The sequence below is a fragment of the Lontra canadensis genome, unplaced genomic scaffold (assembly GCF_010015895.1).
Source record: "Lontra canadensis isolate GAN:19392208 unplaced genomic scaffold, GSC_riverotter_1.0 scaffold177, whole genome shotgun sequence".
NCBI lineage: Eukaryota > Metazoa > Chordata > Mammalia > Carnivora > Mustelidae > Lontra > Lontra canadensis.
In genome coordinates this window covers 1570453-1642541 of record NW_022631171.1, presented here as the reverse complement: position 1 = coordinate 1642541, position 72089 = coordinate 1570453, and the positions used below count along the sequence as shown (strand labels likewise).

At 40.7% G+C, this 72089-nt stretch overlaps 1 pseudogene; it reads left to right on the top strand.

Annotated features, from left to right (window-relative positions):
- The first annotated feature begins 39451 nt into the window (after positions 1-39451).
- LOC116860543 lies at positions 39452-40478 on the top strand (annotated as a pseudogene).
- Positions 40479-72089: the final 31611 nt, after the last annotated feature.

The following is a 72089-nucleotide window of genomic DNA, read 5'->3' as shown; positions in this document are numbered from 1 at the left end:
ATCCATGGATTCTGAAAAACAACCAACACAGCTCGATAGCAAGGTGAATAATCTGTTTGATGCGTAAGTGACACCTTTATCCCTTGAACATCCATTCAATGAATGATTAAGGAGCCCCACTGGGAGCCAAGTGTTCCTCTGGTGAGAGGGACATGGCTATGAGTAAGAGAGAAAGGGAGAGACAAACCAAAGTCTGTAACAGCCACAGTGGGATACACTCTGAGTTCAGATGGGGATGTGTGCACCCCCAAGTGAGCAGAAGGGAGGTAAGGAACTCTGTAGGCATCCTGGCTCTGGGAAGCACTGCCATTAGAGCAAGTCCTTTTGATAGGAAAAATGAGCTGTGGGAAGATCCTGAGTAAGCATCCAGCCTGGGAAGATGGTACATGCAGTTTTAGTAAGCAGGGACTACTAGCTTAGGGACTAGATGAACAGCCAGAAGGCTAGTTGATTAATTAATGCATTGTGTAATTAATGAAAGATACCTAAAGAATATATCCAGTTCAATTTCATCATTAAACATTCACAAGGAGTTTGTACATGGGGAGTGATACTTGAATGTCTTCTAAAACCTAGTTCTCTATTTTCTGCTTCAATGTCTCCAGGGATGTTTTCCTTGCTGGGCTTCCAGTTGTTGGCTTGTGTGAGGAACCACCCAAATCTCATCCATAGTGAAGATCAAACAAGAATTAAACAAGCACACAATAAATACAGTATTGATTTCATCCAACTATATGAGGTTAATTCTGACGGGCATCTTTTACTGGCCAGTGACGTGGTTTAATGGAATGAACTTAAATTTCATCATACATTCATTGAGCAAGCAGAGTCCACTTGCCCAAATGTTGTTAATTAGTGATCTAGAATTGCCAGACAGGTAGGAGGAACCAACCTTCAGCAGAATTTAGGAGCAGTAGGGTACAAAGTGACCATATCTTGATTGACACTGTCTTCAAAGGTCTACTAATCCCAGTATCTATGTGAATTGTTTTATGACACAAGTTGAGTTACCAGCTGGGCTTGATGTTGATGGAAAATAGTCTAGAACAAATAGCACTGAGATTTCTTGCTTATCACTCAAAGATTAGCACTTGTCTTTACGCCTCTGAAAACCACCCTATTTCTTTCATGACGGAGTTAAATTGACACTGGAGGAGTAGAGAGAAGGAAATGTGGCCTCTACAAATCACATGTCTGTGGACTTCTGTTGTTCCTGGGTTAGGCTAAGCTTGACTGTCACGGTCTAAAAATGGGACCCACAGAATCAGTCTTTCTATATGAACTTTTCAAAAAGTGAGTTATGTTTTATTAATGATTGAAATATTCAGGAAAATTCAATGTAGACATGAAATACATTTTTAGGGAAATTGAACACATGAGCACTTGTTTCTCAGCAAATTTGTGATTCTTACTCCCACCAAGGCTGTGAGAGGACCACCTTAGTCCACATCTGAGCCTTGATAAAAAGAGGTGCCTTGTGTTTATAAGTTCTACTTGCCTGGTTGTAGAAATAATTGCCAATCATATTTCCTACACATTGGAGTCCTAACTGGGGAGTAAAGCAATACTGTGAACATCGCCTGCTAACCTGGGGGCAGGTACAGCTTCTTCCCTGGCTTCCACGTTAGAACAAGGTAGGGCCAGAAGAGAAAACTCCTCATGGAGTTAGTAAGGAAGTTGGACTGATTTGGGAGACACGTTTGCAGGTTCTGGAAGGGAGAAGAACTAAAGCTACTGCTCTGGAACCAGATAACCTGCTTCTCTCTCTTCCTTCTCATAGGAAAAGGGACAAGGAAGAGAGCAGAGAAGGGGAGCAAGGAGAAAGAAATCACAGGAGAGATGACCATGCCATGCTGCAGCAGAACGTGCCTATGAAGCATGAAGAGTCACTTTTATGATTAAGTGACACGTTGCACATTTCTTGATTCTTTGTGGTTTATTGCACATATTGGCTAGTCATATGCTTACAGGTCTAAAACCTAGAGAGAACTTAGGATATCCACATGAAAATAACTTCTCTGACTGGATCTGTGAGAACATAAATGAGTAGAGCGTGATGGGGGAACAAGAAACGGAAGGGAGAATATTGGCATAGTTCAAATGAGAAATGCATGCCTGCTTTAAGACAATAATCTAAAACTGGAAAAGGGAATATATGTGAAATAGTCACAAAGGATTACCAGAATTTCATGTTCATGTTCAAAGGCCATCCCTGAGTTAACAATGAGAGTGATGAGGGAAGTGAAGGCTACTTAGGAAAGCTTCTCTTTCCCCGGGTGATGGTTCAGAGTTGCCCTTGAATTTCGTCAGCCATTCTGTGAGCGTGGATAAGTGATGACTTCTTTCTTGCATTCTTTCTCTTAGCGTTGTGAAACTCCCTGACCCTCTCTGTTCTGGTTTACCAGTGAGATCGATGGCATCGCTGCAACCTGAGGAGAGAAAAGGAGGAGTGTGCATGTCCTTTGTCTCATGGGAAATTAATTTGGGTGTTCTTTAGTCACTGCCTAAAGACATTAAAATTCCTGTAATAGATGATGTCTCAGCAACGTAGGCAACAAATGAAAGACCCTAAAAAGGCAAACTGGCTTAACCACAAACAATCCATCTCTCCCAATAAGAAACTGGGAAAGATAAGAGTTCTGCTTCACCTACATCCATGCATGGACCTGGGAGTAAAAGTTTTCCATCTTAAACTCCAAGGACAGGTGTAAACAGAGGCTCAGCTCTTCCTAGGAGGCTGATTACAAAGAAGAACTAATAAGAAGCCTTTCATCTCTGACCCTTTACCTTTAGGTCTATTTTGAGGCATGGAGGTGACAGGGCTTGTGTCCTTTGCACCCAAGGAAGTGACAGGCAGTTTGCTGATCAATATCCCCCTTTGGTAGTGTCTTCAGAACTTAGAAAAGGGGGCAGAAAGTGAAGCAGAAATCAATACTTGGTCTGGTGAGAAGGAGGTTATTGTCACATTAATTTCATTTCTAAAAAAAGTAAAAAAGAAAAAACAACAACAACAACAAAGGCAAACTGCTTCCCTTTGTATTCTTTGGGAAATGAGTGCATTTTCTAAAGAATCGGGAACTTGGAGTCTTGAGTTTTAGTCAATTTCGTATCCAAATGAGATATTCTCAGAGTTTCTGAGATCTGATTCTCTCTGTGCTATTCATGGGTGAGGCAATCCTCAATTTTCCAAGCATCATTAGTTGGACAATAACTTATAGCAGAAAAACATAAAAGGGAAGAATTTCTGACAACAAACCTAAGGCTTTAGGAATGAGCAGTTCAATAGATAAATGGGAAGTCTAGGAGAATCAACAAAGCAATTAAGAGAATGGAGAGATTGATTTATGGGGAAGATCATTCCTTTGATGTTTAGCTCAACTAATCAATGCTTCTTTTTTTTCCTTCTGACAAGGATTAGGGGACAGGAGATGAGTAAAGGATTAAGATTAGTAATCTACAAATACCTGAAATAAATAATTTTACGGGAAGAGAGGAATTCCTTTCAAATTGGCCAACGTAATTGAATAGATCTAAGAAATTAATTCAAAAGGTATTTGCACCACAATCTTTTGTCCCCCCAGGTCAGCTCCCCTTTATTACTTCGTATATTGAATATACACTCGCTGGCTCTTTGTTAGCTTAAAATAGAAAAAAAAAATTACAATTTAAATTCTTAATAGAAGGATGTTTGAAATATGAAAACAATTGCTTTTAAGAAACAATAAAAACTCACCCCATGAGATATTTTAAAAATTCCAAGACATATGTTGTATCAGATAGAGGTGAACGGAGTAAATTTGTCTCTTATTTCTTAGGGAAAATGTTTTACCAAATTTGAAACATTTTTCTATTGAACTTTAGATATTTAATAAAATCGCTCTTTTAATTTGTACAAGATTAAGATTCTGACGGTGTGATTCTGACAACACAGTATCCCCTTAGCTCTTATTTGATTTAAAAAGGCCTGCATTGCTCCTCCTACAGATCTGGGCAGACTGAAACATTCCCTACCTTTGGGTGCTGCTCATGTCTCTTCAGGGGGTGTCCCCCCGCCACAGAAGTACATCAAGCAGCACGCACCATTCCCATAACACTTCTTGATTTTTCCAGAGTATTTATTGCTCTTTTGAATCATACTACTTATTCTTTGTCTTATGCATTGTTTGTCTTCTCCATTAGTCAGGACACTCCACGAAAGAGCGACTGCTCTGTCTGTGGGAGAGACTCTGGCATTTGGAGCAGTAGCCAGCTCAAGGTAAGTATCTGATATGTATTTGTTGGGAGGAAAGAAGGGGAAGGAAGGAAGGAAGGAAGGAAGGAAGGAAGGAAGGAAATGAGGGAGGAAAAAGAAGGAAGGAACAATAATAGACTAAGTCCCACCACAGGGTTCTAGAAAGAAGCAGAAATGCATATTAAGAAAAAAGCAGAGACAGTGTCTTTTTATTTCCAGTTCCCTCTTTCTCCTTCTGCCTAGCACATAGATAGGCATTCAGAGCTATTTAGCAAATGAGTTAAAATTTACAGTCCAGTTGAGGATAATCAAAGAAGTAATATTGTAATAATGACTATATGGTGTGGTCCTCTTATAAGTTCTATGCAAATATAGAGCTGTACTAATATTTGCAACAGCACGAGAGGCACTATGACTTTTTTTTTTTTTTTTTTTTTTTTTTTTTTTTAAGAGAAAGAGCCCATGAATGGGTGTGGAGGGTAGGGGGCAAAGGGAGAGAGACAGAGAGAATCCTAAGCGGACTTCATGCCCAGCTCAGAGCCTAACTTGGGGTTCAATCTCAAGAACCTGAGATCATGACCTGAGTTGAAATCAAGAGTCAGAGATTAACCCACTGAGCCACGCAGGCACCCTGAGGCACTATGATCATTAGTCCCACTGACAGTTGTGCAACTGAAAGCACAATCCCCGGGAGAGCTATTTGTCCCAGGACATAAGCTGGGTGAGTGGCAGAGCTGGAGTCTGAGGACAGGCTGTCCACATCCAGTAATCGCTCTCATGACCACGTGCAATCTAGTCACCCATGGGGTGAAAATGCTCCTGGGAGACAAGGAGGCTCACAGGGTGGGGAGGGGGATGAAGAAAAGTTCAGAGAGCAAAGGGTATGTGGCATAGTCATGAGGAGGGTGTGGAGCAGGTGGGAGGGGAGAGTGTTCTCAGACCATGCTCCAACTTTCTAGGGTGGCTGTGCCCATTGGAGCCTTTCCTGATGTTCTGTTGCTCTGTGTGCCCAAAATGCAGAGTGCACCCAAAGAATGTCTCCTGTTCTGATAAGTAGGGTAACTCTGGGGACCACCATGAAAAGCAGGGAGATGAGGTAAAAAAGATGTGAGGCCCAGATTCCTGAGGGGCAAGGATTAGGGAGATGCAGTTATTAGAAGCAGTTACTACAAAGTTCAGGTAAATTATCCAGATGGTACACAGGATGGATTGGAAAGAGATTACTAAGACAAACTGTGAAATTAAGGAAATCTGTGTCGAGTAGAATAATGGGGTGATAATAAACTGTAATTAATAGGATTAATAAACTATTAGACCTTCACAGATGAATGGATGAAAAAATATGGCACATACATACAATAGAAAATTATTCAGCTTTAAAATTGAAGGGAATTGGACAGAGGCCACAACACGGATGAACTGGGAAGACATCACGTTGAGTGAAGTACACCAGGCAGACACACAAAAGGATAACTACTGTGCAATCTGGCTTCTGTGAGGTACCTAGAATAGTCCAGATCACAAAAAAGAAAGTGGAATAGAGGTTCCCAGGGGCTGGAGGGAGTGGGGAGGAAGGGGAATTTACTGTTTAACAGGCACAGAGTTTCCGTTTGAGATGATGAGAAAGTTCTGGAGGTGGCAGATACACAATAATATGAATTATAATTATATATGAGTATATATAAATAATATGCATTTACTTAATACCACAGATCTGGATGACTAAATTGATCAATTTTATGCTATGTATATTTTGCCTCAATAAAAATAAATTCCTAAATAAATAAATGATTAGCCACGGGACGGAGAAAAATGAGAGATAAAAGGTGGTTCCGTGTTTTTGACTTGAAACAACAGAGGAGGGCAGAAAAGATAGGTCGGGGGGGTAGCCAAGATGCCCTGTTTGTTGGGACGTGTGGATTTGAAGGTGTTCATGAATATTCCAGGTAAATCTCCGGCAGGCACTTGGTCTCCATTCTCCTGGAAATATGCAAGCAGTGCACATTTATTCACTGCTTGCAGATTTCTAGGAGAAATAATAGGGCTATTAAGATGTTGCTTGGGTTGTAGCCTTTCAGGATGTATCTTTAAGGCTGCTTTGAAGGAATTCATACACAGAAGAATTTACTGGTTCTTTCTAATTGCTGGGCGCTACCCTCGGTCTTTCCCTCTGTGGGGACTCTCCTTTCTGGGGCTGAGTTCTTTGATCCTGCAGCACACAGCCTGGGTGTCCAACCATGCACATGCACCAAAGCCTGGCTCAACCTGCCCTTCACCGAGGCACCACTGGAGCCAACGAGACCATGCCCTTGGCACCGCCCTCAGCAACTGTGATAAAATGGGTGGCTGCCTCGTTACTTCTTCGGGCTCACAGAGAGATTTCCAGATGCCTTATCTAGGCCCTGACTCACCCCCACATTTGCCAGCAGATCCTGAAGGTCCACAATGTGAGGAAATAAGCAATACACAATTGGGGAGGTCTTTTGTATGGCAACGAGCTTCACTTTTCCTGGCTGTAAATAGCACCTATGCTATGGTAACATGACGTGCAGGGGCACTTCTATTCTCAGTTCGTCAATGCTAACTTTCTACAGTTTTATGTTAAACGGAATATCAAGGGAGGATTCCTTTAATGGATATTATGGCTTCATCTATAAAGTGATCAAAAACACCCATTCCCCTCAAGAACTCTGAAAAACTACCTTCCACCTTTGCCTATTGAAGCTTTGCCATACAAAAACTTTTATCTTAAATTTAAATAGTTGCAAAGAATGTGACTTCCAGTGTATTGAAATATTTAAATTTGTAATTAAAGCATCTCACTGTCAAATGCACCCAGTACCATCGTCATTTGTTAACTACCATCATCTGTTTAAAATACTAGAACAAGATTTTCAGAAAGTCAGAAATATGATATCAATCCATTTTCTTCACAAAAGCTGTATTTTTGCTCCAAATTCATTTCAGAATCTTATCCTAATGCAACATATTTATATGCTCGAGAATTTATTTTACTGATCACCCACCATATGTCCCTAAAAAACTGTACACAAAATGAAGACCTAATATATTTAATATTTCTTGTGACCTGATGACTCTAAATGCCAAAAAATTTATCCCAGGGGCACCTGGGTAGCTCAGTCAGTTAAGTGTCTGCCTTTGGCTCAGGTCGTGATTCTGGGGTCCTGGGATCAAGGCCTGCATTGGGCTCCCTGCTCATCAGGGAATCTGCTTCTTCCTCTCTCTCTCTGCCCCTCTGCAGGTTGTGGTCACTCCCACTCTCTCTTTCGAATAAATAAATAAAATCTTAAAAAAGATAAGTGTCAAACAATTTATCCTTGATGGAATAATCAATATACTTTTTGAGGGATATAATTGAGAAAAACAATACATTTCCCAATTTTGATAAATAATTATTAAATATGAAGGCACAATTTTGTTGAATGTATCTCTTCATGAAATGCAAAGGGGAAGATGTTGGTTAAAGAAGAAAATATCTCAAATCTTTTATTTTAATGCCTGGGAGCTTCCTGTACCTCAAGGTAATACATCACAGTGGAATGCCCTTCCATTTTCAACTGGGCTTAGGATTCATGTGAATGCAGAGGTGGGAAAGGACACCAAGCACCTTTATGTCAGAGCAAATATTCAAGTTGAAGATAAAAAAATGACTCTTTGAGGCCATCCATGGCCAGCATCTCCTGGACACTCTTCATGTATCTGAAGGAAAACATGGACCCTAGTGTAAAACCTGCTCTTCTAGAAAATCAGGTCAGAGCACTGGAGAGAAATACACAGAATTACATGGTGCATTCTCTCTGCTTCCTACTGTAGACTTAGACCATCTCAAACAGATGACAGTTCATTGCACTACTGAGGATGGTCAGCATATGAGATTCTATAAATATCCCAAATAATGTCATTCTTTTATTCAATTAATAGTAGCTGAGGGGATGCCTGGGTGGCTCAGTCGGTTAAGTATCTGCCTTCAGCTCAGGTCATGATCCCAGGGTCCTGGGATCCAGCCTGGCATCCAGCTTCCTACTCAGTGGAGAACCTGATTCTCCCTCTCCCTCTTCCTCTGCTGTTCCCCCTTCTTGTGCTCTCTCACACTCACTTTTTCTCTCCTTCTCTGTCTCTCAAATAAATAAAGAAGATCTTTTAAAAAATAGTTGTTGAGGACCTAACGTGTCAGGTGCTATGCTATTAGGCACTGAGAAATGTATAGCACTAGAAATGTATAGCAAACAAGAGGGACTTTGGGGACTGAGTTGGTAGAACCTGGAGTGGCAAGTTAGGGGACAATGAAGTATGGTGAGGGACCTGTGGGTCTGAGATGACCCTAACAGTTCAGCTCAGGGCCCTAAAGCAAAGCCAGACAATGAGCCAGGTCATCTGATCTGTGGGACTGGGATTATTGGAGGCATCTCGGGGAGAGACAACTGACTATATGGGTCTGGTTATTCACTGGAAGATGCAACCAATCAGAGTTCTTTTTTTAAAAGTGAAATACAAAGAACACCCATTGAGCATGTATTTTATACCCATGTACTATGCAAATTTCAAGGGATTCAAAGATAAAGAGACATAGTCCTTTGTCTCAAAAGCTCTCAGACTAGAGGACAAGGCAAATATGTAAGAGAGTGGAAAAGAGGTGAATCCCCAGAGAACAGGTTTGGGTGTGGCTCTTAATGCTGGCCCTGGCCTGGATCAACCAACTTACTAGAATCATAAAACTGATAAAGCAGTATAGTTTAACTAATTTGATCCTCTAACTTTACCGATAAATTTTGAGGTTTTTTCTTCCAGTGCTGATCTGCAGGCACTGCTGATACCCCAAGGACTTCTCTTTACATGTACTCACATTTCTCAGCCCAGAACTCCACTAGAGCCACGGAGAAACACTGTAGGCCCTTCTAGAGGCATGCTGTCCAAATATGGAAGTTCATCTCTCACCTTGTACATAGAGAGGTTTGTCGGGACTCTCCTGCTTGCCCTCCACTGATGCAGGTAGAACCTAGGATAGTTTCTGGAAAAGTACTCGAAAGTCACTTCAAATATTCTCTGAATCTGGCAATGGGGTCTCTACTAAGACAATATTCTTCATTTAAGTGTCTGCTATGCTTTTTCCAATGAGGGACATGGAAACTTCATCTTGAGCAAATCTATCTTTAAAGGGAGGTGATGAACAACTGTCCTAATCAAAAACTCAAATGGTCAAAAATTCTCTAGTTGCTCATTTTCAAGTGGCCTGCTTTCCCAGTGCTCTCCAGCACCACACTGCCCACCACTACTAGGAGGTGGGTTATTGTATTCTCCAGTTCATGCTTTTCCTCCCTTGAACACAAGGGCTCCATTGGACCCAGCAACTACCTCCCCATCAACTACTCCTCCCTGATTTCATGCAAGAACCTCACTGGCACCCCACACCAAATGTGAATGGGTTATAAGCATAGGCATGGGGTCCCCTCTAGAATGGTTTGGTTACACAGGGAACATCTGTCGAAGATTCAACTCAAACAGAATACTTCCTTCTATTCTCCATAGGGTTGTCCAGTTCTGGAAACCTAAGGCTGACCACATAGCTTGGACTTCTTCCTCTGACAAACAGGTCCCCTCATAACACATTATTTTGGATTCCTGAGGAGACTATTTTGTGCCTTTTTTATTTTTTGCATTTGTTTTTAATTATTTAATTTAAAAAATAAAGAATATAAACCTGAGTACATGCTTCTTTCATCTATACTGAAATAAAATAGCTCTGTTTTGCTTTTTTCTCAACTTTATGTTCTCTTCCTAAGGACAGATCAAGAGTCCCACATTGGCTGACTGATCTCCTCTAGTAGATGCAGTCATCAAAAAGAGGGTGAATGTAAGGAAGTAGCTTCCAGAAGGTTTGGTACAATGTGTGGATTCAGAGCTTCTGATACTGAGCCACTTCAGTGGTATACTAAGCAACCCAACAACTGGTTTCTGCAGAAGTGTTCATAGGACGTGTCCAGTAACTACATACCAGAAGCTAAAAATCCAAATGTGAAACTATGTTTACTATGTATTTTCTGCTGATGTATATTTTACATAAGACTCATTATGGTAACAATGTTCAGTGGTGCAGTGATTATGGAAAATATTATGGTGGTGGTGGTTCCTCAAAAGGTAAACATAAAATTACTGTATGATCCAGCAATTCCACTTTTGAGTATATATATACACACAAAACCTGAAAGCAGAATCTTGAAGAGATATTTGTACACCAGTGTTCATAGCAACATTATTTACAATAGCCAAAATGGAGAAGTAGCCCACATGTCCATAGATGGATCAATGGAAAAACAAAACGCATTGTGTACATACAATGGAATATTATTCGGCCATAGAAAGGCATGAAATTCTGACCCATGCTACAACATGGGTAAACCTTGAAGACATTATGCTAAGTGAAGGAAGACAGTCATGAGAAGGACAGATATTGTATGATTAGACTTAGCTGAGGTACCTAGAAGAGAGTAGTCAAATTCATAAAAACAGAAAGTAGTATGATAGCAGTCAGGGGCTGGGCAGAGGGATGGTAGGTTATGGATAATTAGTATTTAAGAGGTATGGAGTCTCACTTTGGTAAGATGAAACAGTTCTGGGAATTGGTTGCACAATAGTGTGAATGTACTTAACATGACTGTACACTATAAAATGGTTAACATGCTAAATTTTATGTTATGTGTATTTTACCAGAATTTTTTAAATCCATCATTAATTCTATGAATATATGAAAAACCATTGAATTGTGCAGTTTGAATAGGTCAATTATCTGACAATAATTTGTTTTTACAACTTCTGTGGATTAAAATTGAAGAGAGGCCTGTTGTGTCTTGGAGTTTCTCAGGTAGTAGTGGCCAAGATGTCAGCCAGGCTGGGGCTGGAGACCCACTAACAAGGTGGTTGATTACATGGCAGGTAGGTTGGTTCTGGTTGTGTGGAAAGGCCTCAGTTTCTCCCCACATGGGCCTCTCCCCACAGGTTGCTTGAATATCCTTACAACATGGCAGCTGCTTTCCCTCCTAAATAAGAGATTCAGAAAAAGAGAAACTTCACTATTTTGTATTAAATGAATGACAGAAATTACAAGATGACATAGAGGTCAGTCTGACATACTCTACATCTCTTAGCTATGCTTTTCAAGTGTAGATGACTTCCAACAGATTGACAACTAGGTGACGGAGCAAGGAGACAGAATTCTAGAGAACCTCTGAGAGGTCTGATCTGTCCGTAAAGTATTCACAGAGGCTTTAGGAAGCCAGATACCCCAGGAACACTTGGAATATTGGGGTCAGCTTTCACAATAGACAAAGGGAAAGCTAATCTCCCAGTTTCAATTGCAACCAATGGAACTAACGTGGTATCAGTACTTTTTCAGCCTCAAGGACTCACCCAAGTTCACATCAAATGACCAGGAAATTACTTACATTCTTGTATTTATGCAAACTAAAAGTATAATGGTCTTTCTCTTAGAGATTCTAGAAGCAAGCTTTAGCCCAGAAGTATGCTTCATTTTTCCAACAAGCTAGCTCTGAGATTTAGCCCAACACATTCTAATATTTCCAGTGTTGCCCAGAGGTGAATTTAGCTGAAGTTAGTGAAGTCAAGTTTCAGGATCTCCACTAAAGTGACCCCTTCCAGGACCTTGGAAAGGGTCTTATTGTGTTCAGTTGGCTCTTTTTTTTTTTTTTTTTTTTTTTTTTAAATTTTGAACTGTCTCCTCTCCATCACATTTCATCATATATTGTTGGAGTGGCCTTACCCATTGTACATCTGGCTATGGGGCAACTTACAAAATAGTATATAACTTAATAGACATAATATACTGTGAAGTTTTTTGGATTTGGTGATCTTTTTGTCATGCATTGCTAACCTTTTAAATTTGTGATTTGTGGTGCTTTTTTTCTCATTCAAAAAAAACATTTTTAAAAGATTTTATTTATTTGAGAGAGTGAGAAAGCAGGAGCAGGGTGAGGGGCAAAGGGAGAAGGAAGACTCTCCACTGAGCAGAGAGCCCAATGCAAGCCTCAATCCTGGGACCCCAGGATCATGACCCAAGATGCCCAACCAACTGAGCCACCCAGGTGCCTCCAAAATAAACATTTATAGATAACACTCCACATGGTGTTAAAATACTAAAAGTAAAAATTAAATAATATTGATTGAAATTGAATTGAAATAATATTGATTGAAATACTCAGTAGTACTTTATTGTAATTATTGTTTGTTTTTAAAAGTCTGAGAGATTAAATACAGAAATATTGCATTTTTTTCACATTTTGGTTGTCCCTTTTTTATGTTAATAGATTTGATTTTTTAGTTTACAGTTAGATAGCATTTGCTTCCTCTTGTCTTTAATAAGCCATCTTTCTAATTAAAATATTTACATATTTCCTTTAATATTTTTATTAATGGCTATTTGCTTATCTAATTTAGACATATCTAAAATGCCTAACCAAAAACTATATTCATCAAAACAAAAATATTTCTGTTCATTATTAATATCACAGCTCATAATACACTGTTATGCTTTCTATAATTTAAGTTTAAGCCACTTACTTCATAAATACAAGTTTTACTGATGGAAAAATGTGTTTTCCCTTTGAACACACAAATTAAGATGTCAGCCCTGGAGGAAAACTGTGTACTCAAACTATCTCAGGAAGATAACAAACTAATTTTCTCTAAAGATCATCGATTAGTCAGGACCTTTTGGGTGGCAAGTGACAGAAAAATCCAACTGAAACTGATTTAAGCAAAAATGAAGCTTCATGGTCATGGGTGGGAAGTGCCAGGAGGGGGACGTGGCAAGAGACCCAGGCCTGGACTCCACATCACATCCCTGCTTGCTGCCCTCTGCAATGGCTCTGTTCTCAAAAAGACACTCCCCTTATGGTGGCAGGACCACTCGAAACAATTCCAAGATTAAGACGCACAACTCCAAACCCAGCGGAAAAAGTGAGTGTGCCTTTCTCTCAACAGCCCCAGGAGAAGCTGAGTCTCCTTAGCTTTGATGAACCTACCCCCATACCCAGCACTGGGGCCAGAAAGAGGCACTATGCCAACGGTCCAGCACTGAGATGGGGTCCTATTTTACTAAAGACAGGGAAATAGACCATGAGCAAAAAAAAAAAAAAAAAAAAAAAATTGTATGATTATGAGGTGTGAAAGAGTCCATCTGGTGTAAAAGCTGAGAAAGTGGTTCTGAAGTTCTCATCTCTGAGACATTGTGTGTATATGGGGAGAGGGATGCAGGATATGTATGTGTATGTGTGGGGAGGGTGTGTGTATGTGGCCTGTCTACATGGAAAACAAAAATGTCCACAGTAAAACATCCATGGTGCTCAGTGGAATGGAGAGTCCTTCAGGGGCTGTCAGTAATTCATTACTGACAAGTGACTTTAAGTGAGGTCATAGTTAAATGTTGAAGCATTACAAATTAGGTTAGAAAAAGCCACCTGCCAAAGCAAACAGCATGGGAGGGAGTAGAGGGAGAGAAATATAGATGGCAGGGTCCAAAGTGGGCATGCTGACATTTCATGCGGTTCACTAACTCTACTTTGTGGCCTTCATAAATTTCACTCAGAATTATTGTCAGTGAAACTAATGAAATCACAGGCTGTTCAACAAAAGAAGTATCAATCTGTAATTTTCCATTGGGTCAGTGAGACCTCAACTTATGGGAGGCATGCTTCATGTCTTCAAGACTGGGTGTTGACTTTGCTTCAAGTACCTTTCATGAATTTCATAAAAATTCTGTGTCTTGATCTTTCTCAACAAGTTCAGGTAACTTTTGGAGCTTGGAACTCTGCTTTAAAGACCAAATAACAACCACAAACTTAAACAAACAAAACAAAAAACACAAAAAGTGATTTTTGTGTCTAGTAAATGAGTTTCAATCACAACTCCTCCAGAGTAAGATCTTCTTCCAGCTTTCTTAAAAGATGTTTGTAAAAAATATTTATATTTTCACTGTTCCAAGTAGAAAGAAAAAATGGAGAAAACAAGGTCTCTTTGAAACACAACACCTCCAAAATTCAAGATGAAAAAACAGACATTGTATGGATGTTATCACATGTATTTCTTTCCTGAAAGCCACTGCCTATGTGTATTTGAGTATATTGATAACATACTTATCTTGAAGAAGTTTAAGGAAAATTTCTATTGGCATACCATAGCCATTTTCCACAATGTTACCTAAGTTAGAAAATAGAATTTGTTTTACTTATGTAAAAATACTCATGTGTATTATATAAAATATAATAATGATCAAGTCCTACATTAAAGAAAAACACTACATGATTATTCCAGAGCAAAGGACAATAGCAAAAATAAGACCAAATTTACACTGGAAATTGAAAATTTTATTTCTTTTGCCAGGTCCCCAATTTATTGCCTTTTTAAAAGATTTATCTATTTATTTATTTATTTGAGAGAGAGGGGGCACGTGCACATAAGCAGGGGGAAGAAGTGAATCTCAGGTTGACTCCCTGCCAAGAGCAGAGTCCCATACAGGTCTTGATCCCAAGACACTGAGATCATGACCTGAGCTGAAATCAAGAGTCAGATGCAACTGAGCCACACAGGTACCCCACCAATTTACTGTTTAGAGGTATAATTAAGGTTATTATTATCTCTCTTTCTCCAGGTGGAGATGTCTGTTCTCTAATAATTATTCTAAGGAATAGAAAACTAACAATGATCCTAAGAAAGGGAATATTAATGTTCTATTCTCACTATTAAAGAATTTTGAGTTTTCTTTCCATTGGAGCTTATCATAAAGTGTCTTTCCCTGGATAATTGTCTTGTATCTTGCCTCCATGAACTCTTCTTCCCATTCAAATCTAGGTTCTTTTCCAAGGTCATCATAAATGTTTGTCTTGGCTTCCAAATCATTGTTGTTGAGCAATGTCCCATCTACCTAGCTTCCCTAGAGTGTGTCACCTTTTCTCTCTTTAGACCATCTTGACTTCTTCCACCAGTGAAGGGATACATGATGATACAGGACTACCTCAAGAAACAGGATGAAATATTTTGTCTCAAAGTGAAGTGCCCCATGTTTAGCTTCAACATCACCAATGGTTAAGCCCCTCTGCTACCACAAGAGGTCCAGGAAACTAAAGGATCCCAAGGGCCTAGCCAGCCTGTGCTGTTACTTGACAAAGAATTTAGGTTTCCTGAGCTCTAGGTCTTCCTCTTCTAGACCCCACCTTCTCGCTGGATTTTCCACTTGTCATCTATTCTACTTCCGCCCCATCTTCCCACTATCCAAAACAAGGCAAACAATTTCTTTCAAGGTAGCTTGTTTCTAGGACCTACGCTGATCTTATATCAAATTCTCATCTTCCAGATCAGATTAAAATTAGATCTTTGAAATACCTGTGTGTATGCGTATAGTTGTAGAATGAAGCAACATTTTGAAAATGGAAATAAAATATATACTACTTGAACTGGCAAAAGGTGACATTCTTCAATAATCGATATTTTCTTAAAAAGAAAAACTCTTTCAAAAATAGTAACAAGTGTACCTGGGTGGCTCAGTGGGTTAAGGGTCCAACTCTTGATTTTAGCTCTGGTCTTGATCTCAGGGTCATGAGTTCAAGCCCCATGTTGGGCTCCATGCAGTGTGGAGCCTATTTAAAAAAAAATAAAATTGGGGTGCCTGGGTGGCTCAGTCATTAAGCAGCTGCCTTCAGTTCAGGTCATGATCCCAAAGTCCTGAGATCAAGCCCCGAATCAGGCTCCCTGCTCAGCAGGAAGACGGCTTCTCCCTCCCTTACTCCCCCTACTTGTGTTCCCTCTCTTGCCATGTCTCTTTCTGTCAAATAAATAAATAAAATCTACAAATAAATAAATATAAAATTTAAAAAGTAAAATTACCAAAAGTTGTATTTTTTAATTTTTCATGAGCAGCACTGTGTTAGTACTCCACAATGATTACCTCACACAGGCCCTATAACAACCCCATGAACTAAGTATTGTGATCCTTGGTTTTTACTTAAGTACACTGATGACCAGATAAGTCACATCACTTGCCTAAAGTTACACAGCTGCCAGAGGTAAAGCTAGAATTCAAGAATTCAAGGTGAGTATGATTCAATTACAAAGCTCAGTTTAGAATCACCATAACCTCCTCATTACCATGTTATTTCTTCAACAATTATCACATTTAGAAGTCAAAGTTTTCCAAAAGTGTTAATGAGGATGTGGAGAAATTGGAACCCTTGTGCTCTGCTGGTGGGAATGTAAAATGGTGCAGTTGTTTTGGAAAACAATTTGATGATTTCTAAAAGTTAAACAGAATTAGCACATTATCCAGCAAATCCACTCCTAGATATATTCTGTAAAGAACTGAAAGGTGGCTCAGTGGGTTAAGCCTCTGCTTTTGACTCAGGTCATGATCCCAGGGTCCTGGGATCGAGCCCCGCATCAGGCTCTCTGCTCAGCAGGAAGCCTGCTTCCCCTTCTCTCTCTGTCTACCTGTCTGCCTCTCTGCCTACTTGTGATCTCTCTCTCTCCCTCTGTCAAATAATTAAATAATTTTTTTTTAAAAAAAAGAACTAAAAGAAGAGTTTTGAAGAGACACTCATACATCAGTATTCATAGCAGCATTATTCACAATAACCCAAAGGTAGAAGCAACGTAAGTATCCATTGGTGGATTGGTGAATCAGCAGACTGCCTTATTCTGTTGCACATGCAACGGAATGTCATTCAGCCTTAGAGAGGCATGAAATTCTGACACAGACTACTACATGGATGAACCTGGAAGACATTATGCTAAGTGAAATAAGGTGGTCAAAAAAGGACAAACACTGTACAATTCCACTTAGATGAGGTACCTAGAGCAGAGAGACAGAAAGTGGAACAGAAGTTGCAGGGGCTCAGGGGAGGAGTGGGAGTTCATTTTTAAGAGGTAGAAGAGGTTCAGCCTGGGAAGATGAAACAGGTGATGGATGGTGGTGATGGTTGCACAGCAATATGAATGGGCCACTAGACTGTTCACGTCACCATGGCTGAAATGTTACCTTTTATTTTGCCACAATTGAAAAAAAATTTTGCCACAATCATAGCAATTTGTCATAGAGAGTTCTGTCTCTTCTCACTCAAGTCCTGCTTTTGTCTTTTCAGGGCTGTTTTAGTATGAAAAGCTGATAATCGAAGACTATCTGCTAATCACACTGACCCTCACTTTTATTGTGATCTGGTTCAGGAACCTGTATACCAATTCAGTTAGCAGATCTCCCCTGAAGATCTTCTTTATAGAGTAATATAATGTCCCCACTCTTGGGTGATTTAATTGCATATGAGTTGCTAAATACCCACACTGTAGGGCAGACAAGTAACAAAAGCCAACATTGAGGTGTGGCTGCCATTCAGCAGAAACCTTACTAAGCCTTCTACATATATTAATGCCTTTAATCCTCAACATAATTTTAGGAGCTAGATTGTACTATTATCTCCATTTCCTATTCAAGGCTTACCTAAGAAAGTTTAAGTAAGGGGCCTGAGATCACAAAGCAAGGAATTATTGGAGTTAAAAGAGAATGAAGAGCAAGGGTAAGAGATGCTCAGGTGGTGGGAAAAGTCTTCCTCAACGAGACGAATCTTGAGGGATGAGTATAAACTCCAAGAAGGAATGAAAGGAAACAAGAAAATGTGTATATTTAACACACTTAAAAAAAACCTCACCTAATCATCAGCCGTGGGAAAACTATTTCGTATGATAATGCTTCCAGGAACCTATGAACAGGAATGGAGATGTAATTGAAACTTCAGAAATAATGGAGTCCTCATTCGAATTCTAAAAATCTAAAGCCTCTGACTCATTAACCGCAATCAGCTGCACTTTTTTCATATTTTTAAAATAATGAAATAAACACAAAGAAATATAGACAGAGTAACATAAGAAATAGTCTTGCATCCATTACTGAGACTGGGTAATTCTCTAATTTTTTTTCGATTATCAATGTCCCTATCTATAGATACTTCATATATAACATGCAGATGGTCCCCTCCGACAAAATATGATGCTTCAGTTCAATTGTATGAGACCACGTAAGTGTCCAAAAAAAGAGGTGAATTTAGAGTCACAAAAATAAGATAGAAAATTTGAAGCAAAATCCTACCACTCAAAAGAGTATGGAGGGAAAAGATGGGAAAGTGATCAAGTGATCCATGAATTTTGAAAAGATGGTCATTAAAGGAAGCGAGATTAATTTATGAAGGTATACCCAACATTAGATGTCTAATACTCTAGAAAACAGAATTTATGATCTCTCTCTCTGTGTCAAATAAATAAATAGTATTTTAAAAAAATATTCTGCATGTCAATTTTTAAACGTCTTCTTAAGATTTTATTTTTTTAAAGATTTTATTTATTTATTTGGCAGAGAGATATCACAAGTAGACAGAGAGGCAGGCAGAGAGAGAGAGAGGGAAGCAGGCCCCCCGCCGAGCAGAGAGCCCGATGCGGGACTCGATCCCAGGACCCTGAGATCATGACCCGAGCTGAAGGCAGCGGCCCAACCCACTGAGCCACCCAGGCTCTCTACATCAGCCAAGGTAGGGCTCAAATTCACAACTCTAAGATCGAGAGTCACAAGCTCACAAAAAAAAAAAAAAAAAAAAAAAGGTCACACGCTCCACCCACTGATCCAGCCCAGTGCCCCCGATATTTCTCTAATAATTTTTAAAAATATCTATATATCTATCTATATCTATAACTATACAGTGTTTACTTTGCTAAATCTCTTCATAAAGGTCCATGCAAGGAATCAATCCCTTATGGATGGTCAATATATAAGATATCATAATAATAGTATTTATGAACTGACTGCCTCAATCACTAGTGATTGAAATTATTTTAGTTTCCTTATTAGACAGACAGAATCTGAGCTTTTAAAAAAAAGGAGAGAGTAAGTAGATAATGAAAATGTTCCAGAACAGAATGGTGAGGACTATTGCACAACCTTGTGAATTTACTAAGTGCCACTTTGAAAGAGTCGAAATGATGAATTTTTATATTGTGCATTTTACCACAATAAAAAAAGCAGGTATCTTGTTTTACAGAAGACACTCTGTTCAGTCTAATATTTCCTATTCTTTTTTTTCTGGCAGTGGGATCTGGTCTGAGGTGAATCACACCTAGCTTAAAGCCAAATTATAAAGCATAGTTTAGAATATCATTCTAAGAGGAATGGGAAACACGGTAATTTACCTAAAGACTGGAAGCAATTCGCTATCTCTCAGTTTGAGGGAATTTGGCAAAAAAATATTCACTTTTATAATAACATTGAGCTCCCACCAGGCCAATAAATCAAAAAAGGAGACAAGATACTCTCTGGCTTACACTCCAGACACACATGTCCCCAGTCAAGCTGGCCCTCCCTCTGGGCAACAGTTGGCTTTCTAGACGACACATAAACAAGTGTCTTTGACAGAAAGACCAAGTGGCTCCAGGTCCTGACGATAGCGCACAGTAACAAAGCAGGGAAGTCAAGACCTCAGTCTATTTACAAAGCCTACGTGCTAGAAAAGACAGAGATAAAGCCGTTCCCAGGAGGAGGGACATCAGCGAAGGCACCGATGCTCTCCTTTCTCCTGCTCCTGAGAGCCTATCCAGGCTGTGCAGACTCAATGTAGAGAAGCCAACAGAAAAGGGGCAGAGCACTGCTTAGCCTTGACCACAGCGGGAGAGCTTCTGGCCCACCCAGTCCCAAACATTCCTTACCTAGCACCTGTTAAAATACAGTAACCTTAGACTTCATCAAGCAGACAAAGAAGAGGATGCTGCTGTGTCCGGGTTGACAATGGAGAACCACCTGGTAGCCTGATGTTCTTTCCATCTTAAAAGAGCCCATTCTCAAAATGGAATTTCTGCAGAGTTTTATTAGAAAGGACCTAGGAAACTAGCCTGGGGAAGACCAGAGGCCCCATAGTTTATCTTTCTTATCCGGCGTCCAAAGTTATGACAAATTCCTTAAGGCTGTGCCTCCTGTATACACATGTCTGATGAATAACCCCAGTCCTACCCAGTCCAGAGTCTCCTCTGGGAGACAGAGTAGCAGTAGACTTACCAGCACCCGCATCCCTAACACACACACTCATTCATACACACAGACTCACACCCTCACACTTTCCCTTTGGTTACTCACTAACTGCCTTGTGCCTGCTCTTGCATTAGGTGCTGGAATAAATCCATGAATAGAACGAGGTCCCTGCTTTTAAGGTTCAAGGTTTCACATAGACAAGCAAGGAAGTAGATAAATGATCATGTGATTTGAGGTGCCATGATCTGGAAGTGCACAGACGCCCAATGAGCCGAGGAGGTCCTAAGGTCAACATGCCTGTGAGAAGCACACTTGAAAACCATTTCCCAAGAACTCCAATTTCGTTTTCAAGTGTACTAAGCTTCGACTCCCCAAAATGTGTATTGCCACTATCTGGCCAGTACCCCTTGCTGTAACCCTCAGGTTCAACCCTCAGTTCCTTACTGTCCTAGCTCCACAACCTGTCACCATGTACCCACACCATCATGCCTCCAACTTCAGTGTCTCTCTAACACCCACACCCTGTTTGCACTGGGTGCTTGTCTCCTGGGAAGCTTCCGGCCCTTCTCGTCTCTGTGTCCCCTGCAGCCCATCTCCACACCACCACCATCAGAGTGCATGGCCAGACTTTCCTCTGTCAAATCTCTTCTAGGTCCTACTGCCTGCAGGAAATACAGGTGCACTTGAACAGGCAGTCTTCGATCACTTTTGGAGCAAGCAGTGTTTAAGAAAGAGTTTAACATAGAAGGTCATTAACAGTCTGGCTAGAAGCTGCTTTCTGACCCCATTCCCCATTTGTCTTCCTCCCCACTTGTCCAGCCTCCCCACTGACTGGCCCAGACCCTGCTAGATTGATCTTCTCACAGCTCACTTTGGGACCAGCTGTGTTTGTCCACGCTGCTGTCTGCCTGAAATTTTCTTCTCTTTCCTTTGCCTGCTACATGCCCGCTCATCCCTCCTAGGTAAGGGCAAGTACACTCTCCTCTGTTGAAACCTCAGCTCGTGCCCTGAGACAGAACAGGATGCTCTAACCCCAGAAACCAAAGCGGTGCAGATAGGGGCACATGCCCCCAAAGAATTTTTACTGCACTGTATTTTAAATATAAAGCTTCATGTCTGTCTTCCCCATCAAACTGTGAATTTCTGCATTAAGCCTTGTTAACTTTTGACCCGTGTGCCTATAGTATAGTAAGTGCTAGCTAAGTTTGTTGAATGCAGATAAGCATGAATATCTGAGACTCAGAATCCTGCTTCTCCAGAATTGGAATGGATGCTTCCTGTGGGACAGATCTGTGCTTTTGATATAATCTTGTCAGCCCTTGACTTCAAAATAATATTTTCAAAGAGGCCCAGGATTTCAGTGTCCAGTACTAGGTAGTACTCTGAGAGTATAGGGGTTCATTTAGGATCCTGGTGATGCTTTCTTTAAGAAAAAGAAAGTCCCTGACTCACTCCATGGAGATGCACTATCCCTTTCCTCACCCAAGTCCCCACCTACCCTACTCCCATGCCCCCACTCCTGTTACAAACCAAGTGGATTTGAGTCTCACCTATAATCCCTCCCCTCTGCTCTCTCTTTTCTACCAATTACTTTTTCTTTTTTTTCCATCTTTTTTTTTCCCCATCTTTTTTGCTAGTTTTACACGTCCATTTTGCCATATGCCCTTTTTCCTCTTCTCTCAATCCCATCTAGACTGGCAAAACCCCTTGAAACTGAATCAGAGCTCAGAGAGACAGGACTTCCACCCCAGCTCGACTCCTTACCAGCCAAATACCATGGAGAATGTGCTTAAACTTCCCATAGCCTTTAAATCATCATCTACTAAGAGGATACTGGCATTCTTGGGCTATGTTCCTCCTGCTACTCTGGAGTTTTTCTTTTTCTTGGCCCTTCTTTCTTTATATTTTCTATCATTTTATGTTATGAATTTATGTAAGCCACTCAAATACTTTTTTGATGAGATTAAAAAATATATAAAATAGGTCTTTAAGAATTACAAAGATTTAACCAGATAAATCTGTAGCAGATTCAGCACAAAGCCTGGAAAATGTTAGCTCATTTTCAATACGTTCTCTTCCAAAAGGAACCCTTGTGCACTGTTGGTGGGGATGAAAACTGGTGCAACCACTATGGAAAACAGCATGGAAAGTTCTTCAAAAAATTGAAAATAGAACTACCCTAAGATCCAGCAATTCCAATTCTGGATATATGTCCCAAGGAAATGAAATCAGGTTCTCAAGGAATTATATGTACCCCATGTTCATTGCACCATTATTGACAATAATTAAAATATGGAAACAAGCTAAGTGTCTGTCAATGGATGGATGGTAAAGAAAATGTGGTAAATAGATACAATGGAATATTACTCCATCATACAAAAGAAGGAACTCTTGCTGTTTGCAACAACATGGATGAACCTGGAAGGCATTACACTAAGTGAAATAAGCCAGACACAGAAAGACAAATACTGTGTGATCTACAAATGTTGAACTTGTATGTAAACTCTAAAAATGTTAAACTCATAGAAACCGAGACTAGAACAGTGGTTACCAGGGGGTGGAAGTGGGGGTTCTCAGGTCAGGAAGTATGCAGAAAAGTTGTTGGTCAAAGGGTACAAATTTTCAGTTATAAGGAAAATAAGTTCTAGGAAGCTTAAGTACAACATGATGACCAGAGTTATGACCACAGTTAATTATACTGTATTTTATCCTGAAATTTATTGAAAGAGTAGATCTTAAAGGTGCCTCGATGGCTCAGTTGGTTAAGCAACTGCCTTAGGCTCAGATCAGGATCCTAGAGTCTCAGGACCGAGTCCCACATCAGGGTCCCTGCTGAGCAGGGAGTCTGCTTCTCCCTCTGATACTCTCCCCCCATGCTCTCTCTCTCTCTCATATTCTCTCTCTCAGACAAATAAATAAAATCTTTAAAAAAAAAATAGATCTTGTTTTCACCACACACATAAAAGAAATTGTAACTAGTCGAAGTGATAAGGGTGTTGACCATGGTAACCATTTCATAATGTATATATCTATTAAACTATCACATTGTACAGGCCAAAAACCTCACACTGTACAGTCTAAATATTTACAACATTTACTTGCCAATCATAACTCAATAAAACTGAAAAAAAAAGTCAATTCTTTCCCAGCTGTCAGAAAATATTCGTTGGTTAGTTATTTCACAAGGTTATTGTGAGAATTTACCAAAAAAATACCATGTAGATACAAATATTGTTGTTAGCACTTTACAGAGAGATATTAACTCATTTGACACTGCAAAGGAACCTCCTAAGAACTTTTTGAAGAATCACTATTCTGATCCCTGTTTTTATAGGTCTCCCAACACTGAGCCACACATGTAGGAACCAGCCCAAAGTCTCAGAGCTGGTACTCATGCCGGCAGGTTGGCTCCTTAGCCTGGGATTTTGATTTCAACACTGAAAGTTCCCTACTTGGCAATTTAAGGGAGAAAGAATTAGCTCCATCCATACCAACCACTCCTACTCTAATTAAAATTAGGCATTTTGGCTTGCCCAGTTCCAAGGTACAGTCAGAAATGTTCCATAACTCTGCCCGGAGGAAGTGTGGCTACATGTTTTGACTGGGCTTTTCCTCCTTATCTCTAAGAGCATTAGTCAGAATCCATGAACTAAAGCGGTGATGATTGTGGATGAGCTTGTTTCCTGGGGATTGAGTCTGATGGCTCGAGGAGCAGCCAAGGAACCCAAGCATGGTGAGTTGGAAGCCAACTGGCCATCCATCCACAGGAAACCTTCCAGACTCTGGGTCCACTCGTATGTACACAGAAACAGGTGCTGTTGTGCCTTCCTTCTTTCCTTCCTTCCTTCCTTCTTTCCCTTCTCTTTGTGAACTGGGCAGCTTTGTGCCAATTCCACTGGCTGGGTGAGGTGAGCCATTGCAACTATTCAGAAAAAAGACTATGATGTAGAATTCCTGGGTCCTGGACAGAGGATACCTGTCTCTCCTACCCCATCTCTACCCCAGTCAAGCCCTAGCCCTGCAGTGGGAAGGATCATCCATTTCAGATAGAGAGCCACCAGGAATGTTGGCTAACATCATCCCATTCTCAAGGCCTCCAGCCCCAGAACAAAACCTCCTCCCCCACAGAGGAACTTGACTGTGATTTCCTTCATGGGCTCTCTCTCCAGAGAATTGGCCAGAGGACTAACAGGGGTGTAAACAGTGGGCCCCTTGGAACATATAGAAAGAAATCAACATGGAAAAGGGAGGGAGAGTCTACACACACCTTCTGTTACTGTCAGGGTAATTTGAAATTTGGGGTTCTAGCCAGTTTAACCTGAAGAATTTTTTAAATTTGGTTTTAAACTTTAGGATTCCCATGGTTACTAAAGTCTGTTTGCAAGTCGGCTTCCTTGTGACTATAGAGGCAAGACGAAAATGATTTTTAATTAACATCCTCAGGCCTCATAAGCATGCCTCTGGGCAAAAGCAATTGACTTGCCTAAGAGGGGTAAACACTGTTATCTTATGATGCTGCTAAATTGTTTGGCAAACCCTCTCTCCTTAGATATGTAGGTTGTACACAGTTTTGCTGTGTACACACAAACTACCACAAACTCCAGAAGAACAAGATCTTTATTTAAAAATATGTATTATACTTCTAATGGTCTGTTTCTGGCCACGGTAATGATAAAGATGGAGTCAGGCTTGGACACTTACTCCAGCTTCTTGCATCAAGATCTAAGGGCAGTAGCTAAAAATTCTGAACTCCCACTGCACAATATTGAGAGTAGATGCTAAATAAATACTCGTTGAAAATGAAAAGGATGCAGATAAAAAGGAGGAAGAAGACGGGCACCTGGGTGGCTCAGTGGGTTAAGCCTCTACCTTTGGCTCAGGTCATGATCCCAGGGTCCTGGGATCAAGCCCCACATTAGGCTCTCTGCTTGGTGGGGAGCCTGCTTTCCCCTCTCTCTCTGCCTGCCTCTCTGCCTACTTGTGATCTCTGTCTGCCAAATAAATAAATAAAATCTTTAAAAAAAAAAAAGGAGAAAGAAGAAAAGGAGCAGAACAGGGAGGAAAAGGAGAGTGATCATTGTATTTTTCAAAACATAAATTGAAAAATCTAAAATTAGGGGCTCATGGGTGGCTCAGTGGTTAAGCATCTGCTTTCCGCCCAGGTCATGATCCCAGGGTTGTGGGATCGGGCCCCACATTGGACTCCTTGCTTAGTGGGAAGCCTGCTTCTGCCTCTCCAACTCCCCCTGCTTGTGTTCCCTCTCTCGCTGTGTCTCTCTCTGTCAAATAAATAAATAAAGTCTTAAAAGAAAAATACTAAAATTATTCACCAGACTCATTGGATAGGAAGAAGTCTTTTGAGCAAGCCAGTTTTCTAAAAAAACATCATAAACTCTTCAGGATTAAAAGGAATTCTAAAAGTACCTTTAAATTCAGGATATCTAAAAATGACTGTTAAGTATAGATTTTATGATTAAAACATACAACATGATTACATGATTACACAGTTATTGCCTAAGATCATCAGAAAGAGTTTTTATAACTATTGAATCAAAATAGAACATGATATTATCATCCTAGAATGCTAAAAATCCATGAAACAATTCTTCTGATGATGTTCACCCAAAATTGTAATCTTAGAAATCTAAAATTATGAGACAATAAGTTCTAGGGAAGACAGCTATTTGATGTTCACTTTGGCAACCTTTTCCCATGAACATAAATTTTTTTTCAGCATCTTATAAAGAAAAGACAAGAACGCTAACAAGTCTTGTAAAACCAGAATAAACTTCTGATAGCTATCTTATTTTTACTATTTTTTAGAGGCATGCAGCTACAGATATCTGGGTGATTACATACTCACTAATGTATTTCCCCTTCGTGTTTATTTTGGAAAGATGGCAGGTTATTTTGAAAGAAAGGAAGAAAAAACAGAGCACAGAGGAAACAGAGTTGCCTTGTATCTCATAGGGCAACGAATTACTAAAATTACCAGACTTCACGGAAGAGAACACAAATTCCTTTCTTTTACACATTTTCTTAAGTTTCAAAGTAGCCCAAGGAGGTCTAGAACCCAAGGCCAAAAAATAATAAAGAAACACTGATTTTGGAATTTTCCCTGGAGCACAAAGCAATAGTAGGGGGTGGGGTGATGTTGTTCCTGTGTGTTGGCTCTCAGGCAAAACTTTCTTCCCATACTTTCCAGACTACTTGAGTTTTATAGCTGACTATAGTACTCATCAATCAGATAGATTACATATCAGTACAAATATATACATAGTATAGGTATTACAAGTCAATTTTTACATTTTCGTTAACATTCCTGCCTAGTACCCGGGTTTTTTGCAACATTCATCCAGTCTTACTAGGCTCTTACTGAGGGTCACCAAAGTGTACCAGGGATACAAACGTGAATGCGTCAGAACCCCTGCCCCCACAGCGCACCCCCACCTGCCACCGTGGCTTGGGACGTGACGTGGCAAGTCATGCTAAGCAGCACTTGGGAATGGACGCGCGCAGGAGAGCACCAACTCTTCCACAATTCATGGAGTGAGTTTCCAGAACTAGTAGTTTTTCTAGTCTAGAAAAAGAGATCGATTTTACACTGATTTACCTCTGGGGAAAGAAAATGTGCTTCCTCCAACAAGGAAAAATTTCTACTGTACAACATTATTTTAATTGTGTCTCTGCAGGAAGGAACAAGTCCAGAATGATCAAGACGTCGGTTGTCATCAGTGACCTCTTCCAAGATACCTTGAACTCTCTTTTGTTGATAGGACCTGCTAAAAGTGCGCGCGGAGTCCAACTCTTCTGGCTTACACCCATTTTAAACATCACTTAATCGCATGATGTGACAATTCGTTATCAGATGACCCTGTGCTCGTACACAAACACAGCCACTATCAGGCACAGACAGGCCGTAATCTGGCAAAATCTTGATGAAACAGAAATAAACACAATGTGTAGTGCATATTAATAAACTTGGGCATTCTGGCTCACACTAACATCACAAACACCCTCAAAAGGAAAATGCTGTGAGGCTGGGTTTCCTTATATGAACCTTACCATCAATATAAACAAGGAGAGAGAAAAGGGAAAGAGGTGAATCTTTTGAAATAGTGTATCTCTGCTTCAATCTTGGAAATAACAACTCATCTCTGAAGAGCTAATAGTTTCCGTAATGTATCATTTTCTCAAAGGGAGGGACTAAAATAAACCGATTCTCTTGCCCTCCTGCCTGGGAGCTTATTCATTTAAAGGTGATTGGATAATGCATTAGGAGGGAGATTCTCCAAAGCCAATTTGCAGCTGAGGGCCAGTCTCAGGACACAGCTGGCACTGATCCAAGGCAAAATTAAAAACAAAGGCATTGGAATAAATTTCTCACAAAGCTAGTTTTAAAAATTACATTTATCTCTTTTTAAATGCACATGGTGTAAACTTCAAAGAGCGTAAAAATGTATTCAGTGGAAAGGAGACACCTCTCCTGGTCCTCTAGGTCAGACTCCATTATTACTGGTTTCTCATGTATCATGAATAACGTTATGAGCAGATTTTACATATACATATATGTACACATATATATTCTACATATTCCCATAATTTTGTATTATTATTATCTTTCTTTGATTGTGATAATAAATGAGCTTTTGGGGGGGGGAATGCTCTCACTTGGTAAAATAAAGTCAGCTGCCCTGTTTCTACTTGTGCTCAATACATCCCATTAACCAAACCCACTCCACAACTCAGGATGTTTTGGTTTTCTTAAATTTTACTAGTTCATGAAATCTAAAAACCTGAGAACTGGTGATTTAGAGTATTTGACCCTTTTGTATATTTCATATATTAATTTTAACTTTTAATATATACTATATATATAATTATTAATTATCAATTTGCTACCCCCAAAAGTTTAATTTTCTATCAGAGAGCAAACTGATAACTAATAGACTTTGACTCCATGTCATCCAGGGTAGTTTCATTGGGCATCTCCATAAGGTCTGTAAAAAGTCATTAAAAAAAAAAAAAAAAGTCAATTATTAGTAAACAGAAAAGCTAACACTTACAAGGCAGCAAAATTAAGAGGCACTGCAAATTCAATAAATAAATTTGAAAATTTATTTTGAAATAAAAACTAGAATACATTTTTAAACAAAAAATATTAAAAAAACCTCAAAAGGTTTGTTGAAAACTGTTTTAATTCAGGTGTGTGAGGTCAAGTTAAAACATAAGGAAGAAATTTAATTATCAAACATTTTGGTAGTTTTGACGCCTTCTTGGCATAAGCAGTATTTTGTGCACATCTCTGCAATTTATAAAAATCCCATTTTTATGTAATCTGCTCAAGAGAGTATCTAAATTTGAGAAAATTGTCCAAAAAATAATTATTTAGTTAAATTTAATTTGCTAGTAAAGACTGAAACAAAAGGCTATTCTAAAGGTTTCTTCTCCACTTCAACCTTTCAACTTAACGTCCTGTTTCCCTTGAACTTGAGGATGAAGCATCAGGATCTGAAGCAGGTTCTTCAAGAGTCACCAGCTACTGGGAGCTACCAACTACATGCCCTCCATTCCTAACCTCCTGGTACCCCCAGACCTGGCATCTCTTGGACATGGTAAACCTGGGCCTTTTTCTGGGTGGATTTGTACTTCTGGGGACTCCCATCTGCTACTGTGGCTACTGCCTTTTTCTTCTCCAACTCCACAATGGAGCCAGTCTCAAATTGCTCTCCCCAGCATTCTCTGAACGCTCACCCATACTGTGCCACCCCATGGGAGGTTCCAGCCATGCTCACCTCTCTCCCACCACCATGCAAATGACCACCATGATGCCTACTAATTTGAGGACCTGCACAAGCCCCATCCCCAATTCTAACCACCTAGTCACCCTTGGTGACTTCAAACTTGCCATTTGCTTTGAAGACCAGTGCCTACTCTCTATAGCCTCTGGCCCTTAAAAGCAGCATTAACCTTTCCCTTCCAACCATGCTGCTCTCCATCAGTACCCACACCACAACAACTCCTACTTCATTAATCTCTGTTCTTTAATTCAAAAACCAGACACTGAGCTGGGACCTAGAGAAGAGAGTCAGAAAAGGTCAAGCTCTTACCAGTTGAGCAAAATAACATTTATGTTTTTCTTCAGGAAAAGTCTCTATGCTATGGAGTGATCTCTGTGGGAACAAAAGACAACCTTCTGGTTGTGATAGTCTTTCAAAAGCAAACCCCTTAAAAAGCCAAGAAGAGCCAAAAAAGCAACAACATGAATGCTGGTAAGAAACAAGCTAAACTTTTCATTTGTTTCCACCTGTAGCCTCTATCCGAGACAGTTATAGATGGTCACGGAGTTATTTTAGGAAGTGGACACAACAGTGAGAAGGACATCCCTGGTTTCTCAGAGACTGCAGGGGAACTTTGATGGCCTGTGTTCAGTAATGATTTTTTCTGTATCCTTTCACCCGGTAGAAAAGCAACTTCTATAGCACAAGAAAAAAAGAGAAAAAAAAAATTAAAGATACCTATCATTAATAATAGTTACCATTTATCATTAGCCTAAAAGAAACTCAGTTATAACTAAGCAATTTACATAGCTCACAGCATGCCATGAGAGAGAGATTATCATCCCCATAACTAATTTCCCTAGGGTCACACAGCTAACTAAGAAGCAGAGCTAGGGTTCAAACTAAGGTCTGCCTAGAGCCATATCCCATGTTTTTTTGTGTTACACTTCTCCAACCCCCAGAAGGAAGATCCCAGAAAACATGGTATCTGTCCTGACCAAAAGAATTCTAGGCCTTCAAAACTATAAAGTTATTAGATGATGCTGCAGAAAGTCATTAATTATTGGGTAGTATGTGTAGAAAAAAAAATTTAGAGTTTTCCTCACTTGTTCTCAATATTATGTATTTAATCCTATAAAAATATCAATAATTAAAAGTCGCCAAATTGTGATGGGGTGTCTGGCTGACTCAGTAGATGGAATGTGATACTCTTGATCTCGGGGTTGTGAGTTTGAGTACCACGCTGAGTGTAGAGATTACTTAAAAATATAATCTTCAGGGGCTCCTGGGTGGCTCAGTCCATTAGGCATCCAACTCCTGATCTCAGCTATGGTCTTGATCTCAGGGTCGTTGACTTTGGGCCCCCTTGTTGGGCTTCACATTGGTTGTGGAGCTAAATAAATAAATAAATAAATACTCCCCCACCCCAAGTCACTAAATTGTCAAGAAAACTGGACATTTGGGAATGAAGCACCATTTTTTCCTCTAACTACAAATGTGGTCATCCCCACCCATTCTCAAACCGACAAGATAAATTACTGAACCAGCCTTTCTCAGGGTGTTTGAACTTTCTCCAGAGGTAAACTGTCACTGTAATAATAATTTTAAAATCTTTATTAACTAAGTCCCTTACATGCACTGTCTAATCTAACCCTCCACAATGCCCCTCAGATCCAGGTATCGTGTTTTTCCTTATAGAGATGATGAAGTTGAAGGTAAGAGAGTTTCCAGAACCAGCCCAAGGACACAGGGCTGGAAAAATGGGTTCAGACTCATCTCTTTCTAACTTCAGAACCTCTGTTCTTAACCGTTATGCTCTTCCCTTCTGGTCCTTCATGATTATTATTTTAGCATTGTTTCATCTACACAAATATTTCTGTATCAAGTACATGATAAATTACTAGAGACTTGGGTTCTTGTGTAGCATGGTTACAACACCAGACTCGAGGGCACCTGGCTGGCTCCTTCAGTAGAGCATGCAACTCTTGATCTTGGGGTTGTGAGTTTAAGCTCCATGTTGGGTGTGGAGAGTACTAAAAAAACAAACTTTAAAAAACAAAAACACCAACCTTGACTCTGGAGTCTTTGGGAGAAGATTAAATATGTCCTTTGCTTTCTAACAATAGGAAATTATATTTATCACACTCTGTTAATATGATTTCTGAGTTTTTCTATTCAGCTGTTTTTTTAAATCACATTTCAAATGTGTTTTTTTATTTATTCTCAAAAGCTATTCAAGTTTAGCATTCTAAACCTCACACTTATTACTGGATGTAGTGTCTCCCTTTTATTACCAGAGATTTTCCAAAGTAGATAAACGTAGTCATTGGTGGAAATTTCTGGAGCCAGATCTGCTCTGACAGGAAGGTGGTGACACAGAACAGGTAAGACCAGGGTTTGTAGTCAGACAGTCCTGAGTTTGCATCTTGACTCTACCACTTGCATTCTGTGCTGTGTCCCTTTAAGTTACTTACTTAATCTTTCTGAGTTGGTTTCTCCATCTCCATGTTACCGATCCAATTTTCTCTCTGGATGTTTCCGCTGAATATTTGTTGGGCATTTAATTTCTAATCCTGGTGTTTTTCCCTCCAACGCACCCAGTCTTCCTCATATTGAAAACAGTACCACCACCCATCCAGTCCTTTATTCCAAAAACCTCCGCCGGTTGCTGATTCCCCCCACCCATTCTGTCAGCCACCCCTACATGCAATCCATTTTCAAGATGAGTAAATACTACTTCTTTTTTTTTTTTTTTAAGATTTTTATTTATTTATTTGACAGACAGAGATCACAAGTAGGCAGAGAGGCAGGCAGAGAGAGAGGAGGAAGCAGGCTCCCCGCTGAGCAGAGAGCCCGATGCGGGGCTCGATCCCAGGACCCTAGGACCATGACCTGAGCCAAAGGCAGAGGCTTTAACCCACTGAGCCACCCAGGCGCCCCACTACTACTTCTAAAATATATCTTGAATCCAGTATCTCTCTCTTCTTCAAAACTGCTACCCTAGTCCGTGCTACCATCACCCCTTCCTGGACACAAAAACATTCTTTTAATGAGTGACCAGTCACTCTCTCCTTCTGCTCTGATTTGTTCCCTATCAAGCTGCCAGAGGGATCATTTTTTAAAAAGCTGCGGGGAGCGGGGGGGAATGCATCTGGCTAGCTCAGTCAGAAGAGCGTGTGACGCTTGATCTCGGGGTCATGAGTTCAAGCCCCACACTGGACAAAGAGATTACTTAAGGAAATGAAAAAAAAATTGTAAAAAATAAAAAGAAAGAAGACTGTGTTACACCCTTATTGAAATCATCCAATGGCTTCTAACTTAAGAATTCCAAGCTCTTCTTCACACCCATTACGATGATTATTATTAAAACCAAAACAAAACAAAAAGAAAAAAAAACTCAAAATAACAAAAACAAAATAACAAATGTTGGCAAGGATGTGCAACAACTAAAATCCCTCTGCATGCTGGCGGGAACATAAATGCTACAGCTGCTGTGGAGAACAGAGTTGCAGTTTCTCAAAAAAACTAAAAATAGAATACCACATGGTCCAGCAATTTCACTTCTGGGGCATATCTGAAAGAATTGAAAGCAGGGACTCAAGCAGATATTTGTATCCGGCTGTATACCGTTTTGCCTCACTACACGGTAAAGCTATTCATGGCAGCATTACTCAAGAAAGCCAAATGTCCATCAACAGATGAACAGGTGAACAAAATGTGTAACATACATCCAATGGAGTATACGAGTCAGCTTTATAAAGGAAGGAGATTATGACACATGCCACAGCACGGATGAACTTTGAGAACTAACACTGAGCGAAATGTGCCCGTCACAAAAGGACAGATACTGTCAGAATCTGCTTACATGATTTATACCTGGAGTAGTCAGCGTCATAGAGACAGAAAGTAGGAGGGTGGCTGCCAGGGGCTGGGGGAGGGGCAAATGGGGAGGTGTTATTTGATGGATTTAGAGTTTCAGTTTCAAAAGATGAAAAAGGCTCTGGAGATGGATGTTGGTGACGGTTACACAACAACAAGAATGTACTTAATGCCAAAGAACTGTATAATCTTAAGCAAGGTTAAAATGGTAAATTACATGGTGTGCATATTTTGCAGGTTTAAAAAGTCCAAAACTCGGAGCGCCTGTGTGGCTCAGTTGGTTAAGCATCCAAATTCTGGTTTCAGCTCAGGTCATGATCTCAAGGTCATAAGATGGAGCACTGCATCAGGCTGCGTGCTCAGCCGGGCGTCTGCTTGAGATTCTCCCTCTCCCTCACCCATTGCCCTCCCCACCCTTCCCCAGACCCCTGTTCCACAGCATGCTCTCTCTCTATTAAAAAATAAATAATTAATTAATTAAAAAATAATAAAAATCCAAAACCCTTACCATAACCCAGAACGACTTGCATGATCTAGGCCCAGCAATCTGGCCAACTCCCCCTCTCATTCCTGCCCTGGCCACACTTTCGGGGCCCTGTGAACCCGCAGGCCTTCTTCCCTCAGCCTTTCTCTCCTCTCCAGCCAGGTTGGCGGCCTCTCTCCAGAGAACCCTCCCTTCACGCTCCCACCCTAAGTCAGCCCCTGTTCTTTTCTATCATAGCTACTCCTTCATGACATACCACAGGGTATTTTGCACACTGAGCAGCTTAATTAAAGTACCTTGTTCCTCAGGAAGCAGTGAAAGCCCTAAGTCCCCATCAGCCCACCCCGCGGGGTCCACCAGGCTGCCTCACGGTCCTCACATGACTGACATGGTGTTCACTTGGAAATAACTCGGGATGGCATCATCTGAGTACTCTTCACTTGTCTCGTTCACTCATCCTAAAGAAGAGACTTCCAACTCTCTTCCCTGGCCCTTAATTAGTTTCCAAAGTAGGGGAAGAAAGACTCTTCAACTTTCAAAATTAAAAATAAGTAAACTTCGAAAGGCTTCCTCCATCCCCTGCCTCCTTCCATCATGAGAGCTGCTCCTGGAGGGGAATTCCTCTGAAATGAAATCGGGAAGGGCTCCAAGAGAGCTCATGTTTCCAATATTAAGGCTCTGACTTCTGAGGACACAGCCCAGCCCATTCTTTAATCACAGCTGAGGAAATTCCCCCAGCCTGGGTAAAAGATCATAATATCTTAAGAAGGCTGATGAGCTCATGAAAAGCAGTTGAATTTAGAATGCCAAGACACTCCCAGACAACTCCTTTAGCTCCTTTTCTCCTCCATTAACCCCTCGAATTTTGCAGATCAGCACCACACCAAATTTTCAGAGATTTTCAAAATAGCTTTTATTTAATGCATTACAAAGTAGAGAGCCGTTGGAGCTCTATTACCCTGATACTCTTCCTGGTGCACTATCTTCGTCAGTATGAGGTAGCTCAGAAAATTTAGCTTTAAACATAGTATGAGCCCCTCATCTTCAGTGGGTTTGACTTTCCCAATTTTACTTTTCTGTGTGAGGATTATCTCATATCCACCTTGAAATTTTATGGGAGAAAGAAAGAAGTACTTTAGAAGATTTCAGATAATGAGAAACAGAAAAACCTTAGTCATTATTAAAAACATTTGACATTTGCAAGGGAAGCCAAAGATGGCAGGACTGAGAGTTTATTTATTCATATAATAATATTCACAAGCAAACTACCTACCCTCCTTCTTTAAGTGGGAGACACAATAAAATAAAATTGAATGAAGTGTAATTCGCTACAGGTAGGAAGCCATTTTCCAAAACTCCTATAAACAGCATAGTTTCCTGGCACGTCTCTGTTGCCAACATATACATGTATGCCATCCTTACTCTTTATTTCCTTGGCTCATAAAACAAAAGAGTAAAACTTTAGGTGACAATGAAGGATGGAGATGGGAAGTGATTTTTTTTAATGTCTTTTGGAGTTGTGTTAATCCTACCCTCCCAGAGCAAAGAAAGTGTAAGTCTGGAAATAAAGAAAGCGTTTTGTAGATGACAGTTGTTTGTAAGTGTAGAAAGCAAGAGATTTCCATGTATGGACCTGAAGTGCATTCCAGTGCAGTGTCAAGTTTTGTGTGCGATAAGGCCAGAGCAGGAAGCCACTCGAGGTCAGGAAGGAAGTGCTGTCAAGCCTGGGAGCGGGCAGAGTCCTGCGGGGAGCTGGGCAGGCTCACAGTTTCAGCTGTGTAACCACTGCCCTATTTTTAAAAGATAAACAGCGTGAATAACACAGAACCCGCACGGTGGCTGCCTCAAGTTCATCCAAACCACACAAGGAACTCAACCTTAGCCCTTGCCAGGCTTTGCAAGTCTCCCAAAAATGTGAAGTCACTGTTTCTCCTGGGACACGAGGCAGAGACTGCTCAGAGGATTTGATTATGACCTTTTATCCAGTATCCACAGCTGGCTTTGAGGGCCCCTAGTTATCCTAGCAGATTTCCAAGTGTCCCTCATTTCTCCCACCCACCCTCAAGTTTCTACCAGCCCCTATCTGCTGGGCAAGAAATCCTACTATGAGTTAATGTTAGTAAGCGAAAGTTCTCCCTTGAGTCATGACCTGTCTAATATGCAGTCAGCCAACAGAACTCATTAGACTGATGACCTTGACAATACTTTACAGAGTTAATTTCCAGATCAGTAAACTCTGACTCAGTATCCACAGTAGGCTAACGATTGCGCTGGGCAAAGGCTCCTGAGGTTTAGTCAGCTGCCCCGATCCTCACAGAGTACATGGGAGAGAGTGCTAATACAGTCGCTCCCTTCCTAAGATACTAAAGCTTGTCTGCATTGTGATAGGGCAGTGCTAAAAGGCACAGAATGTGCACAAAAGGAAGATCATTGAGGGGGTCCTAATTCAAGCTCAAGTTAGGAGTGGACACTAAGAGACCCTCCAGGGTAAGTGGGTGTCTTCCCAAGTTAGGGAGACAAACAACAGAGCCCATGGGAGGTGTATTCCCAGACCCAGAACAGCCCCACTGCTGCTGAGAGGCCAGAGACAGCCTGTAGTTAGCATGTGACACCTTCACACAACTGTTCAGGAAGCAAGAAGACACCACTGGGCATTTTCCCTGGAAAAACAAGGAAAAATCGGGATCCAAGCTCTGAGGCCCAGGACCATCCCTGGAAGCCGACACTCAGACTCCTAAAGCATGGACCTCCTACTGGGTAAGTAGATACATCCAGCACTGGAATTACAAAAAGGCACCCAAGTCAAAGGGGAAAACTCAACAATTAGTACAGCTTCATGCAGAAAATATAGATCAATCTATTTTTAATTTTTTTCATCAAAAGATACCATGAAGAGGGGCATCTGGATGGCTCAGTCAGTTATGCATCCAACTCTTGATTTCCGCTGAGGTCATGATCTCAGAGTCTCGAGACCAAGACCCGCAACCAGCTCCATGCTGAGCATGGAGTCTGCTTAAGATTTCTCTCTCCTTCTCCCTCTGCCCCTTCCAGCTTGCGTGCAGGGTCTCCCTCTAAAAAAATAATAAAATAAATAAAAACTTAAAAATATCATTAAGAGTGAAATGCTCCTAATGAACAAATAATAAGAGAATATGATACAAAAATGGACAAAATGCTTGTCAGGCATTTCACAAAAGGGGAAATTCAAATAGCCCAGAAAATATAGGAAAAGATACCCATGTCATTAGTAATCAGGGAAAGGTAAATTAAAACCAATATAAGGGTACAATCCTTTAAGTCTATCCTTGACCTCCTTGGAGAAGCAGAAGGTCCACCCCAGTCCCGTGTTTAAAGGAGCACCCCACTCTCACCCTCTGTGCCCTTGCTGTGGGTTATTATTTCACTGTTTTAACCACTGGAAATATTTTATCCGTATTTATTAATTGCCACTATCCAGTGAATGTAAACATAATGAGGTCAGGGACTTTGCGGATAAATACGGATAAATCTATTTTTTTTTTCCCTCCAGACTTAAATCACACAGGAAGTGATCAATGCATATTTATTCATTTAGTGAGAGTTTAAGTTGGTAAAACCTCTTTGGAAAAAAGTTTGGTGTCATCTGTAGTAGTTAGCTGTAATAGAAGAGATAAGCATACAGGGTGACCTGTCAATGACACTCCTACAGGTATGGCCTGGAGAAACTTGCAAATGGGCACAGGGCCACGGATAACTGTTCATCACAGCCTGTTTCTAAGCATCAAAACCAGAAATCCTTGAAAAATTTTGAACATTTTTTGAAAAATTGGAAACAAGCTAATTAGCATCAATTCCAGAGCAGATGAACAAACTGCAGTGTGTTACATGATAGACGAGAATAGAGCAATCAAAATGAACAGCCATAGCTACTTACGGATGGACAAAGCCTACTAACACAGAACGAGCAAAAGAAGCAAAGACATAAAAAAATACATGCACAATGACTCCTGTTATTTAAATTGCAAAAAAAAAAAAAAAAAAGCCAAAAGAAATTGCCAGATTTGGGGCTACAACTGGAAATAGCAAAAATTATAAAAGAAAAGCAAGGACCATACAAGGTGGTCTTTACCTCTCCGAGGGGAAGAAGAAAAGTGTGAGGGTTCCAGGGAGCAGACAATGTCCTATATCTCAGCCCGGGTGATATTTTTATGGGTGTTGTTTAATTCATTACTTGCCAACCTGCACGTGGATGTTTTATGCACTTTAAATATTTATGTTCTATTGTACAATTGCAATGTTTTTTAAAAATAGAATGGCACTTGGTTTTTAAAGGTGATGGGATTCAAAATGAAAAACAACCACCCTAGAGGTTGAAACCAAACAAGATGTCACTAGAATCTGTCCACCAGACCTGTGTGTGTCATCTGTCCCTGAAGAAACCAGAGAGCAGGGAGGGGAGGTCCCATCATCTCCTCGTTTAAAGTTGCTCATCTTCTTCTATCGTGTGAGATCAAAGTTTCTATATCCAAAAGCACCCTGTTAACCTGTCAAACACACAGGAAATGCAACATGTTGGCAGAATGTTCCCCTCGTTTCTTTTGCACCTGCTTTCCTTATAACTTTACAGCAGAGAAATCTAAGAGGAGACAAATTAAAGTGGAGAAGCCAGTGAAGGTAGTAGGAAACATCTCCATCCAGCATGCTTTGAGGAGGAAAGCCAAAGACTGCTGAATTTGAGCAATAATAGGAAACTTCACTTGCTCTATAGGGTTCTGTGTCCCAGCACCACAAAGGGATCAGCCGAGACCCAGCCCCAGTAACCACAGTCTGATGGAGGCTGTGCTTGGCTCCATCACCCCACTCCCCAGGCTCTCCACCCTCGACCCCCCAGCCCACAGAAACCTACCTGCACTTTTCTTCCTACCCCTTCTCTCCCCTCTGGAGAGACTTCCTTCTGCACAGACTGAGAGGCCAGCCCTGCCTCATTGTCCCACTCCAGTACTTTCCCACTTGCTTAAACACATTGATTGCTCTCATCTCTCAGGCTGCACACATGCTGTTCTGTCTGTCTGGATTTCTCCATCCCTACTCCATCAGGTAGCCCTCCTTACCTTTCCTGTAGGAAACTCCCCACCACACCCACCAACCCACTTAGATGTTGTAGAACATTATTCTCTGTGCCTGGTTAGTTATGTGTTAATTACATCTATTGCCCCTCGACTTCAAGTTCTGTAAGGGTGTTTACCAAACCTATCTGGTCCACCACTGAGTCCTCAGCTCTCGTGCAGTGATCGGTATTTGTTGAATGACAGATTAACAAACACGTCTATTCTGTCTCCTGATTTTTATTTTACAGGAACCCCATGCGAACACACATGCATAAGATGCCTTCCACACTTTGGGTCACGGCACTCATCAGTCAACCTCACGGACATGAGGAGCTGGAGAGGAGGGAATGGTGACAGGAACGGCAGAGACCCTGAGAGTCTAACTGCCACCGAGAAGGAAAGGTTGGACATTCTGGGGCCAGATTCAGAATCAGGGACTACACATTGTTTCTGGTAATTTGCTGAAGATACCCTCCCTCCAGAGACTCCACAGAGTAGCAGACAAGTGGAGTGCTCCAAGCAGAAGCTCCAGGTACCACTCCGGAACCTGCGCAGGCTTGGCATCCAGCCTAGCTCAGCCTCCACACAGACAAGCAGGGAGGCCGAGGACAGCACACAGTGCTGAGGGCAGAAATTCAGTCCATTGGTCCGCGTGCATGTGCAACAGGGTCCCAGCGCCGCAGAGAGAGACAGCGTGTTGATCTTTTCACATGGCAGATGAGCAACTCGGATGTTACAGATTTAGTGGCAAATGTAAGGGATATATGGGTTTCAGGTACAATATTTCCTTTAATACGCCCAACAATCTTGCCAGGTATTCATCCCGTCTTAAAGATAAGGAAACTGATGTTCTGCGCGTGGATGCCTCTTAATAAGCATCATTAAAGCATCCCCTCCACCGCCGTCATGTCTAAGTCAGAGTCTCCCAGGAGCCTGGACAGCTGCGGCTCTTCTTTGGAGGTTTGGGCTTTGAAACGACAGAGGAGAGTCTGAGGGGCCAGTTTGAGCAACGGGGAACTTACGGACTGTGTGGTAATGAGAGATCTAACCACTAAGTGCTCCATAGGCTTTGGGTTTGTCACACGTGTCCCTGTGGAGGAGGTGGGGGCAGCCATGAATGTAAGGCCACACAAGGTGGGTGGGAGAGTTGTGGAACCAAAGAAGGCTGTCTCAAGGGAAAGTTCTCAAAGACCTGGTGCCCACTTTACTGAGAAAAAGATTTTTGTTGGTAGCATTAAAGAAGACCCTGAAGAACATCATCTAAGAGATTATTTTGAACAGTACGGGAACATCGAAGTGGCTTAAGATCATGACTGACCGAGGCAGTGGCAAAAAGAGGGTTTTGCTTTTGTAACATTTGATGACCATGACTCTGTAGACAAGATTGTCACTCAAAAATACCACACTATGAATGGCCACGACTCTAAAGTAAGGAAAACCCCATCTAAGCAAGAGATGGCTAGTGCTTCATCCAGCCAAAGAGGTCGAAGTGCTTCTGGAAACTTCAGTGGTGGTCGTGGAGGTGGTTTTGGTGGGAATGACAACTTTGGTCACAGAGGGAACTTCAGTGGTCATGGTGGCTTTGGTGGCAGTCGAGGTGGTGGTGAATATGATGGCGGGGGGGTGGCTATAATGGATTTGGTAATGATGGAAGCAACTTTGAAGGTGCCAGAAGCTATGATGATTTTGGCAATTATAACAATCAATCCTCACATTTTGGACCCATGAAAGGCGGAAATTTTGGAGGCAGAAGTTCTGGCCCCTATGGTGGTAAAGGCCAATACTTGGCCAAACGAAGCCAAGGTGCCTGTGGTGGTTTCAGCAGCAGCAGTAGCTACGGCAGTGGCAGAAGGTTTTAATAACTGCCAGGAAACAAGGCTTAGCAGGGGAGGAGAGCCAGAGAAGTGACAGGGAAGCTACAGGTTACAACAGATTTGTGAACTCAGCCAAGAATAGTGGTTAGCAGGGCCTAGCTGCTACAAAGACATGTTTTAGACAATACTCATATGTATGAGCAAAAAACTCGAGGACTGTATTTGTGACTAATTGTGTAACAGGTTATTTTAGTTTCTGTTCTGTGGAAAATGTAAAGCATTCCAACAAAGGGTTTTAATGAAGATATTTTTTTTGCACCCATACTATTGATTGCTAAATGTAATAGTCTGATCATGATGCTGAATAAATGTGTCTTTAAAAAAAGAAAAAGATAAGGAAACTGAGACTCAGAAGTTAATGCACTGCCTCAAAGTCACGTACCTACTAAGAAGAGAAGCAACAACAGAGCCATATTCAAACCCAGTCTGACTTCTGAGCCCTTTGTTCCAGAGAACCATCCCATATGGGCCCCCATATCTACAATCAGCAAATGCTTCAGGACGCAAGGACACCATACTTTTGTCAAAAAACTGGTTCTTACCAGATATCTTATTATCGCTTATAAGAATACATAAATAAGAAAATATCTGCAACAAATGGATAAAGAAGATGTGGTATATATATATATATATATATATATATATATATATATATGTGTGTGTGTGTGTGTGTGTGTGTCACACACACACACAATGGAATACTATGCAGCCATCAAAAGAAATCTTGCCATCTGCAACGACATGGATGGAACTAGAGGGTATTATGCTGAGCGAAGTAAGTCAACCAGAGAAAGGCAATTATCATATGATCTCCCTGATATGAGGAATTTGAGAGGCAACATGGGGGGTTTGAGGGGTGGGGAAGGAAAAAATGAAACAAAATGGGATCAGGAGGGAGACAAACCATAAGAGACTCTTAATCTCACAAAATGGACTGAGGGTTGCCGGGTGGGGTGTGGTGGGGGAGGGAGGTTGGGTTATGGACATTGGGGAGTGTATATGCTATAGTGAGTGCTGTGAAGTTTGTAAGCCTAATGATTCACAGACTTGTACCCCTGGGGCTAATAATACATGTTTATAAAAAAATTTTTTAAAATTTAAAAAATGTGATTTTGTTAAAAAGACTACTTTAAAACACAACTTTTCTGTACAGTGCAATGAAGTTAAGCAGAGTTTGTAATGATTTTGATCATGCCCAAATTTGACTGATTCACAATAAAGTCAACTACATCTTCAAAAAAAATGAATAAGAAAATATCTGATTTGGGAGGATTGTAATTAATGAAAACATCAATTATAAGAATATATAAACAAGAAAATATCTATTGAAAAAAGAGAGAGAAAAGTAAATGTGTTCTAAACTCAAATAAGGAGATAGGAGGCCCTGAAGCAGGAGGAAAAGTTAGAGACAGTTCTGACATTCACGTGCAGGCACAGGCCCCCTATTTACACCGGGGGTACCATTACTGAATATCAGATCTGTAAGCCCAGTTTAATGCAACACACTGCAGATTAGGAACGCAAGGGATTTTCCAGAATTTATGATCAAAAAAACCCTCTGCCCACTGAGATTTACAATTTAGGGCCCTTCTTCTTTATAAGCTTCCATGGTCTTACCGTCTATGTCTTAAAAGCATGATTCTGGCAATATTTCCGTTCCTGGACATTTTGGCTCAAAGAATCAAAGTGGATCTCAAGTTTCAAAGACATGAGGGAAAAAAAGGTCACTATTGACTACTTATTGTTGGACCAACAGCATTTAAGCTGTCCAATCAGGCTTTGATTTTAATATTTCTCCGTGAGGAAAGTACATATTTTTAATAGCGTTCTTTCTTTCAATATGTTTGCAGTGCAACTAAATCACAGTCCAACAGCATGCGTTTTTAAAGCAGAGGCAGTAAAATAAATGGAGTCAATGGTCTATCTTCATTTCCCAGCACAAATTGTTAGTCACGTATTTGCCAGTTTGGTTTGGATTTATAACATGTTCACAGTGATTTATGTGGTATTTACATTATATGCTTTCATTTAAGCATTGAAGGTACTTCAAAGATTTTACATTATTTTCTTGAAACTCCTTTTGAAGAAAAAAAAACAACAACAACAACATGTAACAACAAGGCACAAAGGAGCCAAAACGTTAAATTAGGTGACAGGTCAGAAGCTACACCGCCACACTGTTTCCTAGGGAAAATAGTGATTCCCCATTTATCTTTCCAAAGGTAAGATCTCCTCCTACACTTTATTGAGGTATAATTTACATATCACAAAATCCCCCCTTTCTTAATGTAAAATAAAGTATGATGAATTCCCGCAATTGTGTACAGTTGTGTCACCACCATCATACGCTGCTCTGCCTTCTATCACTGAAGTCTTTGCCATTTCTAGGATTTCATATTAAATAAATCATACATTATGTTTTCCAAAGTGGTTATACAGTTTTGCATTCCCACCAGCGCCACACAAAAGTTCCAGTTCCTCCTCATCTTATTTGATACATGGGGTTGTCCGTCCTTTTAAAAACAGCTGTTCCAGAGGACTAGGAAATTATCACTGTAGTTTTAGTATTCGTTTTCTTGGTGACGAGGGACAATGAGCCTCCTTTTATGTGCTTCGTGGCCATTCCTACATCTCCTTTTGTGAAGTGCTTTCAAATCTTTTGACCATCCTCATTGTCAAGTTGTATAAGTTGTATATAAAGTTGTATGTGTGGCCAATATTTTCTGTCAATTTGTGACTGGCCTTACTGTTTTCCTAACTTTCATTCTCTAGGAGAATAACAGTTCATAATTTTGATAAAGCCCATTTTAGCAATTGTTTTGTCCTATGCTGGTTAACTTTTAAGGACACTAAAACTAAAACTCTGCGTGAAAGGAAATGGTATTCCCAACCTCTATCCATCCACTTCTTGTGTCGTTTTCATTCTTTTAGGCATCCTGATTGCTAAACGAAAATTTGTGAGCATCATTCAGACACCATGGAAATGTGTAAAGACACAGTAGCGAAGGATACTGCAGAAGGATGAGAGAAGGAAACACACAACAAAAGCTCTTCTTTAAGCAAACTAACTTTCAAAGTAAAGAGCAAAAGAAACAAAGGTCTAAAGATGTTGAAATTGAAGAAAAAGAGAGAATGATGCCCGTGGGGGGTTTGTGACTGCTGAGTAACAGCTGAAAACACAGGTAAGGGCAGGTGTTAAGAATCCTGCTTCCAGCCAAGATGGAGTCACTGGGACCAGATCTATTCCACAACCAGAAACAACTGAAAAACTGGACAAAACATGAAACAATGCTTCTCAAGACATTGGCCATCAGGTGGTGGAAGATAATGAACCCTGAGAGACTCCAGCAGAGAAGATAAGCACCTGCAGTTGTCCCATATTATTAGTCATGAGGGAAATGCTAATTAAAAACCACAAAAGATACCTCTTCTCTCCTACTAGAATGTGTAAAGTGCAAAAAACTGACCACATAGGTGTTGGCAAGGAGGTTGAGGAACTTGAACTCTCTCACACAGCTAGAGGGCACTTCCAAAACTTTGAAAACCATTTAACAGATTTTCTAAAAACGTAAACATACTCCTTTCTGACTGTGCCATTCCACTCTTGTATTTGTCCAAGAGAAATCGAAGCATGTGTTCAACACAAAGCCTTCGACTTGAATGTTCACAGCAGTGCTTGCTACCCAGTGGTTCACAACGGGAAGTGATTTTGCTTCCCAGGGGATATTTGGAGAATCTGGAGACATTTTGGCTGTCACAATGACTGGTGCTATTGACATATAATGAGTAGAGACCATAAATTCTGCTGAATGACCTAGAGTACACAGGACAGTCCCTCACAACAATTATGTAGCCCAAAATGTCTGTAGTGGCCAGGTTGAGAAATTATGTGTGTAGCTCCAAAAGGGAGCAACCCAAATGTCCTCTAATAGGTAAAGGGACAAACAAATAATGGTATATCCCTACCATGGGATACAACTGACCCTTGAACATAGGTTAAACTGCATGAATCCATGTATACACAGATTTTTTCAGTAAATACAGTATAGTATTATAAATGTATATTCTCTTCCTTACGGTTTTCTTACTTGCATTTTCTTTTCTCTAGCTTACTTTATTGCAAAAATATAATATGTATTATACATATATACATATAACATATACATATAACATATAACATACAAAATATGTGTTAATCGATTATTTATGTTATCTGTAAGGTGTCTAGTTAACAGTAGGCTATTAGTAGTTACTTTTGAGGGAGTCAAAAATTATACATGGATTTTTTTTGAAAGATTTTATTTATTGGACAGAGAGAGACACAGCAAGAGAGGGAACACAAGCAGGGGGAGTGGGAGAGGGAGAAACAGTCCTCCCACTGAGCATGGAGCCCAGCGTGGGCTCCATCCCAGGACCCTGGGATCATGACCTGAGCTGAAGGCAGACACTTAATGACTGAGCCATCCAGGTGCCCCCTATACATGAGTTTTTGACTACGCATGGGGTCAGTGCCCAAAAGGCTCACACTGTTCAGGATCGACTGGGTTGTAAATGACAAATTATTTGTAAAATGTGATAGTTGGATATAGGGCTTTCATTCCTTATATTCTTCAGGGTGTATCTTTTTTTTCACTTATAGACTCTTTTTACAATATTCGGTGCTTTCTAGAGTAACTGGATCAGTCTACTGTTGTAACACTAAATTCACATAATGGCAGCCAACAACCAAGAAAATGTACAATTGCGTAGGTCGTTCTTGCCAAGGCCACCTGCTCATTGTTCTGTGGCTGATGAACTTCCTCTTCCCAGCGTGCCTACTGAAGCCAAGGGCATTTAACAATAACTGGACTTAGATAAGCTGTTCTAAATTCTCTAGTACTACCTGTGGGTCTAAGACACAAATGCCCTGGTAAAAGCTAAGACAAGGTGATCCTAGATAAGATGAGATGAGATGGATTCTCACCTAGGAAAATGACTTTGGGAGTTGACTAGAAAAAACTGAGGAGTCTGAGTAGAGAAATTGGGGCACAGTGAAAACCTGAAAGAAACCTGGAATTAATTTCCAGTCTAAAGGCCCTGGATTGATTGATCAATGCACTGGCAGAGAGAAAGGGAAGGGGGTTGAAAATAAGAAGAGACAACAAAGCAAAGGGACCGGAGATGTGCTTCTGGAGAAATACTGTAAGAACACCAGGTGAAGAAGAAGAAGAAGGAGAAGGAGAAGGAGAAGGAGAAGAAGAAGGAGAACGAGAGAAAGAAAGGAAGAAGAATAAACAATTTATAGTTTCCCCCATGAACAAAGCCTATGGTTCACTGATCTAGTCCTAGAAACCATGAATTCATGGGCTCAATGTATCGTCATACCTAGGATGGAGACTCTGTTTTCTCTGGGTCTCGGGCACCAGAAGTGAGAAAGACATTGGGGGAAACCAGTCCTTGGCTGAAAATTGGCCCGAATTTCTGAAGTCTCTGCAAGCATTCAACATTACATTAAATGAGAGAAAAAGTCAAACTGATGCAAGTCTCTCTCTTCTGAGAATGACCATTTTAATTTCATTTTCTCATCTGATATATACTTCAGTTTTAAACACTGCATTTTAACACTTTGGTCCACTGCTAAATATGAAAAGCAAAAGAATTGAAACTTGGCAGAAAAACAGATTAGACGTAGATTACAAACAGAACCATCTGTCAGTTTCAGGGAACATACAAACCAGTGCAAATGACATTAAGTAGCAGTTTTCATGGCACTGCCTATGGGGCAGGAAGAGATCAAAGAAACACGGTCTTTGCTACCTGAGGAAAACAAGGGAAGTTACTCAAGCAGGAAGAGTCTTATATAAAATTAGCAGGGATATGTTTATTTTTATTTTATTTTAATTTCTTTAAAGATTTTATTTATTTACTTGAGAGAGACAGCACGAGGTGGGAGAGGGGCAGATGGAGAAGCTCCCTGCTGAGCAGGGACCCCAACATGGGGCTCCATCCGGGGACCCTGGGATCATGACCTGAACTGAAGGCAGACTTTTAACTGACTGAGCAGTTAAGGCTCCTCTGTTTATTCTTATTTTAAAGATAGTTTTGTCTGTACTGAAAAATAAACAGAAAGCAGCCAAGCAGTGGGTATCATTTCTTCATTTTGTTGAGAGAGAGTTCTACTTGGATACCAAGAATTAGTTTCCTAGATTAACTCATTCTCCAACTGGCTGTTTGTCTTAATTAGTTGCCTTATGTCGTCTCTCGAATGCTTCCATTTGAGTTGTTTTTATTTATTTTTATATTTTATCATCTAAGTTACATTTATTTTCCTTGAAGATAGTTTCATGTGTGTGTAGTACGCCACACACATGTGCGCACACCCGCATTCACACGACAGTTCTCACTGCTCACAGGAGTTGTGTTCTGTAGCGAATACTGCGATGGCTCCTAGAGAAACACAGGACTAGCTTCTTTCCAGTCTCCGGTCACATTTTCATCAACTAGTAGATACATAACCTTGTTTTATGGGTATTCTGCTTTGAGACCCCTATTTAATTCATACTGTTGATTCGTTTACTTGAACTCATGGACAACAGCATCATATCTCACGCCTGTAGAAGCCTTGTAACATATTTTCTCCTCAAGGCACATCACAGCCTTCCCTCACTTAAGAACCTGGAGAGCACTGCAGCACTGTGCTTGGAAGCCATTTTAAACAATGGAATCGCCAGCAAAAATGTGGAAAATGTGACACTCAATAGATGGAGAAAAAGACGCTTGTTCACAACGAGGCAGAACACTGCTTTGTTCCACCTCAGCTGGGGAAATGCCAGCCGGGCAGCTCAGGCTTTTCCTGCTCTGCACCTGTCCTTGAATGACTAGTAAAATGCAGTAAGTTTTGATCTTGAGGTTGCAAGTCAATTTTCACAAGGTTGCAAATCCGCAAATACAGAATCTGTGAATAATGAGGATCGACCATCTATGTGTACTTTTTCACAACAACTCCGAACAAACTATACGGCGACAGTCAATGCAAATTTCAGATATTGTTTCCTTGAAGATTGTTGCTATCTAATATATTAATAATATTGTCCCCAGAAATCGCCTAGCTTAGGTCATCTCTTAAATGACATTCTCAATTATCAGCCCTTTAAGGTTTTTGTTGAACAAAGAAAACTGAAGGGCAAAGACTTGGACTTCCACATGGTAACTGCAGAGCCTATGTTGATGTGTGGGAAAATGCCAGCATATGATAGGTGCTCAATAAATGTTACACACTTTGTTTTGTTTCCTGATTCATGTTCCTTCCTATTTTTCTTGTTTGCTTTCATTTTACTAGCTTAAATTATCCACTACATGAATAAATGCAGAGGCAGGAAATTCCATTTCACCATACGATGTGGATATAAAATCACTGAAGATACACCAATCTGAATGTGGGTGGTATCTTCTTTGTTTTCCTCAGAGTTCTCAAAAGGTTTCTAAGCTTCAGGTGGAAATAAAGGAAAGCGTAAGCTTCATATAAATTGAATGAATTTTTTTAGATGCGAAAACATGAATAGTAGTTCCAAGGGTGAAAGAATACAAATTTCAGCCGGAATCCCAGACAAGCATTAATGATCATATTAAAATAATACTGTAATAGGCAAGACTAGAAAGTGATCTCTTTTATAACATGTTTTACATGCTATTTGTGTTAGCACTTCCCCACCACTCTCAGAAGTAGGTATTGTTGCAAATACAGCAAACTACAGCAGACCTTGGCCTTTCCAGGATCCATGCTGTATTACTCCACTACGCCAGTGATCCCAGATTCCCCAGAAAACATCTTTGTTGTGGACTTATTCTGTTATAAGGGCTTTTGACCCATTGACAGCAAGCACCATCCTTTGGAATGTAAGTGTAGCAGTCAGCCTGGCAGAAGCTATGCCATTGGAATGGAAATAATGTTGAATAGCCGAAGACATTCAACCTGCCACTTTGTCAGCCCTTCTGTAAATCATTTAATCTTTCTCTTCCTTGGTCTCTGTCATTAAAATGAAGAAATCAGAATGATTTCTGTCAGATGAATGCTCTGGCATCTGTAATTCACAGACAGTTTATCTACAATGTGGGCCTTTGTCACTGGAAAGCCCAGTAGTGAAAGGAAAAGACAGGGAGAGCAGAAGAGAGCAAAGATAATTACAACAGCAGTAAACACAAGGAGACTGTGGATGGCCAAGATAGCAGGCGTTGTGGTTTTATTGAGCCTTTTGGTTCTATTGAAATCCCACTTTTTGGTTCTATTGAAATCCCACTAAAACAACAGTTACCAGATTTTGTTAAGGCAAAAATCCATAAGAAAAGAGGAGACAGAAAGGAGGGGACAATAATGATAGATGCTAGAAAGGAGGCAGATGAGCCACAAATGAATCAGCAGACCCAAGACAACAGGTAAGAATTGAACAGATTGATATGAAGACAGGTAAGAATCGAACGGATTGATGAATATGAATCTTTCAAGGCCTCCAGAACGGCCCTATTAAGGACCTCTGAGCGTTAGGGTAAAAGGAGACCCTAAAGAAATATGATTGACTGAAAGTCTACTTCACCAACTGTCAGATCACCCGCTGCCTCCCCGACCACAGCCCAAAACTATAGGTTCGTTCTCAAAAGAGAGCTAAGAGCAAGTCTCTGGACTGGATAATATCAGTCAGGAAGGTGGGTTATTACCACTGTGAGGAGGGAATCTGGTTGCTGAGGGCTATTCCTCTCCCCCCATTCAGTTTCCTAGGTGCTGGCAGGCTGGCCTCTGTTCTAGGCAGAAGACAGGAATCACTGTCTTCCCCAGAGAATATGGCCTACACACATAAATATAAAAGTATTTATATTAGAGATCGCACAGCTCATCACCCAAGACCCTCTCCTGACAGCAAGGACTTTATGCATCAGAGCCATGGTGTTTTCCAAGCCACTTTTTGGTCTCTCCTGTGTGAACATACAATCAGAATTACCCGATATCTAAGGAAAGGATTTATCTTTTAATGAGAGAAGAGAAAGAGAGAGAGAGAATGAGATTGAAAGAGAAAGTGACCAAAGCAAACAGAAAAAAAGTAACTTGGAAAAAATAAGAAACTCTGCTGGGGAAAGAAATTATTAGAAATAAAACTAATATTAACTAAGATAATATACTGCAACCATAGAACATGAACAGGTTGTATAAAAAAGGGGGTATTTAAAAAAGAGGTATATATATGGGAAAAAACTGGAAACAAAAAAAAGATGCTGTACATTTTCAGAAGGAAAAAGCAAACAGAAACAAAGAGACACCATATAAAAGATCATGATCAGAATGGCCTAGGACATCCCAACAGCAGTGCTGGAATGGAAAGGAAAATGCTATATACAGCCAACTGATCAATCAAATGTGAGGCTACAACACAGATATTTTTAGAGATACAAAATTTTATTTGCCATGCATTTTTTTCTCAGAAATCTATTTTTTAAAGCTGAGGAATTAGCAAGCCAAGGAAGAGAGAAATAGAGATTTTAGGAGCCAGAAATCTAGCACAGAACAGAAGGGAGTAAAACTCTCACTCAGGAAGGACTGACAGTTGAGACTGGCATAGGATCCTCAGGAATGGCAAGCTCATAGATGACCTGATGTGTCTCAACATCTCGAGGTGAGATTTGTGGAGACAGAAAAGCATGTAGGGTTGAAATGCTAAATACCTATAAAACAAATTGGAATACACGCACGCACGCACACACAGAAAGAGAGATGTTAACAATGAGGCAAACTGGTAAGAGGTATACATGAATCCTCTTGTACTGTGCTATTTTTGCAACTCTTCTGTAAATCTGTAATTATTCCAAAATATAAAAATTTATTTAAAAAAATAACAAGACCATGGAAAAAAGTTAAGAACACTAAAATTTGACAGGAAGTGCTCCTTATCTCAGGTATGTTGGATCTCCCTTTCTGAGCTCAGCCAACAAAAACAATTCCCAATTCTTTCCTGCTCTCCAGAGCTCAACTCTCATGTGAAGAAACTGTTGATTTTGAAGATTCAAGTGTTGGAGTTTGTAGAGAGATCTGAGCCTGACACCCCTCATTTTACTGTGAGAGAAGGTGAGCCCAGACAGGTCTTGACACTTGTCCAGAATCATGCTGACCTCTTTCCAGGTAAGAGCTCCCAATACCACCTTACAAACATGAGCCAGACTGCATACACACATGGCTACAATGAATCGAAATATTCTCTTTCTTCTTAGTAAAATAAAATTGGAGAGCTTGGGTGGCTCAGTTAAGTGTCTGCCTTCCGCTCAGGGCATGAACCCAGGGTCCTGGGATCAAGCCCCACATAGGGCTCCCTGCTTAGCAGGGAGCCTGCTTCTCCCTCTCCCCCACATCATGCTCTCTCCCTGTCTCTCTCAAATAAATAAAACCTTTAAAAATAAAAAAATAAAATTGATGCAAAGCCTTCCAAACATCTCCTACAATCCCATGCCACTTCCCCAGAAGTAGCTTCCTGAATTATCCCCCATTCCTATCCCATTGCACAAATGAGGAAACTCAGTCTCAGTAAGTTTGTGTGGTGGGAGAGTGGACAAGTGGCACAGCTGGCACGGGGACCAAGGCTGCTCTACGCCCCTTGCAGAGTACACTTCTAATCAAGAAAGCATTCTGAAGTCACCTGGTTGACTCAGTTGGCTACGCGTCAGCCTTCAGCTCCGGTAGTGATCCGGGAGTTCTGGGATGGAGTCCCATATCAAGTTCCTTGTTCGGCAGGGAGGCTGCTTTGGGAGCCTACAGCTCCCCCTGCTTTTAAGCCCTCTCTCTCTCTCTTTCTCTCTATCTATCTCAGAAATAAATAAATAAAATCTTTAAAAGGAAAAGAAAAAAAAAAAACAATTCTGTGGGTCGGGTGGCCATGAAAACTGGTGACTTCTGTAGGACACAAACTTTAGCTATTTTTAAACATTTTATACCTGATTTTGTTGTCCACTCAGAGGCAAAAACATAGCCCCACCATCAGACAGCATTTGGTCTAATTTAAATAGCCCGGAGATGCAGACATTTTTAGGATCAGATTATTACTTGGATTTTCCCCCCTCTTAACCTTATTGCCAACCTAAGCTTTTTAATGCTTTTGGAGTGCAGAAAGAAAAGGTTTTAATCACTGCAAAAATTGTTATGTCATTTATATGAGTTCATCACTATTTATTAATATTCCAAAAAGGTTGGCTTGCCCCCACTCCCTATCAGATCCTCTTTTTTACTGTATAATCTTTCACAAAGATTAAGTAACGTATAAGGAAATCAGTTGCTAATAAGGCTTTTGTTTTGAAGGGAAAGGGTTTAAATAAATTCAACTCTGTTTGCAAAGAAAAACTTCAAAGCCTTTAAAAGCGTGTCCTTTTTTTTTTAAATTCAGGTTGTTAGACTTGTTCCCATATTTAAAGGCAAAAAGATGAAAGAGAGTTAATCCTCCATAAATTTTCCCTCCTATTATGCCAGAGTTTCAATACAATACCTTTTTGCTTAGTAATTCTAAGGGTAAAAGAGAGGCTGGAGCCAATAATTAGCAGAGCTGCAAACTGCCGTTGTTTTAGGTGGGTGTCCAGACATTCTTCAACCTCAGGATTCCTATCAAGCCTCGAATATATGCTCCTCGCCCTCCCACAGTGGCTCATCCTTGGGTTATTCTGACTTGTCATTTCAACATAAATCTCTCTTCCCCAGGTAATAATTTCAAATCAAAAACTACATTTTTCTTTGAAATCTTCTTAAATTGCTACCACTTCACGTTAGTTATACCTCATCAGTATCCAGGATGAAGAATTTCACCTGCAAAGACAAAGAGAGTCCCCTCTACTCCTGTATCTTATTCCTACTTTAGGATAAGCTTTCAAAATCCTAACCGTGTTGACCTTTGTTTATTTTAAATAATTAGATGAAAAACCCCTCAAACTGAGGAGATTTCAGCATTACAAAGGATGGTCTTCTAGGTCTAAAAAACCCTAAAGGCTGTTTATTCTATAGCATTATGGGTCATATTGTTTTCTCAAAGTCTTATTCCTTAGCAAAAAGATATGATTATTCCCCCATGTTCCTGGTTGTTGGCATAATGGAGAATCAGAAGTTTGTAAGATTCAACCTTCCCATTGCTGAATTAAAATGCAATTAAGTCCAAAATTCCTTCTTAAAACATGCAACAAATTCTCCTAGTCAATGAGGAGGAGGCAATAGGAAGTTATTGTTTAGCAGACACAGACTTTCTTTTTGGAAAGATGAGAAAAAATCCTGGAAATGGACAGTGGTTATGGTTGTACATCATGAATATACTTAATGCTCCTGACTTAGACCCTTAAAATGGTTAAAATAGTAAATTGTATGATATGTATATTTTGCTACAATTTTTTGAATATAATACATAAATGAGAACTTCATGGTAAAAATGTTAAATAATGCAAGGCTGGGAAATAAGCACAAAAATAAGACAATATTTCTGGTGGATAAACTATCATTAGTAGATATAAAAAATCTAATAACATGAGATTTCTAACATAGAAATTCCACTTTTATTATTTTATCCTAAGAACATAATTTAAAATTTACACAACAGTATTGTTTGTCATAGCACATTGTTAGAAAAATGTTGGGAGGACTTTAATGTCTGACAATATTAGTTCAGTAAGTTCTGGTTAACTTAGTAAATAAATTAGACCTCTTTTGTTTACTCTTCTGCTTCTGACTTCACATTAAATCTGGGCATTCCTCTGCTTCTTTTTAAGGCCTTCTTTTAATTACCACTGGTTCACTCAACAATTACTTATCGACACATCCTCTGTCAGGGCCACAGGAGGTGCTGGGGATAAAGTTTTCAGCAACTCAAACCAAGTCCCTAGGCTCACAAAGTTTATAAATGTTGAGGAGACTACAAAGAAAAAAAAATCAGTAATTTTAATATCACATGACAAGTGCTAGGATATGGGATGCTCCGGGAATAAGTCGGTCAGACCCCTAAACCAGATCCGGGTGCCTCTGAGATGATTTTCTGGAAGAAATCAAGTCCCCAGGATGAGTAGAAATTAAGCAAGGGAAGAGCAGAATATTCCTGGGAGTGACAATAGCATATGTAAGGACTCAGAGGTGAATATGGAGGGGCACTTGGCTGCCTTAGTCAGTAGAACATTGGACTCTTGATCACAGGGTTGTGAGTTTGAATGCTGTGTGGGGCATAGAGCTTTCCTTTAAAATAAATAAATAAATAAATAAATAAATAAATAAATAAATAAAATAAAACAGGAAGTATTTCAGAACAACATGAGCATAGAGGTACCAGGAAAAGATAGCAAGACATGTATCTGTGACTACATTGCTGTAAATCAGACTTAAATCAGACTAAACCTCAAATCCAAGACAAGGACACAGCTGATTCACTTATTGGGTGTCTCCATAGGAGGAGGCCACAAGCACCCCACATTTACATGCCTCATGCTAAGCTCACCATCTGCATCCCTCCCTGCAGCCCAGGTTCTCCTTTTTCTCAATCCCAGTGAATTATGCCACCAGAAACCCACACACAGATCCCGAGTCTCCTTCCCTCCTGGTCACCTTGGGAGCAGGTGGGGTCAGGTGGGGGGTGGGACTGGGCAGAGAGGGGAGCTGGGAATGCGGGAGATGAAACTGTCCGTTTCATCTGGGAACGTTGTCCCAGGTTCAGCAGATCCTGGATCTCTGTGGCTCCACCTGTCAGTCCCTGAATGTGAGCCACAGGGAAGACAGGGCCGAAGGCAGACGGTCCAAGTGGCTAACAGCCCATCCCACAGGAAAACGAGTTCTTCCTTAAGAGGATGTGCGGCAGCGTCTCCGTGCCCATTTCAAACACAGCGGAAGTCCATTCCAATCTACTTACTAAATATTTCTTGAATCAATCTTCTCTCTCTGTTTCTACTCTTCAGACGCTGCAGAGGTCTCCCTGCCCTGGTGTCACTGTCACAAACACTCTGGCACCCCACTAAGCCCCTCTCCACACTCTAGTCCGAGCGATCTTCCCAAAACCCAAATCCGATTGTTATTCTTCTGCTCAACAAACGGCTACTCAACACCGCTGGGGATAGAATCCAAACACCCAATCGTTTTCATGGGGCTTACCCCGCATCAGACCATGACGAGGCACTGCGGTTCCCCAACCCCCTCCATTCACTGGCCCTGACCCTACCCACTCCACTTGTTCTTTCGGGTTTTATTTTTTAACAGGGTTTTATCTCTCCACTTCAAGTTTCACAGGCTGGTCCCCCAGCACTCCCCACCCTCAGGTCCTTTAAAGATGATGGCTTTCCACCTCTCTTCTGTTACTTAGTCGGTGCCTTTTTGCTGCCGCAAGGTCTGCTCACATCACACGGTTCTCCTCCCCAGGACTGAATTCTTTTTTTTTTTTTTTTTTTTTTTTTTTTTAGTATTTTATTTATTTATTTGACAGAGATCACAAGTAGGCAGAGAGGCAGGCAGAGAAAGAGGAGGAAGCAGGTTCTCTGCTGAGCAGAGAGCCTGATATGGGGCTCCATCCCAGGGCCCTGGGATCATGGCCTGAGCAGAAGGCAGAGGCTTTTACCCACTGAGCCACCCAGGCCCCCTGCCAGGACTGAATTCTTAATACAAATTCATTCCCATAGAATTTTCAGATGCTATACTCTTCCCTTCCTGCTCTGTACAGCACAGTGCTAGGCTGGGTGCAGTAAATACACATCACAATATAATCCCATTGTAGACTTGGAATGGGTATTCTTTTTCCCGTTTTGCAGATGAGGAACTAGGCCCCACAGGTCTGGAGCACAGTTTTTGGACTTCGCTTTCACACATGGCACCTGTTTGTTTAATGAATGTGGAATGTTGAGTTTTTTGACTTTTAGATTTTAAAAATGCACATCAGTGCAAACCCCTACAGGGGTCAGGTCAAAGATGAAATACATCCCAGTTTACAGCCCCTTTGCCCACTGAGCCGACCTCCTCCTGGACACCTGAATGCCTTCTCCCTCACAGAAACTTCATGTCAATGTGACCTCTCCACCTGGAACACTGTCTCCCGCTTTGGGTCTGGTTAATTCTGACTTGTCTTTCAAATCTCAACTTAAATACTGCTTCTTCCAAAAAGCTATGGTTTTACCATTTGCCTGTTCCTCTGCATCACTGTGTGGTGTATCAGTTCCTGTTTCTCTATCCCTCACCAAACTGTAAGCCGGATCATGGCAGACTCTTAAATTTTTTTTTCCTTTTCAGTTTTACTAAGAAATAATTAACATACATCACTGTATATGTTTAAGACATACCGCATATTGTTTTGATTTACATCTATTGTGAAATGATGACCACCGTAGGTTCAGCTAGCCTCCATCATCTCATATAGACACAACTAAAAGAAAGAAGGAAAAGGGGCATCTGGGTGGCTCAGTCAGTTAAGTGTCTGCCTTCCGCTCATGTCGTGATCTCTGGGTCATGGGATCGAGCCCGAGTTGGGCTCCCTGCTCAGCAGAGAGTCTGCTTCTCTCTCTGCTGGCCCCCACCACCCTCCTCTGCCATTCTACTCTTCCCTCCCTCCCATCCATGCTCTCACTTTCTCTCTCTCTCTCAAATAAATAAAATATTTTTTTAAAGAGAAAGAAAAAAGAAAACATTTTTCTCCCTGCAATAGAACTCTTAGGATTCACTCTGTTAACAACCTTCTGTGTGTCATACAGTGGAACTAGCTGTAGGCATCATGCTGTCCATTGCATCCCTAGTACTTATGTATCTTATAAGCGGAAGTTTGTGCCTGTTATTTATGGTGATGGACCAGCTCAGAAGCATGATGCTTGGTTTAGAAGCCATGTGACACCTATGACTGCATTGTACTACAGCACAGTGCTGACCTGAAAACAGGCTCCAGGAGCATTATGCACTGAGAAAAGTGCATCCTATTTATGGTATGGAGAGGAAAACATTTTGGAGAGGAAAACATTCTCAGAAAAATAATTCTCAAAGGACAAATAGCAAAACGGTGACTAAAATGGTTTCAGGTCCATCATCTGCTACTTATTGAAGGGGTGGGTCTTCAGTCTTCTTGGTTTGGGTTTTATTTGTGTTTGCTGAAATTTTAGGAGGCCTGAGGGTTTTGTTTTTTTTTTTTGCTTTAATAATAATAGTAATGAAAATCAAAGAAGCCTTATAGAAGAGTAATTTAGGAAATTCAAGATTTTAAGGTGCAGAAATCTATTATTTCAGAGTGTATAAGCTTGGCCAAGAACAGACTTCTGAGTTAATTTGTTAAATCTACACAAATAATAGAATTTACTCAACTCCTGACTCTGGAGTTCAAGGACTGGAATTCTCAAAGTTCACCATTACATTCTGCTTCTATTAAAAAGGAAAATATTGCTGCTTCCCTAGAAACAGACTTTGTTTTACAGTGGTGGTGTTATCTTCACTAAATTTTTCCTCTTTTCATTAAATCTGTGTATTTTGGAAAACTGTTTTAAGTACTATCAGAAAGCACTTCACCTTCAAGTTATTTTTCTTCCACTAATTGACTGTGTCTCACAATATTCCCAACTATAGCAAGGCAAGAACAAGCACCCCCAGTTCTCCTCACTCTGTGAGACCTATTGTTAGGGCCATTCCATTGTTAATCAGGATGAGACAATCATATATTTAGTCTACATTCGTGCTTGTTCAATGCCAGTATCTTAATTTCAAGAACAGCATGATTTTATCAGTGGTGTGTGAAAACCACTTCGCAGCACAGAGAAGATCTCGGCTCTTTCTCTAGAGCTTCCCAGAAAACTTGGCTTCCTGGTTTCTCACTTCTCCCCACCCCCTGAGGGAAAACAGCAGGTTTTTATACAGCAACTACTTGGCTGGTGGGGGGAGGGTCCGGTAATTGCTGACTGCCGACCCATTGAGAAGGTTAACCAAACACCCACCAGCACCATTAACACATTAACTATCTGGCCAGTTTATTCTGGGGCCTAGTTGAGAATGGTGTTTGCAAAACTGGAACAGAAACCTGGCTAAGTTTGAAAAGGGGGACAGGGGAAGAAGGGATGTAGACAATCAGCAAAGGGAAAAATGCCTCTGAAGATGTCTGGGCTGAGAGCACAAGACAGCAAGATGCAAGATTCAGAAAGGGAATAGCAAAGCCAGGTGGAAAGCATTTCCCCGGTAATTCTCGAAGACTTCTTAGAGAAGTTGCTTTCAATCAGAGGGCCTTGGGTTGGCTCAGTGGGCCCCATCATGCCTCTTGGGTTGGGGAGGAGATACAGGCACCGGGCACTGGCGTAAGCAGCGTTCATTCAGGCATGATGTCATCAATCATAGCAGCCCTGGGAAGTGGGTGTTGCTCTCCTTGTCTTATAAATGGAAACAGTGGGCACCCGGGAGGCTCAGTTGGTTAAGCGACTGCCTTCAGCTCAGGTCATGATCCCGGAGTCCAAGGAATGAGTCCCACATGGGGTTTCCAGCTCCACAGGTAGTCTGCTTCTCCCTCTGACCTTCATCCCTCTCATGCTCTCTCTTACTCTCTCTCAAATAAATAAATAGATTCTTTAAAAAAATAAAAATAAAAATAAATAAATGGGAACAGAGAGGGGCACCTGGGTGGCTCAGTCAATTAAATGTCTGCCTTCCCCTCGCGTCATGATCTTAGGGTCCTGGGATTGAGTACCACATTTGGCCCCTTGCTCAGCGGAGAGTCTGCTTCTCCCCCTGCCTGCCCTTCCCCCTGCTTGTGCTCTCTTGCTTTCTCTCTCTCTCTCTCCCCTTCTCTCTCTCAAATAAATGAATAAAATCTTTAAGAAAAATAAGTAAATGGAAACAGAGATTCAGAGGGGTTCATCAACATGTCCTGATCCCTGAAACAACATCCAGGCCCTTACTGTCTTACTACATCCCGTGGAGTCAGTAAGAAGGGGCTCTCGGACGCAGGCCTCTCTTTTCTGCAACAACCTTCGTCCCCTCCAAAACTGCACTCTATCCCAAACTCTGAACACCACCTGGATGCAACCCTCTAAACTGTGGCCGCTATCTCTAAGTGCCCACCCACACTCCTGAGGTGTTTCTGTGCTAACATCTCATGCCCAAACCCAAACCGTTCCTGGGCCTTCCCTTCCTATGGAGACAGAAGCTCCCTTCTCCTAGTCCACTTGGACTTGCAGTTCACTCTGGTTCCTCTCTGCATCTCAGTTCCCACCTCTGATCTGAGCAAGAAATCCCTATTAGCTCTGCCTTCAGAATCATCCAGGTCTGACCAGTGCTCCGACCTTCCCCTCTCCCCTACCCCAGCCATTGTGCCCTAGCTACCCTGCTGCCACTATCCCTGCCCCTTAGTGTCTCCTCTTCACACAGCTTCCAGCCGCCCCCCAGCAACCTGCCATCTCACTCAGGTGAAAGCCAAACCCATCCAGTGGCTCCAGAAGTGGCCCTCACCCACTGTGCAATCTCATTCCCAACCCACCTCCCCTGCTGTAGTCTCACTGGTCTCTAGCATTCCTCAAACACTGGGGACTTTCTACTCAAATAGTCCCCCACTTCCCTGAGTCCTTGCTAGAAGGTCCTCAGTGAGGTCTTGCCCCCTGCTTTCCTTAAAATGTCATTACCCCTAACACACCCTCTCCCTACCCCCTTTCTGGCCCTCCTTCCCTGGACTGGATGGCACTGGACACCGTCTGCTGTTCTAGATGGTTCACTTTGCTCCACACACGGAGGATGGAATCCCTCAGAAGGCAGGAACTGCTTACTGTGCTGGCTCTTGTTCACTGCTTCCTTGGAAGAGTTTCTGGAGCATGATAAGCAGTCCATAAAAATTCCAATATAGGGGCACCTGGGTGGCTCAGTGGGTTAAAGCTTCTGCCTTCGGCTCAGGTCATGATCTCAGGGTCCTGGGATGGAGCCCCGCATGGGGCTCTCTGCGCAGCGGGGAGCCTGCTTCCCCCTCTCTCTCTGCCTGCCTCTCTGCCTACTTGTGATCTCTGTCTGTCAAATAAGTAAATAAAATCTTTTTAAAAAATTCCAATATAGTGTTGATGAATATATTTGCATAACCCTATGTATTTTTTTTCTTGTCATTGTACTTACTCTCTGTTGGATTTTTATGTTTCACTCGTCCTCCATGGAGACACTTCTAATCTGCTAAGAGGTCATTTCTGTCAATTCTGAGTCTTCCAGTAATATTAAGATGCAAGATTAAACACTCAATTAGTTCATTTTAAACTCAAATAGTTCAGCCTGTAACCAGTGCCTATTCATGAAATCAACATCCAGAGAAAGATCAACAGAAACATCAAAAGTCCCCTTGTGAGATGGCTTCAGTTCTTTAATGATGGAATGAGAAATAATAACAGAATGAGAAATCGTTAGCAAATTAAATATAAATACTTAGAGACATTTTCTGAGTGACTCCCCACCATGGACATTGCTCTCTAGACAACATCCATCCCTTTGCTCCTCCACATGGAGTTTGAGTTTCGGTTGCATTCATTTCAAAGTGAATCCTGATTGATCAAAACTTAGATCTTTATGGTCCATTCTTGCCATGATGAAAGATTCAGGTACCCTGGGCTTAAGGTGAACACCTGGCTTTGTGCTGGCCACAGACTTGGTTCTGGGATGATGTAGTCAGTGCAAAGCCCAGGAATTTTATATGGCCCTGTAGGGATACACAGACTCCCTCTGCTCTCATCAAACACAAAAACAAATAGATCGACTTAATTGTGTTTGTTCATTTTACACACACACACACACACACACACACAAATATACAAATAGACAGAGGGAGGTGGATGGAGAGAATGACAGGTAAAAGCACTGAATAATATATTGTCATTAATAGGATACCAGAATGGTAATATTTTACACTACACCCCTGTAGTTTATAGACCACTTTCACCCAAATATTATCTTATCTTCATAGCACACCTATGGGATGTCAGTATAATTACTATCTTACTTTACAAATGAGGACGTTGAGACCTCAGAGAAGTGTTGTGGCTTATCCTACACCATAAATAACAGATCACTTGAGTACTGCCCACCACAAGGTAGTGTATGAGAACAGACAATGAGTGGACAGAAATTGCAGACAAAGAGACCCCAGCATACAACAGTCCTGGGGTAGTCTTGAGATTGTCAGAGAACTAACATGGCACTTTAGATGGAGACAGTAAAAACAACCAGAAACTAAAGAGAAGAAATCCTAGAGTTGAACCCAGATCTGTCCGATTCCAAAATTCCTCCCTTTACCCACTCAGGCACCACCTCAGTTAACCCAGGTGGATATCCCCAGTACCAAGGAGGTACGAATCAGACACCACTGCAAATTAAATCTGATATGGGGATTAAAGCAAAAGAAAAATTAAATTTCCTTACTACTTACAGCCCATTGACAGGTCCTTGAAACAGGCAAACTGATATTCCTCTGGGAACCCAGCTGCCTCCATGTTAATACTCTGCCAAGGGCAAAAGGCAATCTTAGCCTGACCCCCAGGACCCTGTACATCTACTTTAACATATGAAAATTCCTTTGGAAATGTCCTTTATCTCCACCCCCCCAACATACATGTTGGCAATCATCCCCAAAGCATATGACCCACCAATGTACATCTGCAGGGTCTCATGACTAAAGTTTTATTAGACAGTAATAAGTGACCTCTTCTTAACAGTAGGTAGCCCTCAAGGTCCTGGAAGCCTTGCCTCTAAAACTCCTTAGAGACTTAATTATCCCTAACCCCCTCTCAAATTCAAAGCATATAATCAGCCACTCCTCGTGACCCCAGTGCAGCTCTTTCTGCCTATGGGTCCTGTCCCCTGCTTTAATAAAACCACCTTTTTGCACCAAAAATATCTCAAGTATTCTTCTTGGCCATCAGCTCTGAACCCTACGTTTCCTACATGAAAATCCACATGACCATTTGTGGGTTGTCTATTTAAATGGGTTTTGCTGTTATAAATCTCTTAGAAAGCGGAGACATTTTTGTAGAATGTGCCTGGTGCCTGGCACAATTTCACACGGTGACATGTGAAGGACTCTGTGCTCCCTTCTTTATAATTTGGGAACCCAACCAGGTATATGCGGGTGTGTTCGGAGTCTCTAATGCCCCATAACTCAATACAAACACAAAGCACATCGGTACTAGGAAACAAGCAAATGGACATGTCTTTAGTTGTAGAAAGTGATTGCATCCTGTGGCAGGTTTACTAAAAAATTACAGTTATTATAACCGTGCTTGTTATTGATCAATATCTCTCAGCTCCAAACCCCCTCCCCCCAATACTCTGATCTGTAATTCTTCATTTTTTTAATTGTGGTAAAATACATGTAACATAAAATTGACACCATTGTCTTTTACAAGTGTGCACTTCAGTGACAATAAGTACATCCATATTATCCATCTCCAGAACGTCTTCTTCATCACAAACTGGAACTCAAACTCTCCATTCCCCCTTTCTCCAGTCCTAGCAGTCCCCATTCTACCACCTGTCTCTATGAGTTTGGTATATCATATCAATGGGATTGTTAAGTATTTGTCCTTTTGTGACTGGCTTGTTTCACTTCACGCAAAGCCCTCGAGGTTCCTCCACATTGCAACCTGTGTCAGAATTTCTTTCCTTTCACAGGCTGAATAATATTACTTTGTAGGCATACACCACATTTTGCTATTTATTCATCCATCAGTAGACATATGGGCTTCCATATTTTGGCTTTGGTGAATAATGCTGCTATGAACAGGAGTGCACAAGTACCTGTTCAAATGCCTGGTTTCATTTCTTTGGGGTATATCTCAGAAGCAGAGTTGCTAGATCATATGGAAATTCAATGTTTAATTTTTCTGAGGAGCCACCATACTGGCTGGGACTGTGAAAGTATCCCCCAACATCCCTCATCAGCTGGTTTCCATTACTTTCTCCCAATGGGAGTCTCAGACGAGAAACTGGAAGGTAAGAAGAGAGAGCTAAGTAATTCTGCCATCCACAATAAGTGCTATATTAAAAAGCAAAGAGAACCAAATAAACTCAGCTCTGCCATTCCCTTAGCTCTTAACCTTCCCAAATCTCTACCCTTTGAGGGCCTGTCTCTCATCTCTAAAAGCCGGAGCTTAAAAGATTTTTTAAATTCCTTCAGTCTATAAAAGCCTACATTTTACATAAACAAAAGACTACGAAGCTATGCCAAATGTTGTAAAAAAAACTCTATGCACCAAAGAACTGAGATAAATTTGAGTGGCCCTATTCTAAAAGCTTGACTGCTTCTCCCAAAATTCAGACTTGAGCTTCCAACCCTGACAGGGTAACTCGTATCAGCCCTAGCCTACATTGTAGAGAACTATGAAACTGGACTCAGTCTATAAAGCCAATGATTTCAAGCATTGGACAACAGGAAACAGAGGGTGGTAATCCTAGAGATAAGGGAAATGCTCAAAATGAGCCCCGATGCACCCTGGCTTTCAACCCATGGACACACTCCAGACTGCAGCAAAGGGAGGTAGAACCCAAGCAGAGAGCTCTGATCTCCGTGACTTGCAAAGACAGATACTGAAGTTCAGAGCAGGTGAAGTGCCCAGAATTTGTTGGAAAAGGTACTAGAGGCAAAGGAGTGGCAGAAGTGTGAGTGGGCACTCCCCAAGTTCCTGGGCTGAAGGCTGGACTGCACGAGGACTCAGCAAATTCTAAGAGGCCCTTCAGAGAAGAATTGCTGCAGGCTGCAGGCTCCACAGAGGTCCCAGGTCTCTCAGGGCTGGGAGAGGTTAAAGTCCTACACAGAGTAGGAAAACTTCACTGAACATAACAGGCATTCAACTCAGATCCCAGGAAGGTCACGCCATCTGAGTAAAGAACATGCCCTTGAATAAGGGACACCTAGATCTAAGGACGAAACAGAAATAGACCCACCTGATAGGATCAAGTGAACCCACTAATAATTTAACTGCTTGCTTGAATAAAACTCAATACATTTTAAAGGAAAATGACATAGTCTAACTCTCCTGAACTTACCTTCCTTAATCCTTGGCATACATTGAAAAATTATCAGATAGGCAAAGAATCAGTAAAATGTGACCTATAATCTAGAAATTATATACGCTCCACATACATATCCTTTTCAGTAAAGACTGAAGAGATGTCTGAGGCAGCAGAATAGCCAAGGTGTCTCTTGATCTATAAATAATTCACAAAATTTTACTAAATACTAATCTATCTACAGTAAATGCTCTACTTTTAACCCATTAATTATACCCATATGAATTTTTAATGAGATGCTAAATGATCCTATCCCTGTAATCATTAACTTGAAACCAACTGTATCTTACTTAGGGAGAAGTAACTTCAATACAAATGTGAGTTTTGGGTTTTTTTTTTTATATTTTATTTATTTATTTATTTGACAGACAGAGATCACAAGTAGGCAGAAAGGCAGGCAGAGATAGAGGAGGAAGCAGGCTCCCTGCTGAGCAGAGAGCCCTATGTGGGGTTTGATCCCAGGATATTGAGATCATGACCTGGGCCAAAGGCAGAGGCTTAACCCACTGAGCCACCCAGGTGCCCCATAAATGTGAGTTTTTAATGTCCAACTATTTTTTTCTCCTTATCTTTTTTTTTCTTCTTATCTTTTGCTAACGATGCTAAATAAAGGGCATGATGATAAAACATCTTAGGGACCTGGCAAGTTTATATCATTTTGTGGTGAAATAGGTGCTGATATCTGGATGGTTGTATGACTTGCAGAGGACACCTCAGGATGGGGTGCCAGAATGATGAAGCCAGGAAATTTGAATCTCAGAGCAGAAGGTTCTAGGGTTCATGATGCCATCTGGGCAAACATGATGACACTGTCAGAGTTGAGCCCATTCAGGGAGAGGAACTACCTGTCCCACTGCCACCATCATCACACACATCCTAGACATTATCTTCAATTCTCCAAAGTGGAAAGGAGAACTTGTTAAGGTAATCATTTAAAGGACAGCTGACCTCACTGTCACCATCACAGACTACTCTTTCCATAAGTATTATCTGTACTCTACCTCTATGTGAGGATTCTCTTTTTTGCAATCGACTTTTACAGAAGAGAAGGAAACTAAAATTGAGAGAAGGATCATGATTTTAGCAGGAAGTAAATTGATTGTTAATAAACTAAATGAAATCTAATAAAGAAAATTCCCACTGTAAACTGTAAGTTAAATTAAGTTAAATGGCACTCCTGGACTTAGGGAAAATGATAGAAGAATGGGATAATCTATCAAAATCAAAAATCAACAAAAATTTAAATTCCTTTTACAAAGCTAGTTTTACCCTGACACAGAAGCCAGACGGAGACACCACAGGAGAATTACAGGCCAATATCCCTGATGAACATGAATGCAAAAATCATCAATAAAATGCTAGCAAATTAAATTCAACTCATACTATAGTCAAGTAAGTTTTTCCCTGGGATGGTGCAACATATGCAAATCAATCAATGTGATGATAAAGCTATATTAACAAAATAGAAGAAAAAACCATATGATTATGTCAACAGACACAGAAAAAGCATCTGACAAAATTCAACATTCATTCTCGGTAAAATCTCTCAACAAAATGGCTCTAGGAGGAACTTACCACATACAGTAAAAGTCATATATGAAAAACCCACAGCTAACTTCATAATCAAAGGGGGGAAAAGAGACAACAAAAGCAAAAATAGACAAATGAGATTGCATCAAACTGAAAAGCTTCTGTACAGCATAGGAAATAAGCACAGAACAAAAAGGTGATATACAGAATGGAAGAAAATATTTGCAAACCAGGTATTCGACAAGCAGTTGATATTGAAAATATATAAGGAATCTCATGTAACTCAATAGCAAAAAAATGAATAAATAACCTTTTTCTTTAAAGATTTGATTTGTTTATTTGACAGAGAGATAGCACAAGTAGACAGCAGCAGGCAGAAGGAAAGAGAGAAGCAGGCTCTCCGCTGAGCAGGGAGCCCGACACAGGGCTCAATCCCAGGACCCTGAGATCATGACCCGAGCCAAAGGCAGCTGCTTAACCGACTGAGTCACCCAGGAGCCTCATGAATAAATAGCCTTATTTAAAAATGGACAAAAGTGGGCACCTGGATGGCTGAGTTGGTTGGGTGACTGCCTTCGGCTCAGGTCATGATCCTGGAGTCCAGGATCAAGTCCCAAATAGGGCTCCCAGTTCCATGGAGAGTCTACTTCTCCCTCTGACCTTCCCTTCTCTCATGCTCTCTCTCACTGTCTCTCTCTCTCTCTCTCTCTCAAATGAATAAATAAAATCTTTAAAAAAAATAGACAAAAGTGGTGCTGGTGGGGCTCAGTTAGAAGAGGATGCAACTCTTGATCTCAGGATCATGGATTCAAGCCCCACATTGCGTGCACAGGTTGCTAAAAAAAAAAAAATAATGATCTTAAAAAATGGACAAAAGAGGGATGCCTGGGTGGCTCAGTTGGTGAAGCATTTACCTTCAGCTAAGGTCCTGGGACAGAGCCCTGTGTTGGACTCCCTGCTCAGTGGGGAGTCTGCTTCTCCCTCTCCTTCTGCCCCTTTCCCTACTCATGCTCTCACTCTCTCACTCACTCTGTCTCTCAAATAAATAAATAATTTTTTTTTTTAAATGGACAAAAGATCTGAATAAACATTTCTCAAAAGAATAGGCAAGAAGGGTGCACCTTGTGGCTCAGTCAGTTGGGTCCTATTCTTGGTTTTGGCTAGGGTCATGATCTCAAGGTCGTGGGATGGAGTCCCATGTCAAGTTCTGCACTGAGTGTGGAGTGTGCTTGGGATTCTCTCTCTCCCTCTCCCTTCCCCCTCTTCCCCTCTGCCCACTTGCATATGCACACTTTCATTCTCTCTCCCTAAAATAAATAATTTTTTAAAAGTTTTCAGGCTTCATAAGTGTAGTTCCATCTTTATTTTTTTAATTTAATGTAACGATCTTTATTACCAAATTCTTATTCTCCTTGATATTGTGTTTTAATTCTTTTTTTTTTTTTTAGTGCATAATGAGTTGGTTTTTTTTATTGTGTTATGTTAGTCACCATAAAATACATTATTAGTTTTTGATGCAGTGTTCCAAGATTCATTGTTTATGTACAACACCCAGTGCTCCATGCAGTATGTACCCTCCTTAATACCCACCACCAGCCCCCCACCCATCTCCCCCTCTAAAACCCTCAGATTGTTTCTCAGAGTCCAGTCTCTCATGGTTCCTCTCCCCCTCTGAATTGCCCCAATTCACTTTTCCTTTCCTTCTCCTAATGTCCTCCATGTTATTCCTTATGCTCTACAAGTAAGTGAAACCATATGATAATTGACTTTCTCTGCTTGATGTATTTCACTCAGCCTAATCTCCTCCAGTCCCAACCATGTTAGTGCAAATGTTGGGCATTCATCCTTTCTGATGGCTGAGCAATATTCCATTGGATATATGGACTATATCTTCTTTATCTATTCTTCTGTTGAAGGGCATCTCAGCTCTTTCCAGAGTTGGGCAATTGTGGACATTGCTGCTATGAACATTGGGGTACAGAGGGCCCTTCTTTTCACTACATTTGTATCTTTGGGGTAAATACCCAGTAGTGCAAATGTTGGGTCATAAAGTGGCTCTATTTTTAATTTCTTGAGGCATGTCCATACCGTTTTCCAAAGTGGCTACACCAACTTGCATTCTCACCAACAGTGTAAGAGGTTTCCCCTTTCTCCACATCCTCTCCAACATTTATTGTTTCCTGCTTTGTTAATCTTTGCCATTTTACCTGGAGAAAGGTGGTAAATCAATATGGTTTTGATTTGAATTTCCCTGATGGCCAATGATGATGAACATTTTTTCATGTGTCTGCTAGTCATTTGTATGTCTTCATTGGAGAAGTGTCTGTTCATGTCTTCTGCCCATTTTTTGACACGATTATCTGTTTTGGGGGTGTTGAGTTTGAAAAGTTCTTTATAGATCTTGGATACCAGCCCTTTCTTTGTAGTGTCATTTGCGAATATCTTCTCTCATTCCATTGGTTTTCTCTTTGTTTTGTTGACTGTTTCCTTTGCTGCACACAAGTTTTTGATCTTGATGAAGTCCCCAAAGTTCATTTTCACTCTTATTTCCTTTACCTTTGGAGGCATGTCTTGAAAAAAATTGCTGTGGCTGATGTCGAAGAGGTTACTGCTTACGTTCTCCCCCAGGATTTTGATGTATTCCTGTCTCACGTTGAGGTTTTTTATCCATTTTGAGTTTATCTTTGTGTATGATGTAAGAGAATGGTTGAGTTTCATTCTTCTACACATAGCTGTCCAATTTCCCCAGCACCATTTATTGAAGAGACTGTCTTTTTTCCATTGGATATTTTTTCCTGCTTTGTTGAAGATTATTTGACCATAGAGTTGGGCTCTCTACTCTGTTCCATTGGTCTATGTGTCTGGTTTTGTGCTGGTACCATGCTGTCTCGGTGATTACAGCTTCTTAATAAAGCTTGAAATCAGGCAACGTGATGTCACCAGCTCTGTTTTTTTATTCTTCAACATTTCCTTAGTAATTTAGGGTCTTTTCTGGTTCCATACAAATTTTAGGATTGTTTGTTCCAGCGTTTTGAAAAATGCTGCTGGTATTTTGATTGGGATGGCATTGAAAGTATAGATTGCTCTGGGCAGCACAGACATATTAACAATGTTTTTTCTTCTGATCCATAAGCATGGAATGTTTTTCCATCTTTTTGTGCCTTCTTCAACTTCTTTCATAAGTGTTCTGTAGTTCCTTGAATACAGATCTTTTACCTCTTTAGTTAGGTTTATTCCAAGGTATCTTATGGGTTTTGGTGCTATTGTAAATGGAATCTATTCTCTAATTATCCTTTCTACAGTTTCATTATTAGTGTAGAAGAAAGCAACTGATTTCTGTGCTAGTTCTATCTTTAAAAGCAGGGGGGCTCCTGGGTGGCTCAGTGAGTTAAGCCTCTACCTTCAGCTCAGGTCACGATCTCAGGTTCCTGGGATCAAGCCCAGCATCTGGCTCTCTGCTCAGTAGGGAGCCTGCTTCGTCCTCTCTTTCTGCCTGCCTCTCTACCTACTTGTTATCTCTCTCTCTCTGTCAAATAAACAAAAAAAAAAAATTTTTTTTTTTTTTTTTTTTTAAGAAGAAGAAGAAGGGGGAACCTGGGTGGCTCAGTCATTAAGCATCTGTCTTTGGCTCAGGTCATGATCCCAGGGTGCTGAGATCAAGCCCCGAATCAGGCTCCCTGCTCAGCAGAAAGCCTGCTTCTCCCTCTCCCACCCCCTCAGCTTGTGTTCTCACTGGCACTGTGTCTCTCTCTGTCAAATAAATAAACAAAATCTTTTAAAAAAGAAGAAGAAGTCTAGCTAAGAGGTATATGAAAAGGTGTTCAATATCACCAGTCACCAGGGAAATGTAAATCTAGACCACAGTATTATTTCACACGTGTTAGAATGGCTATTCTCAAAAAGACAAGAGCTAACAAATGTTGCTGAGGATGTGGAGAAAGGGGAAACTCTGTACACTGTTGGTGGGAATTTAAATTGGGACAACACTTATGGAAAACACTACAAAGTTTTCTCAAAAAAATTAAAAATGAAACCACCATATGATCCAGCAATCCTACCTCTGGGGATATAGCCAAAGGAAATAAAATCAGTATCTCAAAGGGATGTCTGTACTCTCATTTCATTGCAATGCACTCATTGCAAAAGCTTTAGTCACGATAACCAAAATACGGGAAGAATCTAAATGTTCATCAGCAATGAATGGATAAAGAGAATGTGGTAGATACCACATCATAGGCAAAAAAAAGCATGCACATGCTATATATGTGTGTGTGTGTGTATATATATATATGTGTGTGTGTGTGTATACACACACACACACACACATACACCACATCTATACATATGTGTGTGTGTGTGTGTGTGTGTATACACACACAATGGAATATTATTCAGCATTTACAGAGAAGGAAATCCTATCATTTGTGACAAGATGGGTGAAGAGGGAAGACATTATGCTAAGTGAAATAAGCCAGACACAGACAGACAAATATTGCATGATCCCACTTATGTGTGAAATCTGAAATAGTCAAATTCATAGAAGCAGAGAGGAGAATGGAGGTTTCCAAGGCTAAAAGGTGGGAGAAATGAGGAGATGTTGGTTATATGATACAAAGTTATGTAAGGTGAATAAGATCTGGAGATCTAATGTACAGTGATATGATTATAATTAATAACACTGTACTGTATCCTTGACATTTGCTAAGAAGGTAGATCTTAAGTGTAGTTACCACACATGCACAGAAAAAAGTGAGGTGACAGATATGTTAAGTAGCTTGATTGTGGTAATTATTTCATAATTCATACATCTATGAAAACATCAAGTTGTACATCTTAAATATATACAGTTTTTACTTGTGAACTAATCCTCAATAAAGTTGGGGGAGGAAAAGAAAAGAGACTCAACCCTGACTGAGCAGCAGGTCCTTTCCACATATCACCTCACTCAGTCCTTTCCACCAATTACACACCCACCTAGTATTATTAGCCAGTGTTAACATTTGAGGAAATCACAACAGCAAGAAGCAAAGTAGCTAGCCCAGGGGTATACAGCAACTTTTACTAAAAAAAAAATATTTTTAATACAGTTACTTGAATTTAACCCCTGATAACTTAAATATCTTACCTTTGGAAAATGCTGTAAAATACAATAGGTGTTGGGGCACCTAGGTGGCTTAGTTGGTTAGGTGTCCTACTCTTGATCCCAGCTGGGGTCTTGATCGCAGGACTGTGAATTCAACCCCAAGTTGGGCTCCATGAATGTGGGGCCCACTTTAAAAAATGCACAGGAATCAGTTGCATTTCTCATATGCTCCTTTTAACCTTTATATTTTCATCAAAAATCAAAATGGAACACTTACTAAGATCAAATTCACTTCCAACTTTTGCAGAAAAATTACAAAACAACTTTCTCTTTTACTTTCAGTGATCTTAAAGGTACTAAATACCCCAAATAATTTGAATAGAGGAAACAATCAACAAGAACTCTCAAAATGGTAAACTTGACGAGGATTGATGGGGACCAACACTTTGAAAATACCTTGATTCTAATGTAAAATGACCAGGAAAAAGGAATAGAGAATTAAAACTCAAGAGAGAGAGCTCTAATCCGTATATCTAGAAAAACACAATACTTAGAAAATTGTCTAGTATACAATCTTCACAAGATCTTAATTATAAACTAAAGTTAAATTAAATTAAAAAAATGATTGCCTGTCATTCTCACTAAACATTTGAAAATAATTCCACCAAGATTTGATATCAGTTTATCTGGTGTTTTAATTATCTGCTATTCATAACAAACACCCCAAAACGTAGTAGCTTAAAATAATAACCACTTACTTGCTCATGATTGCACAGCCTGTGCTGGGCAGGGTGGTTCTTTGCTGGTCTTGCCTAGGCTGTGCCCTGTGGATACATTTGCCAAGCATGTTGTCTAGAGTCTGGCCTCAGCTGGGCCATGGAACAGCTGAACTTCTCCTTTTACACAGTTTGAGGACCACTCCCTTTCCATGTGGCCTCTTTACAGTGTCTCCCCAATAGCCAGACTGGACTTCCATCAGAACTTCCAACAACTTCCAAGATATAAACTATTAGTCCTTCTTCATGCCTGGTCCTACAGTCCCAGAACACAACTTCCACTGTTATATGTTGGTCAAAGCAGTCACTTGACCAGCCCAGATTCAAGGTGATGAGAAAGAGAAACTTTCTTGATGGGGAGAGACAAGGTTATATTGAACCAGAGCCTCTGGGCTGGGAGATACTGCTACAGTTGCCTTTGGACATGGACCTGCCCATCTGGCATAGGATTTGTGAAAAGCTTGATCAGCTACTGAAATATGCTAAAGGATATTAGGTTCCTGTATAATCCCTCAAAAAAAAAAAAAAAACCACCAAAAGTCTTACATGAAAGATATCTTTTACCTCAAGGAAATGGGAAAAAAAATTCTGCCTCATTATGTAGTTAGAAGATAAAATGAGCAAAGAAGGAACAAATATAAAGGCATTAGTTTATTCAGTGAGCATTTTTTGAATACTTAATGTGATCATCTATTTTTAATTGAAATATAGTTGACACACAATGTTACATTAGTTTCAGGTATAAACATAGTGATTCAACTTCTCTATACATAATGCCATGCTCACAAGAGCAGCTGCCATCTGTCACCATCTGTCACCATGCAACACTATTACAATATCCTTGACTACATTCCCTACACTGTGCCTTTTATCTCCATGATTTATTATTCATTCCATAAGTGGAAGCTTATATTTTTCACTCCCGTTCACTTATTTTGCCCAACTCCTCACCCCCTGTCTCTGGAAACCATAGTTTGTTCTCTGTTTTTATGGGTCTGTTTCTGCATTTTGTTTTTGTTTGTTTTGCTTTTTAGATTCCATATATAAGTAAAATAATGTGATACTTGCCTTTCTCTGACTTATTTCACTTAGTATAATATCCTCTAGGTCCATCCATGTTGTTACAAATGGTAAGAACTCATCCTTTTTTATGGCTGAGTAATCATTCTTGTGTTTGTGTGTGTGTATACCACACCTTCTTTATCCATTCATTCATTAATGGACAGTTGGGCTGCTTCTGCAATAAACATAGGGGTTATGTATCTTTTCTAGT